The sequence below is a fragment of the Zingiber officinale genome, chromosome 6A (genome assembly GCF_018446385.1).
Source record: "Zingiber officinale cultivar Zhangliang chromosome 6A, Zo_v1.1, whole genome shotgun sequence".
NCBI classification, from domain to species: Eukaryota; Viridiplantae; Streptophyta; class Magnoliopsida; order Zingiberales; family Zingiberaceae; genus Zingiber; species Zingiber officinale.
Window position 1 is genome coordinate 104,528,246 of NC_055997.1, and position 72,089 is coordinate 104,600,334.

Below are 72,089 nucleotides of genomic sequence, written 5' to 3' on the forward strand. Positions count from 1 at the left end.
CCAATCGATCGGCTGATCGATTAGAGCTCTGATTTTTTAAATTCAATTTCAGCGAAATTCATAAACTCCCCAAAAAAATTCTATAGAATTCTAAAAATCATGAAAATTATTGTAGACATTATTTAGGGTATATACTATCAAGGAAAAATCGTCTTCTAAGAAAATACACTTTATTTTCAAAGATTGACACAAAATTGGAAACTTGTAAAAACTTTAATGTTTCTTTCAAGTTTGTGTATAACTTTTCGATGATGATTACTATCGAAAGATAGCCTTCGCCAAGGTTTTCCAAAGTATATTTAAAATATTTTTTAAAACCAATTTCCAATCATGTTCTTTGGGCTCAATGCACATGACTTGTACATTAGTTTTCCCAATGATTGGAGTACACATAACTATGTATTTTGATGAAATCAAAACTCAACTAAATGCACTAAATCAACATCTTGAGTCTTGTTCATCACCCTAATATCTCACTTATATTTAATGTGTACTAAAACACATACAAGTCACTTTATAGCCTTTTGAGATGTTGATTTTGGTTTTACCCTAAGCTAGGGATCATGCATATCTATCTAGGCATTTTAAATATTAAACATCCACCTAGGATTTCACTTGTTAGTAAATACAATTGTCCTTAATCATAGAAAGTTAAAATAATACATGATAAGATATGACATACATCAAAAAGACATAATTTTTCAACAGAAGAATATACTATTGGTACATGATATATGTATGACATGACATGGTATTTTTATATTTTTTTCATAATAAACATGAATGTAAAATATGATGTCACGACATATGATGAGCAAACAAAGTATGACAATTTAGCGTAAAATAAAATATACCTAGATAACCTATCTAAGTATCATTAATCCTTAGCTAAACCTAAAATTGATCGTAGATTTGCCTTCATTTTCTCAAGAAAATGTCAAACCCCAACTTGACATTTCTTTTGCTTTTTCAATTTGTACCAATTTAAATTAAGTCCAATTCCTTAAATTTTTGGCACATTTTACCCTTCCAAAGAGTAAACAATTAATCCATTTCATTTTCAAAGGTTTACAAAAACCTTGAAAATGCTCTCCAAGTGTCAACTACATCAAGGTTGGGTTAACCACTCTTCCAATTTGAGTTGACACTCTTTAACCCTCTAGGGTGTAGAGAATATTCTCCTCGAAATCCAAAATCTATTGGTGCTCCTTGAATGTTCTAGGTACTCACTAGGGATAGCTTCCCTAGATACCTTCCTAATGATCTTTCTAGACTTTTTAGAAGCCTTGGTCACTTCCTCTAGGTCAACTCTAGGGATAGCTTCCCTTGTGACCTTCTTAGTGACTTTCTTTGACTTCTTAGAAGTCTTAGTCACATTGGTCTTGGCAAAAATACTTCTAGGGATAACTTCCCTTGTATTTTTGACTTGACTCCTGAACCTAGGGTTGGTTACATAGCTATATGGAATACTATGATATGAAGCTACATCCTTCTTAGCCTTAGGTTTGTATCCAAAACTTCTATGGCCATTGGATAACTCTAGATGTCCTAAACCTAGGTTATGCTCATTTTACCATTTTAGAATATTTTTCATCCTTTTTAGGGTCTTTTCTAATTTATCAAGCCTTGACCTCAAGGCTTAGTTTTCCATCCTTAAATCCTTAGTTTTGGAATTTTCATTATTCCCATGAGCATTTTTATGTTTGGGCCTATATCTAAAATTCTTAGAATTCTTGCTCAAATTATTGTCTATTTTTCTAGCCCTAGGTGAGGTAGTCTTGGCATAAAAAGCCACATGATTTTCATCAATTCTATCATAACTCATATTTTTATGATAAATTGTATTAAAATGATATAAATTAGAACTAGCATGCTTTTACCATGATTCCAAGGGATAGGCTCAATAAATGATACCTTGGGTTTTATATTGGAAGCTCCCCCTTGACTTGTGCTTCGACCCTTGGCTTTGACCGATTTCTTCCTTTTTGGACATTGGCTCCAGTAATGTACTTTTTTATTGCAAGAAAAGCACACAATGTGCTCCTTGCTTCTCTTTGTTGTGGGGGTGGTCTCCTTAGACTTCTCTTTGCCCTTTAGTGCCATTTGGCCCTTCTTCTTGGCCTATTTAGGGTACTTACTCTTGTAGTGTTCATGTTCCCTACACTCAAAACATATAATATAATTTTTGTTTTTAATTAAACTACTTATACTTTCACGTATAGGGATGACACTTGATCCTCCATTTGATGTCTCTTGATTTTTGGAGGATGCCTCATTTTCTCCACTTGACCCGAAAGTAGAAGCTTCTCCTTCTTCTTGGTTCGGAGTCACCAAGTGTCGCTCCCTCTCAATCCTAGAGGTAGAGACTTCTTCATCTTCATCTTGTACATGGAACAAAGAGTATGCTCCCTCTTTGCCCTTTGCGTTGCATTCTTTTGAAGATGAAGCTTCTTGGACTTCTTCTTCAGATGTTGAGCATCTCTCAACTTCTGAGTCCTCTTCCTCTTGGTCTTGATCCAATGAGTTGCCCTCTTAGGATTTTTTTTGATTTGGTACAGTGGAGGGAACCTCATGGATTTTAGCAAATTTGCTCTATAGTTCCTTGGCGTATTCAAATTCTCCAATTTTCTCCAAGATGTTGCTTGGCAATAGATTGACCAATAGCTTGGTCACTTTATCATTAGCCTCACATCTTTGGATTTGCTCTTGACTCCACTTGCTCTTCTTGAGAATTTTGCCTTTTGAATTTGTTGGAACATTAAAGCCTTCCATTAGAGCAAACCATTGCTCTATATCCATCATAAGAAAATTTTCGATCCTTGATTTCCAAGAATTAAAGCTCATCATCGTGAATGGTGGAGGCACCCTTATGTCGAATCCAAGTCCATAGTAGAATTCTATTTGAAGTTGAGCCTTTGATGAAGTCTTTGACTTGTTAAAATTTGTTTTACCTTCTTCTCCCTCTAGCTCATTGCCCTTCCGGCGATGATTCCGGTGAAGAGCGACCTCGCTCTGATACCACTTATTATGATCGATTTGTAGCTAAAGGGGGGTGAATAGCTCGTTGCGCTTCATTGTCTTGCTTTGATAATGATGATATGCAGCGGAAATACACACAAAACACACTTACAATGCTAACGCTAAGATTTACTTGATATCAACCTCAAGAAGAGGTGACTAATCTAAAGACCCGACCCTCACTCACTCATCCACGATTAAAACACTCCTTTACGGTAACTACCGAAGGCGGAGAAGCCTTGTACAAAATCACAATATAAGAAGAAAGAAAAACAAGCTTATACAATACAATCTTACAAGATTTACAAAACCCTAGCTTGCTTCTTCTTCCTTGAATACACCTCTTGACTTGTTTAGAAGTGCACCAACACTCCTCTCTAAGCCTCCAAGATTTGGTGTGTACCTATGAGAATGATCACAAGAAGTGGAGAGGGAGAATTACGGAGGAAGACGCTCGCCAAAGCTTTATCCTGTGCAATGGCCATCTCCCAATCCATCAGCTGAAAGATTGGGGAGGCTAAATCGATCGGCTGATCGATTCAGCCCTCTTCTATGCTCTTTGGAAAGTGCATGAATCGATCGATCGATTAATTCAGGCTTTCTCACGATCGCGTGAGAAAACCAGCCCCCAATCGATTGGTCAATCTATTAGGGAGCCCAATCGATCGGCCGATCAATTACAGAGCATTCTGTTCTCGTGATTTTATTTCCTAATCGATTGATCGATCGATTGGGCCAACCTTCTTCGCAACACACCTTCAATCGATCGGCTGATCGATTGAACCATAGTTCTATCGATCGGTTGATCGATTGACTTCCCTTTGACTTGCTTAACTCAAGTCTAGGGTCCCCAATTCCAACATCCGGTCAACCGTGACCTGTTGGAACTTGCTTGACTTCTTTCCCAAGTGTCCAGTCAACCTTTGACCCACTTGGACTTTTCTTCTCGTGCCAAGTGTCTGATCAACCTTGACCCACTTGGACTTACTGTCTCGTGCCAAGTGTCCGGTCCTTCATGATCCACTTAGACTTCCATCAGATGTTTGGTCACCCTTGACCCATCTGGATTTCCTCATGCCAAGTATTCGATCAATCCTTTGACCTACTTGGGCTTCCCAACACCAAGCTTCGGTCAAACTTGGCCCACCTGGATTTCTAGGTGTCTGGCTTCACTCACCAAGTCTTTTAATCTGCCTAGCTTCACTCACTAGGACTTTCCATCTGCTTGCCTTCACTCACCAAGACTTTCACCTAGCTTCACTCACCAGGATTTTCCTTCTGCCCGGCTTCACTCACCGGGACTTTCACCTGCCTAACTTTACTCACTAGGTCTTTCACCTGGCTTCACTCACCAGAATTTTCCTCTGCCTGGCTTCACTCACCGAGACTTCCACCTGCCTAGCTCCACTCACGAGGTCTTTCACCTGGCTTCACTCACCAGATCTTTCCCTTGCCTAACCTCCAGTTAGGACTTTCTTAGTCAAGTATCCGGTCAACTTTGACCTACTTGACTCTTCTTCACATCAAAGTGGTCAGTCCTTGACCAAAGAAGAATTGTATCAACAATATCCCCAATCGAACGATTAAATCTACAATCTCCATATATTGTCAAACATCGAAACCCAAACATCAAGACTCAAGGTTGAGCCAACTCAAGCTTAGTTAAACCATATCAACCTTGACCTAGACATATTGCACCAATAATTATGAGTATAATTATAAATAATTAGTTCATTTTATTAAATGATTTGTTCATTTAATTAAAGAAAAAAGTGAATAATGATGAAGATCACTAGATGGGATGTATGTAATATAATCTATCAATGTCGATCATATTGGAAGATACAAATGAGTGGAAATATAGTTATCACTTGATTTTATAAACCAAATCAGATTTATATTGAGTTTATATGATATTAGATATATACAATATACATTGAATATATAAATAATTTATTTATTTATGGTAGATTATGGCACCAAGAACATTATAGCTGAACTCAACGAGGGAGAAAACCGTAATGAGAAAAACTATAAAATCTGGCACCTTTGGATACAGTATGTACTTGAGGAACAAGAAGTTCTGGAAGTTATAAATCAGATTATGGTAGAACTTGTAGATGATCCCAATACACAGAGCAGACGAGATCATGATGTCTATAAGGCATGAAAGAAAAAAGACTCTACTACAAAGGACATATTAATTAGTTTAATGGTCGATGACCTAGATTTTGAGTATGAGTCGTATCATTCGGCTCATGTAGTATGGATAGCCCTTAAAGAGAAATACAGTGAAGTAAGTTTGAGCAAGCTTCGATAGCTAGCGATCAAATTTGACAACTACAAGAAGTGTCCAAATGTTTCGATGGTTCAACACCTCAAGAAGATGTCGAACATAATTCGAAAACTTAAGACTGCTCGTCATGAGTTGACAAATGAACAACAGGTTCAAGCAGTTATTCGTTTCTTTCCATATTCTTGGGAGACCATGAAACAGATTCTAACTCATAATGAGAGTATCAAGACTTTCATTGATGTCTCATGCTATGTAGAAATGGAGGCGAAGAGAGTTGAATCAGCAAGAATTTTTGGACTAGTCTATGTGGTTGTCGGTTCTATTGGATCATCCGGATATAAGAAAAAGAAATAGTTCAAGAAAGGGAAGGGAAAGAAGAAAGAAACTGCTACTGTGGGACGAGGTCCAATTAATTAAGATAAAAGGAAAGAAGACTAGAGTGAAACAAAAAGCAATTTGACTTACTTTAACCGCAGCAAGAAGAGTCACTTCGCTCGGGAGTGCACTGATCCAAAAAAGATAAATCCAAGTGTGTTTTTTTTCCTGAGCATTTTGTTACTAGTTTAGTGTTGTCAGCTTATCCTTTTTATATTATAAATTCGAGAGTAACCAACCATTTAGCTCATGAGCTAGTTATATTTGTAGAGTACTATCGGGTACCAACTGACAACAAATGGATATACATGGGAAATAATAAAAGAGTATAAGTTAAAGGAGTCAACACTTGCAAGCTCAACCTCCATGGTAGTAGTATTTTGTTTCTACATGATGTCTTGTATGCTCTTGAAAATCGACAGAATCTTGTTTCTATTACATGTCTTCTTGATTTAGGATATTGTATTAATTTTTACAACCGGTGTGTAGAACTTAAGATTGACTCAGTGTCAATCGGATATGATTTTTTAATAAATAATTTTATGATTCTTGATGTAGAACTAGATATCAATTGTGCTATTAAGGATTGTTTTTCAAACATTATTGCTCTAACTAGTGATGCAGGTATAACTGATGAAGTTTGGCATGCTAGATTAGGACACATAGGACAAGAACATATGAATCGGATGGCTAGAGAGGGTCTATTGGGCACTCGAGCTAAGATTCACTTGTTTATATGTGAGTATTGTCTTACTAGAAAAGTAATTAGGAAATCATTTGGTACTGCTATTAGAGCCGAGTCACCATTGCAATTAATTTATTCGGATATGTGTGATCTAATGAATGTGAAGGCTAGACTTAGAGCTTTATATTTCATTACATTTATAGATGATTTTCCTCATTTCAGTCATATGTATTTGATTTCTCATAAATCTAAAGCATTTAATTGTTTTATTCGTTATATCAATAAAGTTGGGAATCAAAAGATCTTCCTCAAGTCAAAAGATCAATTACACTCGTTCATAAGAGGAATGACCAATGATGCTTAATATGTGGTTTCCTCTTAATCGGGTCATGTCCAGTGTACCTCTAAACTCAAGGCACCCTCAAGTACAACTTGGATATCCATGCCTTGGTCTATCTTGGCCTAGTCATACTCAGCATTGATCTAGATATTCATGTCCCCTCTAGATATTTACCCGATCAAGGACTATTTTCAAATTAATATACCCATTAATCTGTGGTATTTTCTCATTAATCATATATGTATAGAAAAGTAAATAATTAATGATAAATATTTATCTTTATAAAATAATTATCCATAAAATACATAAGGAGTGTCTTGGCACATAAGTACACACACTAACAATCTCCCACTTGCAGTATTGCCAAAAACTATGGACTCTCAGTCCTAGGCTCCACATGGGTCTCATGTTTCTGTAGAGGTAATGCCTTTGTGAGTGGGTCTGTGATGTTCTCACTAGTATCTACTCTGCTAACCAATACATCATCCCTCTGAACAATCTCTCTGAGAAGGTGATACTTCCTTAGTACATGCTTGGATCGGTGGTGAGACATTGGCTCCTTTGCCTACGCAATGGCCGCATTATTATCACAGTATAGTACAATTGGATCAACAATTCTACGAACCACTTCAAGCTCCGCTATGAAGTTCTTGATCCACACAGCTTCCTTTGTTGCCTCTAAAGCTGCTAGGCACTCAAACTCAGCTGTTGTATTTGCAACTGTAGACTGCTTAGAACTTCTCCAGCAAACAGTTACACCATTCAAACAAAACACATATCCTTACTGTGATTTCAGATCATCCTGATATGTCTGAAAACTTGCGTCAGTATATCCTCTGACGACTAATTTCTCATCTCCTTCGAAAACTAAGAACATGTTTTTTGTTCTTCTAAGATACTTGAAGATAGTTTTTACCCTAGTCCAATGACCCTCTCGAGGATATGAATGATATCTATTCGTCATGCTTAATGCATATGAGACATCTGGTCGTGTGCATATCATAGCATACATTATGGATCATATAGCTGAAGCATAAGGTATCTTGTCCATTCTACTTCTTTCCTATTGTGTTCCTGGATACATAGCCTTGGAAAGATGCACACCATGTGATATTGGTAAATATCCTCTCATGGAATCCTGCATACCAAATCTATTCAGCATTTTGTCAATGTAAGTACCTTGACTCAACGCTAGTAACCTGTTTTTTCTTTCTCAGTATATTCTAATACCTAAAACATAGGTTACATCACCAAGATCTTTCATTGAGAAACACTCTCCCAACCAAGTCTTGATAGATTCTAAGATAGGGATGTCATTGCCTATAGGAAGTATATCATCAACATACAACACTAGGAACACAATCTTGCTCCCACTAACCTTTTTGTAAACACAAGGTTCTTCTGGATTATTGACAAAAGAAAAATATTTAATGGCTTCATCAAATCACAGATTCCAACTCCGAGATGCTTGCTTTAGACCATAAACCGATTTCTTGAGCTTACATAATTTATTGACGTTCTCAAATTTTATAAAATCGGGAGGTTGTACCATATATACTTCCTCCTGTAACTTTTCATGTAGGAAAGCAGTTTTAACATCCATTTTCCAAATTTCGTAATCCTTGTAAGATGCTATAGCTAGCAAAATTCTAATGGACTTAAGCATTGCAATGGGCGAAAATATTTCATCATAGTCAATTCCTTGACGTTGATTGAAACCCTTTGCCACAAGCCTAGCTTTATAGGTACTTATGTTCCCATCCATGTCAATCTTTTTCTTGAAGATTCATTTACAACCTATGGGTTTTACCCCAACTAGCACATCAACTAACTCTCAAACTTGGCTGGTGTACATGAAGTCCATTTCAAATTTCATGGCTTCTAGCCATTTCTAAGAATCATTTGAAGAAAATGCTTCCTCATAAGTCGACAGTTCATCATCTTCGATGAGTAGCACTTTCTTATCTTGGATTACTAGTCAACTATATCTGTTTGGCTCTCGGTGTATTCTTGTAGACTTACGTTGATCTCACATTTCTTGAGTAGTCTTGGATGAAGGAGACACTTGTACTTGTGGCACTGTCTTATTGTCCAACTATTCATTTTCCAACATGTTTGTAGAGTCTATAATTTCTTCAATACTTACTTTACTCCCACTATTTTCTTTAGAAATAAATTCCTTTTCCAATAAAGTAGCATATCGAGCAACAATAACTTTGTGTTCACTAGGAGATAAAAAAATATCACATTGTAGCTTTAGGATAACCTACAAACGTACATTTTATGGATCTTACTGCAAACTTATTAGAATTTCCATTCTTCATGTAAGCATCACAACCCTATATCTTAAGGTAAGATAGATTTGGTTTCTTTCCAAATTATAATTCATAAGAAGTCTTATCTACTATCTTGGTTGGAACTTGGTTAAATGTGTATGCTGCTGTTTCTAGGCATATCCCCAACATAACATTGGAAGACTTGCATGACTCATCATCGATCTAGCAATATCCATGAGTGTATGATTTATCCTTTCCGAAACATCGTTCCACTCCAGCGTTCTAGGAGGTGTAAGTTGAAAAATTATCCCACACTCTTTTAGGTAGTTAATGAACTCTTGGCTTAGATACTCGCCACCTCGATCACTTCGAAGGGTCACATTGATTTTCTACCTCATTCTTGAACTCCTTAAACTTGTCTAGAGTTTCAGACTTATGTCTTATTAAGTAGATATATCCATATCAACTTAAATCGTTAGTAAAAGTCACGAAGTAGGTATACGCTCCTCTAGTTTGAATTTGTAATGGCCCACAAACATCACTATGTATGAGTTCTAGTAGTTCCTTTACTCATTCACCTATCTTGGTGAAAGGCTTCTTAATCATTTTTCTTTATAAACACGCTTCGCATGTATCTATGGGCTCTAATTCAAAAGAATTCAAATACTCATTACTAAGTAATCTAGCGATGCGTTTTTAGGTTATATAACCAAAATGCCAGAGATATGTGAAGTTTGAGTCATGCAATTTCTGTTTCTTACTTTCAATACAATAAACAGGTTTATCTAAGTTAAGAACATAAAGACCATTATTCAATAAATCATTCCCATAGAATACATTGTTCAAATAAAAGGAACAGAACTTGTCCTTGAATTGAAATACAAATCCCTTGGCATCCAAACTCAACACCAAAATGATATTCTTTGAGAAACTAAGAACAAAATAACAGTTTTCTAAATTCAAAACAAATCCACTAGGTAAATTTATTGAATAAGTTCCTATAGCTAACGCAGCAACTCTCACTCCATTAACTACTCGTAGGTCCATTTCACACTTGGACAACCGTCCACAGTCACTTAGACCCTATATGTTCACACAAATATGATAACTACTTCTAGAATCTATGACCCATGATGAAGAAATAGAAAAATTGCATTCTATCATAAAGATACCTGAAGCATTCGCTCCATTGGCATTCTTCTTCATGAAAATATAACAGTTTTTCTTCCAGTGACCTTTCTTGCCACCATGGAAGTACATATCCTCCTTGTCATCAAATTGGGGTACCTGCATCCCTTTTTTAAGCTTCTTCTGAGCTTGATATCTAGGATTCTTCACTGCATTAGCCTTGGGATTAAACTTCCCGGTGCTAGAGTGCTTGTTGGTCTTTCTGACCATCATTGCATACAGTGAAGGATTTACCTTCATATCCTTCTCAGCAGTTTTGAACATTACCATCAGATAGTCAAACTCTTGCTATTCATGTTGAAGTTCAACACAAACTGGGAAAACGATGGAGATAGTGACAACAAGATTAGGTCAACAACCAAGTCCTGGTCCAACTTGGAACCTAAGCTCTCGAGCCTCTATATGTACCCAATCATCTTGAGTACATGAGATCCAACTTGGTTTCCTTCCTCTAGCATGGTATGAAATAATGCTTGAGAGGTTTCATACCTCTCTACTCTCGCACTCTCTTAGAAGAGCTCATACAAGTGTTGATCAATCTCCCTAGCACTCATGTTCTCATGTTGTCGATGCAACTTGAGAAACATAAAAGACAGCATGATGCATTTCACATCCAGTGCGTCTTCCAAATACTGAGAATAATATGACTGATCTTCATCTGAAGCATTAGGTAGGCTGTTTTAGTGGTTCATCTTCGATCACATAAATTTTTCTCTCGTGTCTTAAGATAATTTTCAGTTTCCTATACCAATCCAGGTAGTTGGAACCGAGAAGGATATTCTCTTTCTCGAGAATGCTTCGCAGTGATAATGTACTTATGTTTGTCATCTAAAATTTAAAGTAGAGTTTTAGTATTTGTGGAATATATATTTAATAAAGGTCTTTTATAACTCCTATTATTTTATTCAAATCCAACAACCCCCACTGTTAGAATCAGAAATTAGTTGGTAACAATTCCTAATAGGACTAAAACCCTAAATCATATACAATACACACAAATGAGTTATACTTACATGTTACATTCATCAAGTAGGTCTTAACTTGTCAATCACAAATCTATGTGATTTTCGGTATATTCTTGTTGAGCCTTATATTCTCAACACTTGCCCCTTAAATCAATTAACCTTAGCTGAGCTAAATAAATCAACGAAATTGAATTATGTCGATCCACTAATACATATGATAAATAATAGATGTTTTGACACAAGCTCACAGCTGAGTTGTAACGACTTATGTAAAAACTCTAATTATCATCATAGTTATTAGTGGAGGGCATCCAACAAATCTTGACTTTAATATATTTAAGGAATTTTATAATTACTAAAATGTCTCACTATAATTAACTTCTTGTGCATTTACACTATCTCATTACGAGATTTATCTCAATTAATCCTTATAGTTTTTTTAAGACAAATAGAGCCTCGGAGATTTTAACATGTTAATATACTTATGTCATAAAGTATTTATGTCTAAATTACAACATGTATTACTTTACAAGTTTTTAGATAAAATTCATTGCTATCATGAAATGTTAAGGCATATAACTTGAAATAAAGAAATTAAAATTTCTTTGAAATCTCTCGAAACATTGATTCCTCAAATAAGTTTTGAAGAATCGACTTCGTACTATATGATACAACCACGAATTGACTCTGATACCACTGTTAGGTTTAGAGCACAGCGGAAGACATATACTGAATCATGGATCTTTTCGTGGTACATATAGTTTTTATATAAAATAATATAAAAACATACCTTGAGTTCTCGATAGGTGTGAATGATATCACAGATAGATAAGAGTCTCATATGTGACTCCTCTAACGGTATCCACACGTACTAGATCACGAACTTGATACGATCCGTTAGGTGCTAGCCTCTTGGATCGACAAACCCTTGGAAGCACTACCGATCTTTTCTGATGGAAGAAAGCGAAGAAGAAGTTGACGATGGAGAAATCAAGAGAAGGAATTCGTCTCTTGAATCTTTCCGAGGATGGCTACTTATAACCTCCAAGGAATACGAAGAGTTAAGGTCTCAATTAATTCATCATTTATGATCTTCATTAATTAGGAAGATGAAGAGTTATAACCTCCATAAATTCTTCATTTATAACTTTCATTATGATGACTCTTCAACTTCTCCATTAATTATCATTATGATGACTATTCGAATTTTCCATTAATTATTATAATTATGGATATTTGAATTCTCTCTTCTTTATATCAAATAAATTCATATTTGATCTTGATATCGACCAGCTTCCGATACCATTGTTCATGTCTACGTGCTATGTGTGCGACCCTCTAAGTTTTATACACGAAGGCAGTGTAAATCCATACACAAACTAAGGTAACCGTCTAGCAACAATTTTTAGCTACCCAACGTGATAAAATTAATATCAATTATAAACTATAAACCACCATGAACCGATTACTGTGTAATTCAATCTCTTCATCTAAGCCTACATCCCAATTAATTCGGTACATTATGTATCATTACCAAATTAATTATTTTACTTGGTTTCCAAGATATAATACACTCCTCTTGAATGATAAATCATTCCTCCCATGGCCATAGATTTCGAGTCACTAATATCTCTATCAAGCGGTTAGAATGTCAACTCCTAATCCAAGAGAGCGATGAATCCTCTATTTACTCAACACTATTCTCTTTACGCTTTGTTATATGCCCAACTATCGTATTAATTACAATCCAATTAAAGACTGCTTTTAACGGCGTCAAAGCACATAACTCCACGCATAGAATAAATGAAGATTTCAAGTCAAAAGGTCAGTTACACTCATTCATAAGAGGAATGACCAATGATGCTTAATATGTGGTTTCCTCTTAAGTGAGTCATGTCCAATGTACCTCTAAACTCAAGGCACCCTCAAGTACAACTTGGATATCTATCCCTTGGTCTATCTCGACCTAGTCATACTCATCATTGATCTAGATATCCATGTCCTCTCTAGATATTTATCCGATTAAGAACTATTTTCAAATTAATATACCCATTAATCTGTGAGACTTTCTCATTAATCATATATATACAGAAAAGTAAATAATTAATGATAAATACTTACCTTTACAAAATAATTATCCACAAAATAGATAAGGAGTGTCTTGGCATATAAGTACACACACTAACATAAAAATTGTTCTAAAGGACTTTTGGATCTGTCACAAGAGTCTTATATAAATAAGATGTTACATTATTTCAGCATATCTAATTGTAACGTATAACATACACCTATTATGAAAGGTATTGTTTTGAGTAAGAGTACATGTCCTAAAGCTCCTAAGGAAATAGCTGAGATGGATAAAAAATCATATGTCAGTGTTATTGGTAGTTTGATGTATACTATGTTGCGTACATATCCAGATATCAACTATGTTGTTCACTTAGTAAGTTGCTTCCAGTTAAACCTGTTAGGGTCGAAATGTGCTAGAGGAGGGTGAATAGCTCATCGTGCTCGTCGTTGCTTGCTTCTTGGTGATGATATGCAGCGGAAAGAACAAGAAACAAAAATACAACTCTAACACAAAGGATTTACATGGTATCCACCTCAAGAAGAAGTGACTAATCCAAGGATCCACGCACACGAGAACTCTCTACTATGAAAATACTCCTTTATGGTAACTACCGAAGGCGGGGAAGCCTTACAACACTCTCAGTACAAGGAGAAAGAAAGGGAAGTGAATACAAGTAAGATCTTACAAGATTTACAGCATAAAACCCTAACCCTAGCTTCTTCTTCTTGTGTTGAACGCCTCTTGATCTTGGAAGGACAGCAACCCTTGCTCCAAGAATGCTTCAAGAACTGGCGTGAGTCTCTGTGGAGAAATCGCAGTGATAGCATGGAGAAGAAACCCAAAACTCTGCCGAAGTAGACACTGGCAACGGCTTTATCGCGACCCAACGGTCAGATCCCAATCGATTGAATTGCTCTCAATCGATTGGGGAGGATTTGGATCGATCGCTTGATTGATCCAGAGCACCTCTGTGCTCTTGGAAATTACTTGAATTGATTGCCCAATCGATTCAACATGTCTCATGTGATTTCCCGGGCTATCGTGTGATTTTTCAGCCTCCCAATCGATCACCCGATCGATTGGAGACTCCCAATCGATCGGCTGATCGATTGGGAGGACGTCTGTGCGAATGAAGATTCTCCCCAATCGATTCATTGATTGATTGGGAGAAGTTTTGTCCCGGCACCTCGCCCAATCGATCAACCGATCGATTGGGCATGAGTCAATCGATCGGTTGATCAATTTGGCCCATTAGAGACTTACCAAATCAAGTTCAAAGTCCCTAGAACCAACATCCGGTCAACCATGACCTGTTAGAATATCATGCCTAGCATCCGATCACCCTCAATCTGTTAGGACTTCCTCACCAAGTGTCCGGTCAATCCCTTTGACCCACTTGGACTCTTTTCTCCTCATGCCAAGTGTCTGATCAACCTTGACACACTTGGACTTATCGATATCAAGTGTCCGGTCAACCTTGACCCACCTGGACTTTCACGTGTCTGACTTCACTCACTAGGACTTCCCTTCTGCCTAGATTCACTCACTAGGACTTCTCATCTATCTGACTTCACTCACCAGGACTTCCCATCTGCCTGGCTTCACTCACTAGGATTTTCACATAGCTTCACTCACTAGGGTTTTCACCTGGCTTCACTCACCAGGATTTTTCCAACTGCCTGGCTTCACTCACCAGGACTTTCCAACTGCCTAGCTTCACTCACTAGGTCTTTCACCTGGCTTCACTCACCAGGATTTTCCCTTGCCTAACCTCTAGTTAGGACTTTCCCAGTTAAGTATCCGGTCAACCTTGACCTACTTGACTCTTCATCACATCGACCTGGTCAACTTTGACCAGAGGGGAATTGCTCCAGCAATCTCCCAATCGGATGATTGCACCTGCAATCTCCACGTATTATCAGTCTCCATGTATTGTCAAACATCGAAACCTAAACAGCAAGACTCAAGCTTGAGTCAACTCAAGCTTAGTCAAATCGGTCAACCTTGACCCAAGGGATATTTCACCAACAAAACCTAGGATCAGATTGGCCTTCACTCACCAGGATTTTCCCTTGTCTAACCTCCAATTAGGACTTTCCCAGTCAAGTATCCGGTCAACCTTGACCTACTTGACTCTTCATCACATTGACCTAGTCAACTTTGACCAGAGGGGAATTGCTCCAGCAATCTCCCAATCGGATGATTGCACTTGCAATCTCCACGTATTATCAGTCTCCATGTATTATCAAACATCGAAACATAAACAGCAAGACTCAAGCTTGAGTCAACTCAAGCTTAGTCAAATCGGTCAACCTTGACCCAAGGGATATTGCACCAACAAAACCTAGGATCGAGACACTACAAGGTGATAAAAAGGATATTCAGATATCTGAAGGCAATAATAGACTATTGTCTTTATTTTCAAGGATCAGATATGTGTCTGAAAGACTATTCAGATGTAGATTGGGCTAGGGACCTGGAAGGTAAAAAATTCACATCAGGCTATTCATTCTTGCTAAATGGTGGTGTTATCTCATGGAACAGTAAGAAATATGCTTGTATAGCTTTGTCAACTATGGAAGTTAAATATGTGACACGTTCAGCGGCTATACAAGAAGCAATCTGGTTAAGAAGGTTCCTGAAACATCTAAAAATTCCTGTAGACAGTGGGAGTCCAGTAACATCTACTTTGACAATCAAGCTACAATAACTTTCTTGAAGAATCCCAAAGATCATATCAAAGGCAGACATATAGAAATTAAGTATAATTTTATGAGGGATATTGTGGCTAAAAAGAAGGTAATTCTTGAGTATATCCCTGCACATATTATGTTTGCAAATCCTTTTACTAAGTCATTGACTAAAGAGTCATTTAAAGAACATGCAAAATCTTTAAGACTTCGTATAATATAATAGTAATAACAATCAGATATTGTGATTTGATTGTGTGGTTTACCACATATTCAGTGTATATGTTATTTTTGTTATATTCATTTAAGATCTGGGTGAATATGTTGGTAGGTAGTGACTAGTTCTCTCACATGGATAATCATCTCTATTTATATGAATAGAGGTAAGACCAGTACTTATAGGACAACTTATGTAGTTGTTGGCTTATGTAGCTGTTAAAATTGTTATGTTCCTATAAGCTGGGATCACCTTAATATCTGTATCAAGATGAGATCGTTTAAACATAGATAATAGAACTAAATGACACCATTTACTATACATGTTTAGAAGTCAGATTAGAAATCATAGGTTGAATTCTGAATTAGGAATTTAAATGTCTAGATCGAAATCTGTACAATGTTAAATACAAAAAACATTGTTCTTTATGATAAAAAGATAAATATTATAGCATTTGATTCATACAACATGTGCTTATACGACAATAAGGGTAGTAGCAGATTACATCCCTGCTTCTCCACTATGTGAGCCCTTGAGATTATGGGTTGATCTCAACAAAATTTTGTTAGTTAGAGCCCTAGAGCCAATCATTTGATGATTGTTGTATGGACTCATTGTATCATATTTCTATGTATATAAAGATATTTGTTTTAGTTATTATACTTACTTGTATTGGTGCCAAATAACTAAATATAATAGCGTCATTGAGTAGAAGGTTCTTATCTATATCAATCAATTAGTTGAATCGATAGTGAGATGATATAGAGAACACTACTCTTAATCATTCCTAGTCAAGTATTAACATTTAGGGACAATGTTAATACGACGATACTAGCATGTAGGTCAACTCGATGACTTGATCTCACAAGTCATGGATATAGAGATATCAAGTTGACACATGGGTATGCATTGGAGAATGTATACTGAATGACCCGTCATGAGAAAGTATCATGGATCGTTATATGAGTGTCATATACTTTCTCATGTAGCTATTAGTATGACTATTAGTCCTTGGACCTGAAGTCACCATGGTTCCCTACATAAGGAGTTACATACTTTGGCTTCGTCAAACGTCACCCGTAACTGGGTGGACTATAAAGGCGATTACTGGGTATGTAACAAATTATGCGGAGGGATGTGAGTGATGTAGATGGGATCTATCCCTCCTATATAACGTTAGTGACATCATTATTCTTGATAAAGTGAGACCACTAAGTGCATGGCCATGCCCAAATGAATCAATATGAGATATTGAGCTCATTTGATTAGAGTGAGTCGACTTGGAGTTCAAGATTTAGATTGATCAGAGGATGACACGGTTTATACCTCACATTGATCAATCTAGATGTCAAGGATAGAAGGGCATTGTCATATATTGTGAAGAGTCACAATTAATAGTCACAAGGTAATGTTGGATCTCAACATTCTTGTAACTTGGGTAGTAATGATGTGTTGCTAGATACCGCTCATTACTTATGCTTCTAAATGGGTTTAGGAGCATTGCCAACGTTACAAGAACCTATAGGGTCACACACAAAGGGCAATTAGATGGAGATTCAGTTCATATGATGAACCAAGATGATTAGGTTCATGTGATGAACCAAATTAAATTAAGAGTAATCCAAATTAGATTATTTGAGTAAGACTCGATTGAGTTAGACTTGAGTTAGACTCAAGTGAGGCTAGACTTGAGTTAGACTCAAGTGAGGCTTAATGATGATATTCATTGAATTTTGAATTCAATGATAAATGGAATTCAATTTGAATTTTAGATTCAAATTTCGAATGAGTTTCAAAATGGTCATTTAATGAAGAATGAATATTCATTAAATACTCATTAGGGCTCATTAATGAGGCTCATTAATGGTGTTAATGTGCATTAAGTATTTTCATTAGATGAAAATACTTAAGCCATTTTTTACTCTTATTTTGATGAATCGATCATTATTATTCCTCCTTGCTTCTTCTTCTCTCCCTCTCCTCCACCATGGCCGAAATCTCTGAGAGTGCTAGCACACTCTAAGGTTTCTTCTCAACCTATTTGCTCGTGTGGATACACATAGAGGGGTGTTCATTTGACACCCTTGAGATCCGGCAAACTTTGGACGAGCGGGATAAGCGAAGGGCTTCGCATCAAAGGTATAACTTCTCTACCATGTAGTCTAGTGTAGATCTAAGTTAGAAAACAAGTACACAAAAAATTTGTTCCTTTATTCTTCGCACGGATCCAGTGGCATGGGACTTCGGGGTTTCCGTAACGCAAAAAAGGTTTTTGCGGCTCGAAAGTCCCAACAAATTTGTCTTAGTGATTATTTAGTTGTTTACTTGAAATTTTAATCAGAATATGTTACTTTAGCATGTAAATCTATGACTATGGATGATGCAGTCTATGGAACATGATTAGGAAAGTGATTGATTAAAATGAATGGATTCAAGCTAAAAAGGAAAATTAAATAGATTTATATCTTTTGATGTTATTCAGTGGTCGACTCATTTCTATTATATATAGAAATGATTGTGAATATTGAATATATTTGGAATACATTCTTGACATAATAGTCATTATGAGAGATTAGAGATGTTCATTTTGATGTAAATGAAAATTATTTAATCTAGGTAAATAACAAGATATAGATATCCCCAAGATAATGGTTGTGTGCCACCGAAAAATTGGATGTTTCCTAGATAAAGGTCATGTACCACTAGGAGAAAGACTATGTGCCAGTATGAAAGTGACTAAGTGTCATCATGTGAACTGCTAAGTAAAGTGTAACAACTTTCTTAGCATTGATTGCTCAATATACTTACTGTCGCACGAACCATTTTCTCAAGAAATGAATTGGATGCTCTTCTATTAGTCTTTGTGACTATGGACTCCGACTCTATTTAGTCTACGTGACTAGGTACCTCTTTGGTCTATGTAACCATTTACCTTTGTAGCTTAACTTGAACGAGTGGGAGATGTTAACAGTTGCTGCAACTACTTATAATTTCTGCACTTAGTGCAGTTTCGACACTACTGCACGATGTGCAATTTAAGGAAGTGGAGAGGTTGTATAGAGGTACATCCAAGAACAAATTAGGATTTGGTTTGTGGATCTGTGAAGAGCTTTTCGATTGTGTGATTGCCCTTCCGACATCAAGCACCTCCATCTGCAGTGACACAGGAACGACAAGGAGATCGGTGTAAGTTTTTACAGGCTTCTATATCATGCATTTCAGTCATCATTAGAGTTTAGGGGAGGTGCGTGGTTGGCAAGTGAAGTTGCAACCTGCGTAGCTTGGGGTTATCGGTTTAGGAGGGCAAGCATGTCTCGGGATAATGAAAATGCAACTTGGGGAGACAAATCAATGCTACTGAGATTCGAGTATGCTTGGGCAAACCGAACTACTAGCTCGGGTAGGTGTTTGTCGTGTCGTAATATTGTAGTAAAAGATGATTATGTAGGTGTCTCTTATAAATTATATGAAAGGAGGTAAATCACAAGGTTAATTTATAATTGATCGTCAAATATCTAAGAATGTGAAGAGTTTTTTTCCTAAAATTATAGGCTTGTCAAAAATTAATTTACGTCCCATTATAATAAATTTATCATTCCAACTAGACGTTCCGTGGAGACCAAAAGTACGAAGAGTGAAGAAATGGAATGCTCGGGTAGATCTTTATAATTTTTTTTTTTTTATAGGTAGCAGGATCCTAGATATATTAGAGGTCATATGTTTGCTGAATGTTTTGTTATCAAAGAGTGCCGGTGGAGTAGAATCCTTTTTATCATAAAGTAAAATAGGGTCATTCTTATTTCGTCAATTCAAAATTAGGTGAAAACTTTTTACTAATAAGTCTATATTCAAAATCTTTTAATTCGATTTTTTTTTACTGTATAAATTTTCATAGAGTTCTCCAATAAAAAGGAGCAAGAAAAAGTCTATAAATAATTGCATTTGCCAAAAGTCGAATTCGAGTCTATTGCGAGCAGAATTTACGAGAACTAGAAGCAATATGTGGAAATGCCCTCAGCTTCGAGTTTCAAGCCAGTTTTACTTTCAAACAGTCAATTCAATCCCAACCGATTTAGAGTTAGGTGTTTTAAACTGATCGGACTTAAAGGTAGAATGGTCATATTTCTAGTGAGAATTTGTAGCTTTGTTTCCCACATAAAACTTTTTTAGGGAATATAAGATTTTCATGAGGTTGAGCTCGAGTTGTAATCTAAGTGGAATAGAATGACTCAATTCAAGCATAATGATTGCTTGTCTATAATACATTATATGTTCATATGTTGTGGTATGAATGTCAAACCAATTGATGATGAGGTTTACTAATACAAAGCAAATTGTGGTATGAATACATCATAACCAATTCATTATGAATAAATGATGTGATTTTATTGATACAAACCCAATTCTAATAGACCTAAATAATATTGATAAGAATTCTAATTTTTATGTTCATATGTTACATTACCAATATATCATACCAATTCTTTACTGATAAATGATGAGATTTCATAGATATAAAGCCAATTATAATAGCTTGTTAAACGCTTCCATTGGCATACATCAACAAATTTAACTACCTATGGTTTTACCAATTGATTTGGCAAATATTATCAACCCTAACACTAATTAGCAGTTGGCAAGGCAATAGAAGCTTGACAATTAAAAGGTGCAAAATTCTAGAAGATCCCAATTAGTATACAACATTGAAAATTAAGGGATCATAATAGGATGATATTTACATCACTAAAAACAAAGAATACGGCAGAAAACCGTATAAGCAATGGTTGGTGAAATGGAAGGAATAGATTTTTCATCCATAGCAAGCAACTGCTCAAACAAGTTTCCCAATAAGCAACCGTGAACAAAGGTAGCAACTACACTTATTATAAAGTTACTTCAAAACAGGCACAAATCCCACAACACTAACTTGAACCACAATTTGTAAGAACATGGCTCAAGTAATAAATGAAAAACAGAATATTTGCAGAAAGAAATATCTGGAAGAAGGTTAGGAAACTATACTAATTGTTCTTGATAAAAAAAAAAAGCGGAATTCATATTGGCCAATCATTGCTTTTTGCAATCACTATGCCATCTCTCTGAATCTTGCAATAGCTTTCTTCTGAATGATGGTTCGATAACTATCTCCAGCTTGTGCCTCCAGCGAAGGGTCTGTTTTCCTCTGCTGGTTTCCAAGCCCTGACCTATCATCCACAGCTTTTGCCTGGACAGGTTCCTTGATGCCACTTCCGTCTTTGCCGAGTCCCTGGTTGCTCATAAGTAAACAAGAAGGAACAAGAAACACAACCACCAAAACTGATGTCAGAGCCAAACAACCATAGTTCCAAATACAAAATATCCTCACTGCATGGAGAACTTTCCGTGAGTGGCCATCTCAGCTTAAGTTAGATTATGGACAGAAACTATCTTTCCTATAGGATAACATTTTTGTCCTGATTATAAATTGAACTAACAACTAATTGAGATGCCTAGAACATGAAACTTTCAAATTTATCTACTGTTCTGTATCACAACTATGGTGAAGAAAACATAGAACTGCACCTATATTCATCTATATGCATAAGTTGGTAAATCCCACAATTTCATATTAACTTTAACGGATAGGTGAAAAGCTATCTGGGGAGTATGATGGAATTGACCCTTAAATGGGGAATATATCTTATACTTCCAACACAGAAGTGCCAAGCAATACATAGCTCGTGAGATGATAAAATACAGAATAAAATTAGGCAAGAGAAAGTGAGGTACCAGTCCTTCTTGCCAACCCATATTGCGAAGCATCCGGTTTCCCACATTGTTTTCATCAAGGGCTCGATCAGAGGTAATCACTTCATAATTCTCAATATCGCTTGTATCACCAGCAGTCAGTCCCCCAACTCCAGGGGGAAAGGGCATTGCCCCCGTTACCGACAAAGAACCCTTTCGAAACGGGTTATCACAGTCTTCAAACAAAGCCATTTCCAGCATGTGAATATATGTATTGACAAGCATATCAAATATTCAACTGTCGATTTGGAAGATTTGACAAGCCATTGCAACACTAATGCCAGGATGTATGAACAGAATCAAAGTTATCATGCCTAAATTCCTACAGGAATGAACTAATAAATTAGTTGCGAGTAAAAATTTACAAGATGATAAGGTGGGCACAGGCAAATTTTTAGAGGTTGACATGGCAGTGTGACTAAAAGCAGAATCTTTTAACACAAATATTACAAATCACATATGAGCATGATATACAGTCATGGAAGGAATGATAGTTGTCAATGCTTACTTGGATCCCCATATCCCATGTCTAACGAATCATCCCCTATCGAAGTTGACGAACCATAAAGATTTCTTCTTTCAGCTGCTCTATCTCTATAAGTTGTCTGAGGTTGATCTCTGGAAGTCAATTGCACTGGTGCCTCCGAAAACCTGCGTTTACCACGTCCAGCAGATGAAGATGATGCATATGAACCTAGTGCTGATGCATCAGTCTTGAAGGGTGTGGTAGCAGATTTTGCTTCTGTTGGGTATGCCGTTGCAGTAGTTAGTGATGTACCTCCAGTGCCAGAGACAGGAAAAGTTGAATCAGACTTTATAATGCCTTTTCCTGAACCTCTAATAACACCCATGATTGTGCCCCCCGAACTACTGATGGGTCTTGGCTTAATCTGTGAATCAGTGTCCAGTGCTTCAGAAGTGATAACCTGAACAGCCCCACGGCTAGTAGATGAAGATGCAAAAGTTGAGCTATTCAAATTTGCAGAATCAATTTTTATCTTGTTTTTTGTAGTTGATGCTCCAGGTGCAAAGTAAGTACTGTTTGATTTATCACTGGTCAAATTTGATGGCTCCTTATCATCAAGAACTACACGTGCAGCCTGCCCCTCATGGTTTCTTTGCTTCCACATTGCCAGAACATTATTCATCTTCTTCTTATTTGCTAAAAGGCTAGTTTTGGATGCCAACTTTATCTCTCTAGATTTTTCTTTTTCTTTCTTCTCTGCTGCTAAAGCTGCTGTTGCAGCAGCCTGAACTGCATCTGGCAATGAAGCTTTTACACTTGATTTCACAGTAGTTGTAGGTGCAGATATCACTACTTTTTTGCTTGTGGTTCCGTCTGCTATCTTTGAAGTTTCATCAGTCGCATCTCCAGCTGCCTTGTTATTACTCTGCTCGTTACAAGGTACATACTGCTGAGTTTGATTATCAAAAGAATACCAAACCCCATTGTTCCCATCATAGTAAAGACCTGCATAAGACAATATCACAAATGGAGATCCTGAATATTAGTATCTGCTCCAATATTATATATATACTGGAATTATCTAACATTGATAACAAAAGAAAGTAGATGTGCTAAAATATACTTTCTAAAACTATATGTTCTGCATTAAATTGTAACCTACATTTAACAAGGAATTATTGATATAACATCATACAACTTTCTGCAAAAAAAATTACCCTAGCACAAAAAAAAAGTTGTCCTCTGTTGTATCTTGATGGACTCACCAGTATTTCCATCATAATAGAAGCCAGAGGCAGCATCATAATAATAGCCAGATTTCTCATCCCACACAAAACCAGATTGTGGTGCAGAACCACCTTTCTGAGCTTCTGTATTACCTTGCACATACCCAGATGTAGATTGTTTCTGATCTGGTTTGTACTCCTTCGGTGCCCAGCCAACAGCATCATACTAAAAGAAAGAACTAGTTTTACATCAATAAGGTAGAAAAAATTGAATAGTCCATTTCTCTGACAACTAAATATTACAATATACATTACTACTGACAAAGAAGTTAAGATATAGGAATCATGTTCTGGCAAGAATGAAATCTGAGAGTATAATTGTTAGTATCTATATCCAAATTCCTATGCATAAAGTTCTTTCATGTCACTGTAACATAGAACAGATGTGATGAAAAATATTGTAGAACAAAAGAAACTATGACAAACTGAGTTAAAATTGCTACACTAGCTTAACAATTCTACAAAAGGAGACTAGACATTTATCTAAGGGGAGAGGATTGACAATTTTCACCCAATTAAATACCAAAAATATTAGATGTTGAACATGAATAAATAGTCATTTTCAACTAGTTGTAGAATTGGCACAAATATCTAATATTCATGTTCAAAAAATAGATTAGTCTTTGGCACAAATTGAGATTCATCACGAGATCAAGGATAACACATTTAACCTTGCCATCATTTATCAGACTCAACTCACCCAACTTTCTCTTGCTCACTATTGGTCGAGCATGGTTATTATGGATCACGAGGCTATATAGAAACAAATCCACTCTCAAACAACAGTCCCAAATCTACTTTTCAACTAAAACCCAATTTGAATGTGGTTAGGGGCTGGACTAAAGCATATAACATTGAATACTGAATACTAACACTAAAGTGTTAGTGAATGATCTATGATAAAATTGTGGTCTTATTATTGGTTATAAAGTTTTTTTTTATTTTTTAATATTAAATTAATAAATGAAACACTATTTATATATTGCTTATTACTAATTGAATATATAATGACATGGAATAGCCATTCTTCTTAAGATTTTAAACACTTAATCTCATATATTAAGTACTTCGATTATATATATTTCATTTTTCTTGTCGATTCTGATTGCACTAAACCTCCTGGTCTAATACAACCAATATTTAGATTCCTTAACTATCTAATCCTAACTCATTTTAACTATATTGTAATGCTGATAAAAGAACAGTAGAAATTAAGGTTTGAGAAGAAATATAATAGTCATAAAAATGCAATGACAGAATGAAAGAAGTAGAATCATTAACCCAATCAATTGAGTACTACAATGTTCTCATTTGCTTATCTAATATTAAAAATTTGAAAACCCTATATACACCACTGACAAGAATATCAGCCACCAAGGCACCTTTAAGGAATGAAGATTAGCAGTATGGGAATTAGGAAATGACCTGTTGAGCAAATGTCGCCGCCTCAATAGCAGCTGCTGCAAGACTGCTTGATTGTGGAACTCCTGATCCAGGTCCATGAATACTTTTGGCATATGCTACACGTAAGAGTTGACCGTTCTTCTCCAGGGTTGTTCCATTTGTCGCTTCAAGAGCTTTAGTTGCATCTTCAACCTAAAATCCCCAACTCAAAATGGAATTGTTAAGCCTGTCACAAGGGACAAGGTAAAAAATTATGTATATATATATATATATATAGAAAATGCAAATACCGAGTGAAAATGCACAAAAGCAAATCCCCGAGACACATGGGTGAATTTATCTCTGACAAGGCGAAGATCCTGCAGATGAAAAGAGTTAGTTAACAACTAAGAAAAGAATAACATTCTAATACTATATTTGCTACCTTAATAGGAGCATGTTTGGCAAATTCATAGCGAAGAATTTCTTCATCTGCATTTTCATCTAACCCCCGTACAACTAAAACATGAGTAGGACCTGAAAATGAAAAATTTATTAGTGACAATGCAAATTTCTAATCTAAAAAAATGGCATACCTAGATCTGAACCCCTCTTCCCTGATGGTGCTGGATAGGTGCTTGCTACATCAGCTGGAGGAGCATCATTGGTACGTGCCTCATTGCACTGGAAGAAAAAATGAAGATTAAGAGATCATAACATAATCAAGAACATGAATGAAAGAAAATGACATGGACTCTAAATGAGACTTCAAAGTAGACCATCTTCTCAAATAAAAGAAATAGCCATATCAGTTGTCAAAAAAAAAAAATTAAAATTAATCCAATGAAAAATCAGTGATGTTGTTGAATAAATTACATTATAATCAACAAAACCATTGCCAAAAATTGCTGACAATGAAAAAAATAATAATTTTTTCCTTTTTGCACAAGATAAAAAGGCAGTCCAACCCCCCTTGCTAATACAGAAAACTAATACAGAAATAGCTAAAGCATAATCCCTGCGGGAAAAGACCAGAGAAAGAATACATGGAACACAACAAAAACTTATTGGACATACAAAGTGACAAAAAAAAAGGAACACCACAACATAAAGTAATGAAAATAATATACATAACCAAAAGGACAACACAAGCATAACAACTTAAAAAAAAAGACTCAGCGAAGGAAACCTACAAGTAGTTATGCACTTTGCAACTTTGTTTGACAGTAGATTTCCTTTTAAATATTTAAATGAATAAAAAGTAATTTTTTTAAGCCACAAGTAATTGATTCCAGAGTGCATTTTTAAGTTGCAAGTGTGGCCAAAAAACGTCTTACATGTTCAGAAAGAGTAACTGAATAAAGAAAAGGTTAATCCCAGACAATGACCATTTACTAAGAGAACAATCAAGATGGTTAGTAAAATGGACCATAGTCTACATGAAATGACAATTTTAATAATCTATCATTTGAAAAGAGGCACATGTTTAAAGTAGCCCATGAATAGTTTCTTCAATTCTACTGCAATATGAAGGGCATGAAAATACTGGAATGAACTATGTTGCTCAGGCTTACATACAAAGATACAATGAGTTTGGATCCTAGTGTCTGACATAGATATAAAAATTTCCAACACTTGATCAATAGGGATTTCATGTCCACATGTAAATCAACGTGTTAATATTTAACACCAGCATGCAAAAGTAGATTAAGAGTCCAAATGTCAAAAATGAAGATACTGAGCAAATGGAACAAGCACAAAGAAAGAGAAAATAAGATATTCGTAAATTGAGTATTTGAGCTGTTGAAATATATTCATTGAAAACTTCTTTGTTGAGCTTGTTGAAACTAAAAATACCAATTCTACCAAACTTCTGTAACTCAAAAAATGGTATCTAGTATCACTTAACTAAAGAATAAAATGTACAAAAAAGAGACAGAAAATGAGGAACACACCTGGAAACAGGATGTTCTCCGTGCAAAATTTAAACAGCCGCAGATGAGGCACATCCAATCACATGGTGCAGTAATGTTTTTCCCATGCCCCTGACTTGATTTAACCATGTTTTCCTGTCCTGAAGAAGGTGCACCAGTCCCACCAGTTGGCTTACTACTGCATCAGAGAAGGACATCAACAACAAAGTGTAGCAACAGAACTAAAATAGATAGCACAGCCAATATGATGGTGTAGTTTGAGGAATAAACATAGAATCTCCCTTAGCGCATACAACATAACTGTATAACATTCTTCAATTAAGATGACATGAAAATAATTAGCTTAAGTTGAATAAACTAGAACAAGGTTGATTTGCACAACAGTACATAGATAAGGGATTTACATATTTTGGACTAATGCCAATGCTGCTATAACTATGCCAGTGATGGGCTTTCATGGTTCAATTGTCCAGTTCATTGTATCATCAATGATTGATAGAGTAGAAGCATGCCGAATTTTACCATCCTCTTGTTCCTTGTATGTCTAGGTTGACTAGTATATGTATAACTAAATGAAAAATCTTCTTGTTCTAGAAAGAAACTATATATTAGTTCTAGAAATTGACATAACATTTGAAGAGTAGAAATCCATTTGTTTTCAATGTGTTTTTCCACCGAAAGCATGTTTATATTTTAGATGGCTGGTAATGTAAACTTCCAATTTATGTATAAACTTTCCACATAAAGTCTGTACCTATACTCAAAGAAGAGCTTCCTTCCATCAATTACTAGACCATTATCTCCCATGCCATCCATCATCTTACGTGCAGCATCCTGCACATAAGTTTGGTAAAAAAAGATACATACAGAGAGGTTAAGTAAGATGTTTTGAAGGTAGGTACCATGTCAGGGAAGTCAATAAAAGCAAAACCACGAGAGACTCCAGAATTTCTCTCTTTAATAACGCGTACATGACGAAGTGGTCCCCATTCAGCCTGACAGAAATTATAACTACTAAATTGATTGCTCATAAACAACCAAGAAATCAGTTATGAATGTATTTCATACAAGAATTTGATATAAATCTTCTTCAGTTGTCTTTTGCGATAGACCCTTCACAATAATTGTAGCAGATGGAGCCTGCAACAAAAAGAGAGAGAAGATAGAGTTTGTCAACTATGATATACATAAAGTAATACAGTATATGGAACTTGAAGCATACCACAAAAGAGTCGTTATATCGTTTTTCATCATGATCATAATCCCACCGCCTATCATTTCTATCATACCGCACATCATCATAGCTATCCTCTCTATGACTTCTACGACTTCTACTTCGAGGAGATCTTGATCTAGACCGATCATCAAAGCCTCGGGAACGGGAGCGCTCACGCTGTTTGTATGGGCTTTGATCTTTTTCCCTGCTTAAACCCCTCTTTTCATGATCACGATCATGAGATCCACGTCTTCGCCAACTACCTTCCCCTTTGCTTCTTTCATGGTCAGAATCATAGTTATACCGATCATAATCAAAATCTCTATCTCGAGAATCTTCCCTATTTCGATGAGACGTATGATGCCTCACTTCATAGTCATTGCAGACTTCTTCTCGGTCCCTATCCCCAAACCTACCATGTTTATCATATCTATAATCGTGATAACTATCAGCATCATTGTATCTTTCCATGCTACGATACCTATCACGAAACTTATCAACATCATGAAAAGAATTGGCTTCACGATAACTTGTTGGATCACCAAAATTATCCACATCATGATATGGCTCAACATTCCTTCTTGAATCCCTGATGAGTGCATATTCTTCATCAAAATTTCTTCTAGGATGAGACCAGACACCAGGAACATGTGGTGGTGGATAAATATCCCTATCAAGCATGTCATGATGGAAGGAGTTCCTTGGATAACCAGAATCCCTGGGGAATCCATCTGATAAGAACCTCCTACCACCACCATAGGATCCACCAGACCTGCAATAGTAAATAAACAATGGAGAGAAACAGGGTGATATAATGAGCACAGTTAACCAGAACCCAAAAAATAGTGCAAAAGATCAAATGATTGATGTTATTATATCATACAAAAGTTTGATTCCAAAATGAATAAGACTCTGAGCCCTCGCATCCAGGAGGAAGTGATAAACCATTTACAAACAATTATGAGATTTATAGGGGGGGAAACAAGATGAAGAAGTCATAACATAGCCCACAATGTTCCATTCATTATTTAATACTCACCTGAAATCTTGCTCATGGGCAGGACCATACCCCTCTAAGGCCTGTAGATTCAACAGAATAAGCAAGTTAGCATCAAATATTTATGGAAGGGGTAGGGAAATCCATTCCATATAAAAACTGTCCCACAGCTTTCTTCAACAGTTCTTTTACAATGACATGACATTGAACATGGAGCACATGTCATGTGCATAATCTGCTATAGCATCCCGGTTATAGGTAACAAAAGAGGAAACTGCAATTACGCTGTTAGTATCCCATCCTTGTTGCCGACCATAACGCCCAGGATCCATTGCAGATTGCACCAGTATTCCCTGCAAGGTTCTCGTTGATCTCACACTTTTGACTTTTGAATGAAGGTTGTTTGGATATCTATCCTGTAATTCATGCACAAAGGTATGATTATGCCAGTGTCAATAAAGAACTAACCCACATAGCCAACCTTTTTGCATTGAATCGTCAAACTAATAAACACCCATCCTTGGGATGTCAAATGACGAGCATGCAATCCTTCGAAGTTTCAGAAAAATCACATACGTCGAGTAGTAATCATTTCAAAGAAGGATTGATGCCCTCAAAGAAAATATCAAATTTAGTAGCCCGGGCCAATTGCATGGAACCCAAACAAAGAGATGCTTCTAGTAATTCTGCAAACCTAATCCTTGTATATCAATCCACTTTGGAATTCTGGTACAAATCCAGAAATCCTCAACACCTGTTACTCGGACACGGCATACATCCCGTCCGCACCGGGTGCGGATACAAAAATTGACACCGATCTGCAAGGGCAAAGGGAAGAAGAACAGCAAAGGAAGGTTACCTAACCGGAGCTCGACAGCGTCGCGCGAGGAGGGAAGAAAATTCAACGGCGCCCGCGCAAGGAGGGGGAAGAGTTCAACAGCGCAGCGTCCATGCACGAGGAAGAGGAGGTCGAAATTCGTCGGGATCGTGCAAGAAAGGAGCGGCTTGGTTGTGCTCACGTCAGAGTAGGCGATAAGAGAGAGTCCCGTCGGAAGGCAGGAAGTTGGAAGGGAGCGGAGCAGCACGGCTGAGAATGAGATCCCGCGTCAGTAATTGGGGCAAGGGAGAACGAACCTTCGCGTCGGGAGGAATTAGGGTTGGTTTTTTGGGTAAATCAGTAATATAATATAGCAAAATTTTCATTTGCCCTTATATTTTATTTTCTTTTTCTTCAAACCCCTCGTACTTCCAACGTATCAATGAATCCGCCTCACTTTACTTTAGGGCCATAAATAAATTAAATATTTATAAGCAAACTAACTATATTTACCCTACGGCATTGCTTACAGTTTGATTGAATTGGACATGCCACATTAAAGAAAAAATGCGTTAAAGAACAAATGCGTTAAAAGAAAAAAAATACAAAATCTAATTCCGCGAGCTCCAATTCTACTGCCGTAGACACTGATTGTTATTCTCCCTCGCGTCTCTGGTCAGTCTGCTACTAATCTCCACTAGATGCCGATAGATCACCCCCGACCAAATCATGATTAGATTCCGATCGGATCGTTGCTAAAACTCAATCGTTTTATGGCTAAAATCGGCTGCAACGCTACAGATGCAACGCTACCAATTTTGGTCATGATCCAATCAGAATCCGATCACGATATATATATTAATGCATATATATTCAATGAAAAAAAAATTATAAATTATTTATGAACAATACAACATCTATCAGCAAAAATATGATGAATATCATCAATAAATATAATCAAATTTATAAATAAAAAATATTTAAAATAAATAAATAAGTTTATAATATTAAACTCACTAATCAACCCAATAAAATTTAAAATAATTTTTTAATAATTAAATAAGATTAAATTAAGAGATAATAAATAAATGTTAATTAAAAGAAAATTAAACTTGGATAATCATTTCAGCTTTTTACCAAAAGGAGCAGTCAAGTTTCCTTATTTATCAAAACAAGCCGCCTAATTTCAAAACTACCAAAAAGAATATCTAAAACAATGTCATTCCTTTCCTACCCCTCCCGCCAACCTCCTAAATCCTCTCCCTCCGGATGCTGTTTTCTAATGCATCCAAGCAACAATTTAAGATATTTAAATCAAAAGTTATTTGTATGGTTCAAATGCACGTCACCTCATCATGAGTCTCACTTATTTCTCTCTTTTCTCTTCATGTTCTTATATTTACAACTTCAACACAAACCTCTTCCTGCTTTGCTATATCTCTTCCTACATTTATGCTGTGAATTACAATAAAGTAAGTAGAGAGCTTGAGTTTGGTTGTAAGGCATTAAAGAGTGCTACTTCGAAGGATTACTGCTTTGAAGAAAATCGACGTGGAAGGACAAATTTCAAGCGAGACTACATTTGATAGAAGAAAAGAGATATGGTTTAGTTATGTACGCATAGTATTTGCTACAAATTGGTATGTAATATCAAGAAAGACTAGGATGTTATTCTTTAATCAAATCCAAGGTTTAACATCATATCTACCTTCACCTCGCTCAACCCTTCCTATTATAAATTGTAATTATGTTGATATCCAAAAACCCTAGGTCCATTCGGTTAGAGGGGTCAAATTGCACTCAAATCAATTTATGTGGCTTTATGATGCATCAAGGACTCCATTGATGTCATCTATTGTTGATTTAGATCTCTCCGGAGCTGATATAATGTTATGATAAAATTCAGCCAGAACATGGACCTGATATTGGATATCAAGCCCTTTTAATTCTGATGTGAGAATTGTATAGTTGAATTATCTCTCAAATAACAAATAGGGTTGTAAATTGAGTTTAAACTCTAAGTTAAAATTGAAAGTGTGTCTTGTTCATTGAATTCCAACAAGTGTATTGTTTCGTGTCAAATGACACAACACGAGAACTTCATCGACAGTGTTTAGAACCTAGGTTTGACATCATATCTACCTTCTCCTCATTCAACCCTTCCCATTAATCCATATTTTGGTGAAATCTGATCACTCTAGGTCTATTTTGGTCAAAATCTACTGATAGACCTAGAGAGGTCAGATTACACCCAAGTCAATTTTATTGCTTTCTCATGCTTCAAGGACTTCAACGGTGTCATCTATTGTTGATTTATATTTCTCTGGAGGTGATCGAATCTTACGATACATTTTAGCCAAAACGTGGGCCTGATATGGAAACATATCAGACCCAAGGTGGGTCTGATATAGAAACATATCAGGTTCATGCTGGTCATAATATGGGAGCATATCAAGCCCAAGTTGATCCTGATATGGTGCATATCAGGTTCTTTTTAATCCTGATACAAGAACTGTATAATGAATTATTACATGAATAATGTATAGGCTTGTAAATTGAGTTTAAAATATAAGTTATGACCTAAACAATTGGGTTTTGTTGAGCTTATTAAGTTAAACTCCACTTTGAGCAAGTGATTGAAATCCAACAGCTGCACTCCTCGCTCAACCCTTCATATTGATTTATATTTTGCTTAAATTCAAATACCCTTGGTCCATCCGTGTGTTTTGTTCAAAATCCACTTATCAATTATGAAAATCTAGTATGTACATATGCTCTAGTGTTGGTTGTTTTTTGAATTTTAACACCACTGATTCTTACATTGTAACTTTGCTAACTTAGTTTGGAATTAATTTTTCAGAGATGATCATATTGCTGAAGAAATTTTCTCTGAAATATAGAATACGTTTGATGCAAATTCTGTTGTGGAATATGGAGCTAATATAATAGAACTATCTAGAGCTAATACTCAGTCTACTACTCAGTATACTGGTGTGGCTAACACAAATAGAAATACAAGCAATTTAACCTTTTGATTTAAATGAAGAAGGAAGTCACCTAGAAGATGAGGTTCAAAATCCTGGTACAACACTTGTAAAATACTTTGATTCTACTTGGAGTGAGAAGGAAGAGCATTGTATCTGGATTTCAAAGGAATTACAATGCAATATAGATGTACAAGAGTTCTTAGCTGATGATATGCAGATTCAACAAGATTAATTTCCCCAGAGCAGTACAGTGACTTAGAGGAGGAGTTCATAATTGTTGATGATTTATATATTTTGAATTCTCAATTGCTGCACAGACCTATTAGAGAGATAAGAGATGAGGATAAATTCTATGTTGGACAAATTTTTCTTTTTCGACAAGAGTTCAAGAATGCACTTGTAAAGCATGTCATAAATAAAAATATGAGATATAACCCAGTTGAAACTTGGATAAATAAAGTGAAAGCAATCTGCATTAACCAACCATGTACATGGAGAGTGGTTGGGCGAGGTGGTTTGGAGTTTAGGGTTACAAAATATGCAAAAGAACACCAATGTAGCACTGTAAGAGAAAGTGTTGATCATCAAGCCTGCTCTTCCTCATTTGTAACATTTTTTATTGAAGAGCAAATGGTTTCTAACAAACAGTACAAACCAAGTATGATTATATTTGATATAAAAGGTAGGTTTGGCGTGACCATATCGTACAGATTAGCATACATAGTCCGGGAGAAAGTGATGAAAAAGGTGGTTAGAGATTATGATCAAGCATGTAGAGATCTTCCACTATATCTGCGTGAGTTGAGAGTCAGGGGTCATAAAACTTATATATCACTACACGGGAATGGTAACAGTCAATTCTAGTGATGTTTTTGGGCTTTTGGCGCATGTCGAACAGTATTCGGGTCGTATCTACGCAAATTGATTGGAATTGATGCCACATTTCTTACAAGAGGAAAGTATCCGATTGTGTTGTTGATGGCTACAACGATCGATGATAATGGGAATGTCCTCCTAGTTACCTTTGGAATCGCTAAAGTTGAATGTGCATCTGCATGGGAGTGGTTTTTGGATCATATAAAAAAATTCTTAGCTGTCAATGAGCATAGTATCAGATAGATATCGTGGTATTATATCAACAATTAGGAAAGTCTATCCGACTGCCCATCATATTTTTTTTTGCTACCACATGTCTTGTAATATGGTAACGGATATTGACAGTAGGTCATCTTTAGGCTTATTTTGGGCAGAAGCACGAGCAAACATAACACTCCAGTATGATCTCATAATGTAGTCCATGCTTGAAAAATATCTAGATGCTCATAAGTGACTTCAGAACATTGACCCTAAAAGGTGGGATAATGCACATTTTAGTGGGAGAAGGTATACAATGCTAACTATTAATTGTATAGAGAGTTTAAATGCTTTGTTCAAGCATACACATGAACTTTCCATAAACAAGTTAATTGATAATATTAGAAGAAAGGTAGCTCAATGGTTCTATAACCGGATGGAGAAAGGCTTGAAATAGGAGGGTGCTCTGACACCTAATTCTACTATAAAAATGGATTCAAGGAGAGATAAAGCAAGACCATATAAAGTTCACCCCTACTCTCAAACTGAAATGGAAGTAGAGACTCAAGGTACTTCATACATTGTTGATTTGGAAAGAAAATATTGCAACTACGAAGAGTTTCAAAATTTTGGATTATCTTGCTCACATGCTATTGATGTAATCATTCATCGGAACATGAATACACTGTCGTATTGTCAGTATTATTTCCATTCACAAACTTCGAAGGCCACATACATGGATCGTATTTATCCTTGTCGAAGCAAGGAATTTTGGCCTTGTGGTGTAAACAACTTTATAGTTCTATCTCCCCACAGCCTTGTACAGCCCAAGGTGAAAGAAGGCACGGATCGAGTCAAAACATAACTGGAAAGTAAAAAAATCAAATGCAGCCGCTACAAATAACTTGGCCATAATCGAAGGACTTGTAGAATGTCGTCGACCCCTGCTAATTGATTTACTGGTATATGTATGTAGAAATATTTTTTAAGCAGGAATATTATGTTTGATTTATATATTTTGTATGAAGGCAGAATGGATCAATATCTTTTGTATGTAGTACACCTTAGAAAATTTTGTATATAGTACATCCATATTTTTTTTAGTGGCATATGTTTGCATGAATTTGAAGATAAACAGTTGTGTTGAGTTTTGTAAATTTGATATCTTTGATATGAGAAGTGTCAATTGTCTAGATATTTCAAAGTGGGTGCTTGTAAATTGAGTTTCATCTAAAAGGTATGACTAAATTATGATAAGTTTCAACTAGAATGAGTCAGGCAGACCCATGATTATTCCTGATGTGAGAATTGTATAGTTGAATAATTTTCTGAATAACAAATAGGGTTGTAAATTAGGTTTCAACTCTAAGTTATGACTAAAAATGAGAATTTTGTTGTGCTCGTAAGGCAAAACTCAAAAGTGTGTGATGTTCGTTGAATTCCAGGAAGTGCACTGTTCCGTGCCAAATGGCATAGCACAATAACTTCATTGGCAGTGGTTAGAACCTAGGGTTGACACCATATCTACCTTCTCCTCGCTCAATCCTTCCGTGGTATCTAACTACACTAGGTCCATCAATGGGTTTTGGTCAAAATCCACTAATGGACCTAGAGAGGTCAAATTGCACACAAATCAATTCTTGTAGCTTTTTCATGCATCAAGGACTCCAACGGTGCAGTCTATTGTTGATTTAGATCTTTTCAGAGACGATTGAATCTTATGATACATTTCAGTCAGAACATGGGCCTAATATGGAAACATATCAAGCTCACGATTATTCTTAATGTAAGAATTGTATAGTTGAATAATTTCTTGAAAAAATGAATAAGGTTGTAAATTGGGTTTCAACTCTAAGTTACGACTACAAAAATAAGGTTTTGTTGTGCTCATAAGGCAAAACTCGAAGGTGTGTGTTGTTCATTGAATTCCAGGAAGTGCACTATTCTGTGCCAAATGACACGACACAATAACTTCATTGGTAGTGGTTAGAATCTAGGTTTGACACCATATCTACCTTCTCCTCACTCAACCCTTCTCATTGCTCGATATTTTAGTAAAATCTGACTACACTAGGTTCATCAGTGGGTTTTGACCAGATTGCACCCAAGTCAATTCCTGTGACTTTCTTATGCATCAAGGACTCCAACGGTGGCGTCTATTGTTGATTTAAATCTCTCCGGAGGTGATCAAATTTTACGATACATTTCAGCCAGAACGTGAATAATTTTTTGAATAACAAATAAGGTTGTAAATTGGATTTCAACTCTAAGTTATGACTAAAAAAATAGGGTTTTATTGTGCTCATAAGACAAAACTCAAAAGTGTGTGTTGTTCATTGAATTCCAGCAAATGCATTATTCCATGTCAAATGGCATGACACAATAACTTCATTAACAGTGGTTAGAACCTAGGTTTGACACCATATCTATCTTTTCCTCGCTCAACCCTTCTCATTGCTCAATATTTTGGTGAAATCTGACTACACTAGGTCCATCAATGGGTTTTAGTCAAAATCCACTGATGGACCTAGAGAGGTCAGATAGCACCCAAATCAATTCTTGTGGTTTTCTCATGTATCAAGGAATAGTGCCAATGAAGTTATTGTGTCGTTCTATTTGGCACGGAACAGTGCACTTCCTGGAATTCAATGAACAGCACACACTTTCGAGTTTTGCCTTACGAGCACAATAAATTCCTATATTTTAGTCATAACTTAGAGTTGAAATCTAATTTACAACCCTATTTGTTATTCAGAAAATTATTCAACCATACAATTCTCACATCAGGAATAACCGTGGGCCTGATATGGTTCCATATCAGACCCACCTTGAACCTGATATGTTTCCATATCAGGCCCACGTTTTGGCTGAAATGTATCATAAGATTTAATCGCCTCTGAAGAGATCTAAATCAACAATAGACGACACTGTTGGAGTCCTTGATAGATGATAAAGCCACATGAATTAATTTGGGTGCAATCTGACTTCTCTAGGTCCATCCGTGGATTTTGGTCAAAATTCACTGATGGACCTAGTGTAGTCAGATTTCACCAAAATATCGAGCAATGGGAAGGGTTGAGCGAGGATAAAGTAGATATGGTTTCAAACCTAGGTTATAATCACCGCCAATGAAGTTATTGTGTCGTACCATTTGACACGGAATAGTGCACTTCCTAGAATTCAATGAACAACGCACACTTTCGAGTTTTGCCTTACGCAAGCACAACAAAACCCTATTTTTTTAGTCATAAATTAGAGTTGAAACCCAATTTACAACCCTATTTGTTATTTAGAAAATTATTTAATCATACAATTCTCACATTAGGAATAACCATGGGTCTGATATACTTCCATATCAGACCCACGTTCTAGCTGAAATGTATTGTAAGATTCGATCACCTCCGGAGAGATCTAAATCAACAATAGACAACACCATTGGAGTCCTTGATGCATGAAAAAATCACAGGAATTAATTTGGGTGCAATCAGACATCTCTAGGTCCATCAGTGGATTTTGACCAAAATCCACTGATGGACTTAGTGTAGTCAGATTTCACCAAAATATCGAACAATAGGAAGGGTTGAGCGAGGAGAAGGTAGATATGGTGTTAAACCTAGGTTCTAACCACAGCCAATGAAGTTATTGTGTCATGTCATTTGGCACGGAACAATGCACTTCTTGGAATTTAATGAACAGTACACACTTTCAAATTTTGTCTTACGAGCACAACAAAACCCTATTTTTTTATTCATAACTTTGAGTTGAAACCTAATTTACAACCCTATTTGTTATTTAGGAAATTATTCAACCATACACTTGTCACATCATGAATAACTATTGGCTTGATATTTTCCAATATCAGGCCCACGTTCTAACTGAATGTATCATAAAATTCGATCACCTCCAGAAAGATCCAAATCAACAATAGACGACACCGTTGGAGTCCTTGACGTATGAGAAAGACATAGGAATTGATTTGGATGCAATCTAACATCTCTAAATCTATCAGTGAGTTTTGGTCCAAATCCATTGAAGGACCTAGTGTAATCAGATTTTACCAAAATATCGAGCAATGGAAAGGGTTGAGCGAGGATAAAGTAGATATGATGTCAAACCTAGGTTATAACCACTGCCAATGAAATTATTATGTTGTGCCCTTTGGCATGGAACAGTGCACTTTCCAGAATTCAATGAACAACACACAGTTTTGAGTTTTGCTTGATTTGAATTCAAAGGAACTGAAGCACCTCAATCTGCAATACCAAGCAATAAAGATACGTCTCTTTAAGTAAATGCAACAGGTATACCTGAAAATCACAAATTAATAGTTATATTGTAAGATAGTTTGTTATATACCAAAATGCAAAAAAAAATAAGAATTAAATTTCTAAAACTATTTGGTGCTTAAAATAAATTATTAAAAACTAGGAGTTGTACCTGAGAATCTAAAGATTTCAGATGTTAAATCTCAATTTTTAAATATATTGACCAGTGTATCATAGATATGTTGGATTTCTTGTATGTCCAAGAAAACACAAAAGGGAAACTGTTTGATCATTGCTATATGTCGATTATGTAAAATAATAGCTCCATGATGCCTTCCTTTAATTGTGGATGCTCGAAAAAAACTGTTAAAGTGACCTAACACACTGTTCCAATGTAGCTTCAGGCAAAAATCAACTACAACCTACATTTTTTACAAATTTAATTTATTAACAACAAAATTAGAACTGGTAGAATATTTTCCAAATCAAGCTTCACATCGTTTTGGAGGACCTGATATTTTACCATATCAGGTCGAACGTGATGATCTTATATTAGGCGCTTTCTGGATATATCCTATGATTTCTGGATATATCCTATGGGTTAAACAAGTTCATGATACTTACCTTTGCTGTAACACCTTCTTGTTTCATTCTGAAAGGAAAAGTATTTAGACGAATAAAACCCTAAACACTTGAATGGACAAACCTCTATGTGGATTTCGTCGGAGACCCTTAACGTTCGTCACCTTAAATGTGTGGATTTCGTCAGAAAGCTTTGATGTCGCCTTAGAGGGGCACACTGTGTGGATTCCGTCAGAAACCCTGGATGTCGGGACACACCAAGGCAAGGTTTCGATGGCGGACGATGACGATGAATTCCCACGAATTAAGAAAGAGAATAATGAATCTCGCATGCATCCGAACTATTTTATTAATTTTAAATTTAAAACTAAACAAATGTGACTCGGATGCATTGGAAAATGACGTCCGGAGGCAAGGGATTTAGGATGTTGACGGGAGGGGTAGGAAGGGAATGACACTATTTTAGGTGCTCTTTTTGGTAGTTTTGAAACTAGGGCGCTTGTTTTGGTAAATAAGAAAACATGGCCACTCCTTTTCGATAAAAAGCCATAATCATTTTGATAATTTAATTCATTTTAAATTTAATTTAATAGGATTCAATTACCTTGTATTTGAACAATACAACATTAATTTGGCTTGTCTCAACAACATTTTAGAGTCCATGCATTCCACATGAGTATAAAAGAGGAGGGCTTATGAGGGCAGAATTGGGATCACCTTGTCTGTCATATTCCTTCCCTTTGTCCATCGAAAGAGATTGTTTGGGTAGGCACTTCCCATCAAGCACTAGTAAGATTTCTCAAGTCTTCTTCTTTGTTCTCCTAATCAAATTTATTGTGTTATGGTTATGTCCTCCTCCTTTCATCATCTTGATCTTCATTTCCTTCTATTTCTTCATGTTTGCTTTGCAGCTTCACCTTACCGTTTCACTGTGATTTAATTGCTACACCTGAATCTTTAAAGGGGTAAATATAGAATCATTTGGTGGAGCATTTCTTGGCATGCTATCAGGAAAGAATGAGCAATAATGTTTCAATTTCTATTTTTTTATGAGTGATAATGTTTGTCTTCCTATTTTGATATATAATTTTTGAGGTGTCATCTTCACATGTAGCATGAGGGATATGGATTTTTATTTTTGAATATTCTTGTTGCATTGCTACAAAGTGATCAACATAGTATTTAGCTTGTTTGAATGCAAAATCAGTCAGTTGGTTGATGAAATTATGGTGTTGGTGTATGATGTTGAGAAAACCTGCCTCTACAGCAGCGTGCTAAGATGAATGGTGAAATTATAGTGTTGGTGTATGATGTTGCGAAAACCCGCCTCTATTGTAGCTGCTAAGATGGATGACGATGAGGCGAAGGTTGCATAATGTGTAAGCAGTTGAGATGGAGGTCGTCGACCCTAAACAGCAAGCATCTAACCTTCACAAACTAACAGCAGCATTAAAGGGCACAAAAGTTGTCTAATAAAATCTTTTTGATGGTTAAGTGAGTAACACACGTGTAGGAGTAAGAAGAATGCAAAAGAGAGATAAAGAGAGTGGGATCTCCTTTTTTAGTGGATATATATTTGGGGCAAAAGGTGAATACGTTCGTCCTAACACCCCCATCAGTTTATCACTGAAGTAATACGGAGGAGATAAATCATGATGACTAAGAAGACAAGTGACGGGTGGAGTGAGTTTTACTCGGATTCCAGGGATATATACTTTGGTATTTATAAGTGGAGGTTGGTGAGAGGTCATACCTAAGTAGGATGTGTAATTGCAAGTGATCATACTCAAGAATGGCTTGGGACAACATGATAAATCTTTAGGTATGGGCAGAGCAAGCGGTATAGATCACGTGGGCAATCGTTGAGAGTTCACAATCTGAGCAACTCAAACTACAGAGATCAGACTTGGAGAGCTCTAGAGGATTCATCTCGGACTCACTAAGCACGAAATAACTCAACTTGAAGTGACTTAGCTCATACTCGGCTCTTAACTGACTCATCTTGGAATGACTCAGCTTGGAATGGCTCAACTCAAAATACTTAGAAGGACTCAATTCATACTCACTTAACTCAGATTAATTCGGCTTGGAATAACTCAGCTCTGAATGGTCCAATTGGAGTGACTCAGTTGGGACTAACTCAACTTGAACTGGCTCAACTTGGAGTGACTCAGTTAGGACTATCTCAGCTTGGTTGAGCCTTTAGTTTTGGAACATGTGGTACTAGTGTGGAGAATAAGGCATGCCGATTGACCACGAAAACCTAAGGGTATTAATTTGACTTTAATTTGTGGAAGTTGGATTGTCTTTTAACTCTGTGATGTCTTGAAAGGAAAACATTCCTATCTGCAATGTGCTATACTCATTTTCTTCAACTACAAATTGTTACTAATTTGGAGGAAGACAATTGTATTCTATAATCTTCTTGAAATGTATCAAAGTCATCCCATTAAAACATATGGTTTAAGAGTGAAAGTTTAGCACTGCAATTTCATACCAGAGTTATGGTCCTCGCATAATTCTCCTTAAATAGGTAGCACTTGTTGTTGCATGATTACATCCACATAAATTAAAGTTGCCTTACTGATTTTCGTCTTTCATGAATTTTATTACTAATGTGGATATGGTTTATGGCAGGGGAGAAATAAGTGGAAAAGGGAAGGGCAATTGGGTAAAAGCGCTGTATAGAGTTTTAGGAGAATATTGTAGCATGCAGAAAAGGAGAGATGTTTTTTCCTGGGGGTTTTTCCCTGCTTCCACCGCCATCACGACGCGAGGGAGACCCGGTCGGCGCCAACGCCGGCCGTTCGCCACCACCTCTTCTCCTCACCGCGCCACTGCCGCTGCTCCCTTTCGCGATGCCACCCTCTAGCTATGGCCGCCGACAACGATCTCCCCCCTTCTTCCTTCTCCTCTCGATGCCGGCGACGACAGCGCTGCTTCCTTCTTCCTCCTCGCCCTGCCGTCGCCGGACAGACCGGCCACTGCCCCTCTCCTTCTCCTCACCCACGCGAGCCGATCTCAAATGCCTCCGCCGTTTCCTCGTGCGATGCCGCCGCAGCCACCTCTTCCCCGCGGACTCCGCCACTCTTCCTCCTTGCGATGGCGCTGCTAACACGACCGCTTCTCTGCCTCCGAGCACTTCTCGCCGGAGCCGCCCCTCTCTCTCTCTCCTTCCCCTCGCCGGCAGTACTCCTGCCTGCTCCTCTCCTCAGGCCGGTAACCTCCCGACACTCCATTCCTTCTCGTCGTTTGGAGAGGCTGCTGCCGCCCTTGGTCCCTGTGCAGCCACCACTTTCATCAGCGGCCAGCGGTGGTCGTCGGATGGCCACACAACCCCCCTCCACACGCTGGTGGCCCAGGCGTCGCCTCTATGCTACCTCCCTCTCCCTCGGTCGTCGGTGGGCCAACGCGGCCTCCTCAATACGGATTCAGTGGGTCCCTTAGCACCGAGCTGGCCACTATTACTGTTGCCACTGATTTGAGCGTCTTCCAGTCCTGTCGTGTGTCGGCCTTCATGCCGTTATCTCGTTCCAGCTTTGTATGTTGTGGTGCTTCGGCTTTCGTGCCTCGGTTATTGTTTGGCGTCACTAATTTAGCCGTATTCTACTCTTGTTGTTTTCTCGGTCTGCGTGTCGGTGTTTCATCTAGGCCTACGTGCCGAAATCATGTCCTGGCCTACGTGCCGATTTCACGTCCCGGCCTGCGTGCCGATCTCGTTTTCCGGTCTGTGTGCTGAGTTCGTGTCCCAGCCTGCGTGTCGTCAGTACCTCCCGGCCTGCGTGCCGGTGTCTTATCCCGGTCTGTATGTCGTCTTCCGATGTCGTGCTGTGTTCGACTCCTCATCGTCAGATCCAGCCTGATCAGAGTCATCTACTCTTCCGGGTCGCAATAACTTGAGTCGCGTCCCATCCGAGGGCGTCCCCCTGGGCCAGGGTACGTTTTCCTTTCATATTTTATGCTCGTTTCATTATTTTATGGCTTAGTCTGGTACTCATATATTCGTTAGATCTGCCTCGAGTATCGGGGTACCGGAGGCCGAGTCAACCCGGTCGCTGGCTGCAGGTAGCGTTGACCAGAGGACTTTTGAAGACTTGGTCAACATAGAAGTCATCTCAGCACACCCCTCCTCCGGGACATCACGACTCCGTCAACATACTCGCCACCTCACCCGACGGTCCATCTGACTCAGCTTCCGGATGAGATCAAATTTGACGCCGTCTGTGGGAATCTCCTTCGTTGTTCTGGAACGTGAAAATGGACAACGTCGGGAGGTTCTCTGCTATTATTACAATCCCGGAGGATCCCGATGAGCATATTATCTTCTATCAACACTCCGCCGGTATTCGGGAGTCGAGGGATCGAGCGGAGCTTCAGCTGGCTGACAGGTTAGTTTTTCCGTTATGTTTTTTCCCTGGCTCCACGGGTATTCGGGAGTTAAGGGACCGAGACAAACCCTTAGCCGGTTGGCACGACCCCCCGATCAGGTACGCTACAAGCTCTGCTCCTCTTTTACGATTATAGGAACTGATATAGCTCCCTGATAAGAGAGTAAGATTTTAGTTCCTTGATCAAAGACTAGGGCCTTCGATTTTTGATCGGACACTAGGGGCCCAGCTCCTCACTCATACACTTGGGACACAGCTCCCCGCTCATACACTAGGGGCACAGCTCCCCGATCATTGATCGCAGTACCACTTCCCGATCAGGATCTAGGAGCCTCTCTTTTTTATTACAGACTAGGGGTTTTACTCTCCGATCAGGGACCAAGGGCCCAACTCCCCGATCAGGTGTGTTATAGGCTCTGCACCCTTCACCATGAGGCTCTGCATCCTCTTACTGCTATAGGCTCTGCACCCTTCGTCATGAGGCTCTGCATCCTCTTACTGTTATAGGCTCGGCACCCTTCACCATGGGACTCAGCATCCTTTTACTTATATAGGAGCTTCACTCTATTATTGTTATATGCTTTGCATCCTTCACTTGTTTGGCAGCCTCTTACATCTATAGGTGTTGCTCCCTTCACCCACGATGTTCTGCTTCCTCATATGGCTATAAGCTTCACTCCCTTTGACGGTCAAGGCTCAGATTATTCTCTCCTTGACTCCGCGGATATTTGGGAGTCGAGGGATCGACACTATTTCTCTCACTGACTGAATGAGCATATGGGAGTCGAGTCAGTCGGTTGACATCACTTCCCGATCAGGTATGATAAAAGCTCTATCTTTTCATATTGCTACGGACTCTGCTTCTATGGGCTTCAAGGCTTATCCTCCCCCATTCGGGGTCGAAATATCGCCACTGGTCGCGGACTAGAGTATCACCACCGGTCTCGGATCGAAGTATCGATAACGATCTCTCGGTCGAGCTTCCAAACCAATTCCAGGGCGGGCTCCCAGACCAATTCCTGGTCAGGCTTCCAGACCAATTCTCGGTCGGGCTTCCAGATCCAGTCCTGGTTAGATCTCCAGATCAATTCCTGGTCATGCTTCCAGAATGCTTCTTGGTCAGGCCTTCAGATTATTTCCTGGTCAGGTCTCCAGATTGAGTTCTGGTCAGGTCTCCAGATCAAGTCCTGGTCAGACCTTTAGATCAAGTCCGGGTCAGGCCTCCAAATTGCTTCTTTGTCAGGCCTTCCGATTGTTTCTGGGTCAGGTCTTCAGATCAAGTACTGGTCAGGCCTTCGGATAACCTCCCCGTTGGGATTCCATACTCTTGCCTCAGTACGAGTTATAAGTGAGCACTGCTCTCACGCACAACAACCTTCCAGGTCGGCTGTCCCAGACTCTCGCCCCAGTGCGAGTTATAAGTGAGCACTGCTCTCACGCCCCAATGACCTTCCAGGTCGGTTGTCCCAGTTTCTCGCCCCAGTGCGAGTTATAAGTGAGCACTGCTCTCACGCCCAATGACCTTCGAAGTCGGCTGTCCCAGGCTCTCGCCCCAGTGCGAGTTATAAGTGAACTCTGCTATTACGTAGGGGTGTAAATGAGTCAAGCCACTCGTGAGCTATTCGAAGCTCGATTCGATAAAAGCTCGTTTGAGCTCGTTAAGATAAACAACCAAACTCAAGCTTCACAATATTCGGCTCGTTAGCACGTGAACATGTTCGTTAAACTCATGAATCAATTTTTAAATAAAAAACTAAAAGTTTTTATATTGAATTTATAGATTTTATACTCTACTTATGAAAAATATAGACAAATATATTAAATTTATTTATTAGAATAAAATTATAAATTTTAACCAGAATATTATAATTTTTTAAAATATATAATTTAGTTTTTACTAAATATTTAAATTTATAATTTATATTTATTAAGCTCGTTTAGGCTCAATAAAAGCTCGAATAAGCTCGTGAGCCATGAATATATTCGTTAAATAAAGCTCGAGCTCGGCTCGATTATAAACGAGTCAAACTCAAACATCCAAGAGTTCGGCTCGGCTCGGCTCGGCTCGATTACACACATACTCTCACGCCTCCAGACTCTCGCCCCAGGGCGAGTTATAAGTGATCTCTGCTCTCATACCTCCAGACTCTCGCCTCAGGGCGAGTTATAAGTGAGCTTTGCTCTCACGCCTACAGACTCTCGCCCCAGTGCAAGTTATAAGTGAGTTCTGCTCTCACGCCTCCAAACTCTCGCCCCAGTGTGAGTTATAAGTGAGCATGACTGTCACGCTCAACGACCTTCCCGGTCGGTTATCCCAGACTCTCGCCTCAGTGCGAGTTATAAGTGAGCTCTACTCTCACGCCCAACGACCTGCCCGGCTGGTTGTCCCAGACTCTCGCCTCAACGCGAGTTATAAGTGAGCATGCTCTCACGCCCAACGACCTCTTGGTCGGCACTCATTACTCCACTCACTTGCCGCTCTGCCCGACACTCATCATACTCGCCCCGCTCGCAGCTCTGCCCGGCACTCATCATACTCACCGCTCACTTACCGCTCTGCCCAGCACTCATCATACTCACCCCGCTTGCCGCTCTGCCCGGCACTCATCATACTCTCTCTACTCGTCGCTCTGCTCGGCACTCGGCGTTCGTGTTTCGCTCACCGCTGTAGCTCGGTCGGCACTCACCGTTCACTTGCCGCTCTACCCCGCACCCATCATACTCGCTCCGCTCGTCGCCCTGCCCGACACTCGCCATTTACGTTTCGCTCATTGTTGTTGCTTGGCCATTAGCTCGACCACTAGGGCTGTAAATGAACCAAGCATTCGTGAACAAGCTTGGTGTTCGGCTTGGTAAGAGTTTATTTATGTTTGTTCAATATACATAAGATTAATGAAACAAACAAGCTTGAACAACTCGTTAAGATAAACAAACAAGCTTGAACACATATGTGTTTAGCTCATTAATGTTCGTGAACAACGTTCGTGAACAACGTTCCTGAACTTTATTTACGAACAATGTTCACGAACCATATTCATTAAAAAAAACTTTTTTTAATATGCTAAATAAATAATAAAATAAAATAAAAAATAAATAAATTTAAATTATCAAGCTCAATAACCAATCAAACAACTCAAAGTTTCAAATAATCAAACAAGCTTGAATTGAGAGCTTGATAACATCTAAATGAACTAAGCTCGAACTAAGCTCAAGTCAAGCTTGAATTGAGAGCTTGATAACATCTAAACGAACCAAGCTCAAGCCAAGCTTCAAACAAGCTCAAGCTCATAAAAAATAAACCAAGTCAAGCTTGAACACTCATTTCAAAAGTTTGGTTCATTTTAAGCTCGGCTCAGCTCGGCTTGGTTACCTTATCAAACAAGCTTGAACACCCCAAAGCTCGGCTCGGCTCGGCTTGTTTACATCCCTACTTGGTATTCCCTCGGCTACTCATTTTACACCGATCGACCTATCGCTTAAAGACTTTCTCGTTTGTGCACTCGACATCGCTCGCCCGTTCTTATTCTGCTCGATAGACATTCTCTCTATAGCCCGGTTACAATTTATTGAGGCTCGATCAGTATTTTTCTCGATCGCGATCAAGACTCTGCTCGTCTATCATTCTCTCTATGACTCAGTCACGATCATGGATTGCTAGTCCATCATCCTCTTTTATTGCCCGGTCGTGATTTACTATCGCTCGGTCTACATTTTCTCTGTCACACGTTTGATACCGCTCGCCCATCATCGTTCGACTCGCTTAGCATTTTTCGATTACCAGGTCAGCATTATTCGATTGCCCGGTAGTGATTTATTGTCGCTCGATCGTCACTTTCTCGGTCACGCATTGGACCTCGCTCGCCCGTTCTCAGTTCGACCGATCGACTTTATATTTGTTTCCTGGTCGGTATTTTCTCGATCGCGCGCTGGACATCGCTCGCTCGTTCTGATTTCACTATATCGACATTTTCTCTACTACTCGGTCGACATTTTTCGGTCGTTCGGTCTTGATTTATTATAGCCCTATCACTCTGCTCAGTATCGCTCGAGCGTCTTCCCAATGTCACTTGGTCGCCCTCAGCATCCGATCGATCGCTTGCTCAGCATGTGCTTCGCATTATTCCTCGTCGCTCGTTCGACATGATAAGACGAGCCCAGTGATCTGATTCCTCTCGATGTTGGCGACAACAGCGCTGCTTCCTTCGTCCTCCTCGCCATGTCATTGCCGGACAGACCGACCACTGCCCCTCTCCTTCTCCTCACCCACGCGAGCCGGTCTCAAATGCCTCCGTTGTTTCCTCGTGCGATGTCGCTGCAGCCACCTCTTCCCCGCGGACTCCGCCTCTCTTCCTCCTCGCGATGGCGCTGCTAACACAGCCGCTTCTCTGCCTCCGAGCACTTCTCGCCGGAGCCCCCCTCTCTCTCTCTCCTTCCCCTCGCCGGCAGCACTCCTGCCTGCTCCTCTCCTCAGGCCGGTAACCTCCCAACACTCCATTCCTTCTCGTCGTTTGGAGAGGCTGTTGGCGCCCTTGGTCCCTGCGCAGCCACCACTTTCATCAGCGCCCAAGAGTGGTCGTCGGCCGGCCGCACAGCCCCCCTCCACACGTTGGTGGCCCAGGCGTCACCTCTATGCTACCTCCCTCTCCCTCGGTCGTCGGTGGCCCAACGCGGCCTCCTCGATACGGATTCGGCGGGTCCCTTAGCACCGAGCTGGCCATTATTACTGTTGTCACTTATTTGAGCGTTTTCCAGTCCCGTCGTGTGCCGGCCTTCATGCCGTTATCTCGTTCCAGCTTTGTATGTTGTGGTGCTTCGGCCTTCGTGCCTCGGTTATTGTTTGGCGTCACTAATTTAGCCGTATTCTACTCTTGTTGTTTTCCCGGTCTGCGTGCCGGTGTTTCATCTCGGCCTGCGTGTCAAAGTCATGTCCTGACCTACGTGCCGATTTCGCGTCCCGGCCTGCGTGCCGATCTCGTTTTCTGGTCTGTGTGCTGAGTTCGTGTCCCAGCCTGCGTGCCGTCAGTACCTCCCGGCCTGCGTGCCGTCAGTACCTCCCGGCCTGCGTGCCGGTGTCTTATCCCGGTCTGCATGTCGTCTTCCGATGTCGTGCTGTGTTCGACTCCTCATCGTCAGATCCAGCCTGATCAGAGTCATCTACTCTCCTGGGTCGCGACAACTTGAGTCGCGTCCCATCCGAGGGCGCCCCCTGGGCCAGGGTACGTTTTCCTTTCATATTTTATGCACATTTCATTATTTTATGGCTTAGTCTGGTACTCATATGTTCGTTGGATCTGCCTCGAGTATCGGGATACCGGGGGCTAGGTCAACCTAGTCGCTGGTTGTAGGTAGTGTTGACCAGAGGACTTTTGAAGACTTGGTCAACATAGAAGTCATCTCAGCACACGTCTCCTCCGGGATATCGTAACTCCGTCAACATTCTCGCCATCTTACCTGACGGTCCATCCGATTTAATTTCCGGACATGATCAATTATTATTAGATCGATGAGTTTGTACAATGGAGTCAGTGGTTAAATTGTGAAAAAAAAAATGATGAAATTGTGCATTGCATGATAATTTTGTCTTCATCCTTGATTTTTTTTTCCAGGAAATTTGCTTTAGGACGCATCAGTTTAAGGAAAAAGAGGGAAAGTAAGAATCTTTTAAGATGTTCTTTATGCCATTAGAGATTTCTTGAGCTATCAGATTTGACAGTTTTTTTTTATCTAGATAATTATTTTTTTGGATTGATTAATTTTAATGATGATTGATTTGACTTTATAAAAATTTTTCACATCATCAGAATAAATCCGAAAAGCATAGATGAATTTTAACGGACGGTCTAACATCACGAGTAATTTGAACGCCTTGAAAGTATGATATATCCAAATTCTTTCGGTCGATTCAACTAATTGTAGAGATGAATAATCTTCCCTCTAACTCAACCATTGGGTAAATTAGAAAGCGCCCGTTATAATTCGTCCAACAGTTAAAAATGCATTATCAAGTTTGCCGTCCTATTTGGATTTTGAATGGTAGTACTATATAAATCCAGCAAACACTTTGTCACCGTGCAAGGGGTCATCATCGATGATAGTGTTCAGTTAATTAATTCAAACTAGGTCTCCCATTGTATTCTTCAATTTTCGCATCCATCCTATAAACATTTGGAAAATTTTAAAGTTCTAACTCTAGTAGGCTAGGATCTCATCTTCCCAAGTTTCAACCTTAATGGTGACTGATAAATTGGCACTTAAATAAGAGGATTATAATTTAAATCTTAATAAGGATGAATATTTCAAAGGTCGATATATAATTAAGAATATCATATTAATTTTTCTATAATATCTCTTAAATGTAGATTAAATTATTCATTTTATTAAATTTAGATAATAAATTTTAACGGGATAACTAAGAGCTATTCTCAAATTTCTATTATCTTTATTTTTTTTATTATTCTCTTCTCTCTTTCATTTTTTATTTTTCATTACTCAATCTATTCACTTTATTTTTTTTTCTTTCTTAAATTAAATGATATTTTAATATTTAAGGAATGAGTTTCATTCCTTAAATTTAGAGAATTAGTATTTATGAAATCTAAAATTAGGAAATAGATAGGTAATTGATGTAAAAAAAAATATTTTACTTAAAATATAAAATTTAAGATAAATTCTATATTTAGAAAAATGGATATGAATGTTATTAAATTAGGAAGAAGGTCGTATACTTTCAAGATTGATACGATCAGGTTTCATGGACCCTGAGTATGGCTAACGAATCCATAATTGTAGTAGTCGAACCCATCAATAAATGATCTTTTTCTTGTGGCAAAAAAAAAAAAAAACGATTCGCTCGTCCCCAGTGTCCCTATTAATTTGTCCCTAGACCAACACGGAGGAGATAAATCACGGATGACTACTAACCATTAGTGCAAATGGCCAATACATGGGGAATGTTATACTCGATCACGCTGAGTTTCGACCCCAAGACTTCATGTGACAACACCCTATGTCTTAATCATCGCACCGCCCCGAAGGGACATAAATAATCCTTTTCATGAATCATGACATGAAGAAAATGTGATTATACTAATCCAATGACGGAGCCAGCCCGAGTGATCTATCCAGACTGATTCTAGGTTGTGAGCAATGGCCGTCGATTTCGACGTCGTCGTCCCGGGCTAATTCCTCTTTCTCTCGTATTTTTCATTTGTTTTCCACTGTAAATTCAAGATTTGTCGTCGTCGGCCTCCGGGCTACAACCTGGGTAAGTCATAATTTAGCTCCGCCCTTGCTTACTATGGCAAACAAATTCAATGAGAAGGACACTTTACTTACCATGACTAAGGTTTGGCTTCATGTTTACAAGAGGGAATTTAAATGTAAATAGTTCGATCATGCATCTCACGCATGCGGGGAGTTCTAACATTTGTGTGGCTTCCTTACACGAACAACAGATCCTATGCAATTTTTTGGCTAATAAAATCAACTTTGATATAAACAATAACAATCTAGTCACGAAGCTTTTGGAAGTGGCATATATCTTAGGTTGTATGCCAATCTCTAGAATTTTGATGGTGCTTTTAGAATAGAGAGCTAGGGGAACTCTTGACAAACAAAGACCTATAATGTCCCGTATCCATTATGTTAGGATTCAATAAAAATCTTATATTAGAAATATTTGATAAAAATCATAGATTTAAAAGGATGCATAATATCTCTATTAACATGAGTTTTTTTTGGGAGAGTCCAAGAGTAAAGTTATTAGGGTCTAGGCTCAAAGTGAACAATATCATGTTATTGTAGAAATATGTGGATAACAAAGTTGAAGGTGGACCTGGGGTAAGTCAAAGTAGATAATATCATGTCATTGTGGAGATACGTAGACATCCTTCAGTCTCAACAAACGGTATCAGAATCATGGTCCAGACCAAATGTCATGTGGGATGACCTTGAACAAAGTTGAGAGTAGGTCTGGAGCTAGTCATGGGTGACTGGATGCTCGTGAGGAGGTCCAAAGTAGATCAGGGTGACTGGATACTTGTGGGAAGGCCCGAAGCATGTCCAGATACTTGTGGGAAGGCGAGTAGGTCAGGGTGACCGGATGCTTGTGGGAATTCCCTAGAGTAGGTCAGGGTGGCTGGATACTTGTGGGGAGGCGAGTAGGTCAAGGTGACTGGATGCTCACAGAAAGCCCCGAAGCAAGTCAAGGTAACCAGATGCGGATGCTCGTGGGGAGGCCCTGAGCAGAGTAATTGTGGTCTTTCGTTTGAGGGGAGGATTGTTGGAATTCAATAAAAGTCCCACATTAGAAAGATTTAGAAAATATCATGAGTTTAAAAAGGATGTGGGATATCTTAATTGGAATAAGACCTTTTAGGAAGAGCCCAAGAACAAAGTCATGAGAGTCTAGTCCCAAAGTAGACAATATTATGTCATTGTGGAGATATGTGAATATCCTTTGGGCACAATATATGTTAGGTTGATCGGATGTTTGCGGGAAGGCCCAGAGTAGGTCAAGGTGACTAGATGCTCATGGGGAGACCTGAACCATGAGAGTAATTGTGGTCCTTCGTTTGAGGGAATGATTGTTGGAGTTCAATCAAAGTCTCACATTAGAAAGATTTGATAAAGATCATGAGTTTGAAAAGATGTATGATATCTCCATTGACATCAGGCCTTTTCGGGAGAACCCAAAAGCAAAGCCAAAAGGGCTTAAGCCCTAAGTAGACAATATCAGGTCATTGTGGTGTGTGGATATCCTTTAAGCACAATAAATAGTATCAGAGTCATGATCTAAACTAGATACCATGTAGGGTGACCTTAAACGAAATTGACGGTGACCCAGGGTATGTTAGGTTGACTGAATGCTTGCAGGAAGATCTCAAAATAGGTCAAAGTGATCGGATACTTACGGAGAACAAGTAGGTCAAGGTGACTTTCGGGGAGGCCCGGAGCATATCAGGGTGATCAGATGAGGATGCTGCAGGGAGGCCCAGAGCAAGTCAGGATGACCGGATACTCGCGGGAAAGTCCGGACCATGAGAGTAATTATGGTCCTTGGTACAACACATTGTAACCAAAGCGACTTAGCCTTATGAAATATGACTAAGATTAATTCCACAATCATATATAGAGAGGTAAATTAAAAAATCAAATAAGCTCAATTATACCTTGTACTACACCCACAAGATGAGCCAAGGTCTAAGATGTCCAACATGGTGTATCATCACCAACAAAGCAAGTATACAACATCTAACATTGTGCGCGCGATCAACCAATTAAACCAAGTCTACAATGTTAAATGATCGATGTGGTTTTGCTATCTTAATTGCGGTGATAGAAAAACAATGCTGAATTTGCCTCCTAGATACCATATTGACCTAGTCAACATAATGTTATGTGTATGTCCATGAATCGAATCCATAGTGATCAACGTTGCATAATATGTGCTTCCTTTATACCACTATTGGGATCATCACATTCCACGACAACAAATTAGTGCGGTTATGTACTTGAAATCCTTGATATTGTATCAAATCATATAACAAATTGAAATATTTATCTCGTATTGGTCTAGGGACAGATTGATGAAGACACTAGGGGCAAACAAATCGTCTTTTTATCACATATAACAAATTGAAATTATATGAAATTATTTTGTTTTTTGTTTTTGCGAGAGTGAGAGAAAGAGAGACGATGATGAACCATACACTTCTAGTGACATCAAAATTATAATAACAAAATGTGATAATATTCATTCCAAATGTTTCTGATGGTTCGTTTTTAGATTACATGAGGAGATATAAATCATAGATGTTTATCAGTCACTAATGTATGGAGAGAACAAGAACCTAATTACTAGCTATGAATTGACCTTTCATTATCTCATAACAGTAACACGATCATAATTAGCTAACTATTCGTTATGAAGGGATAATATTAAAATCAGATTATAAAAAGTGAAATCCGTCATCTTGGTAGTCTCTACTATTGTCTCACACTATTATAAGGGGATAAATTAAAAAAATAAAATTAGCGGGAGGGTGAGAGTGGTTAGATTTTTTAATTGAATTAGAAAGAGATCTCAACTTATATACTGAAGTTTAATGTGGACTTTTGATTTCAACTAATTAGTAGATATTAATTAGCACTCAATTCTAATTATCCTCGGCTAATCAATTACTTGATTTTATAAATTTTAAAAGTTTTAAACATCTAAAGCATTTTAAATTGAATTCCCGTCTATATTAATTGATTAGTATTTTGAAATGTATTTATTTAATATTTTTCAATATATAATTTTTTTATAAAAAAAATCTGATATACTTTTAGGGGTGTATTTAACCTTTTTTTTTTACGTAAAAATCTGATTTTTTGGAGTTGGATAGATTTTTATTAATTACACGGAGTTGGGAAAAGAATTACAAAACTTTTACCGACATTTTAAACTTTTACATTCAAACTTATAGATTTCATAATTTAGTAATATATTATAAGTAATTATCTAATACTTTCTGCAAACTAGTGTGATCGTGCACACGCATTGCGTGTGTAATATAATAATATATAAATTATTTGAGTCTTTGAAAATTTGAATTGGTTGAATTTTTTAGTGTCACCCTTATAAACAAAAAATTAATTATTTGGGTAAGATTCGTCAGACCCATACAATAATGACGCTAGAGAATCCCAGTAACGGTTTTCCCTATGAAAAAAAATATTTTAATTTAATATTATACTTGTCTTAGTAAAAAAAAAACTTTAAAAAGCATATTTTTTAACATCGTCGACCTAAAATATTTATAGAAGCTTCGTTGATCATAGTATTGTCAATTCTAAGATATGAGACTAAAAAGAACTATATTTTTTTTTATATAGAACAACTAGATAAAATTAATGATGAGAAAAATTCATAATAATACAATGTAGCCGAGTCTCGAACTCTAGAGCACTGATTATTTCGCTTGTGAAATTACTAATAAACCTTGGAATTATTTTTAGTGTAAATAAAAAAAAGGACATTAACGTAAATGTATTTTAGGCTTCACCAAAATTAGTTATAGTAAAGGGGGGAGATTTTTAATAAAATAGTAAGATATTGCTACCATAAAAGAAAATATATTCTCATATATTTTTTAATTTAAAAATTATAAAAAAATATTTAGAAAAAATAAAAGTAGAATTTCACTGTGCACAACAACTTGGTGGTGTAGATATCCTTGGACAACTTCTCCATCTCTTTCCCCTTCTCCAAGAATCTGTTGACCAGTCACAACGTCCTTTGCAACAACGTCATAAACATCGCCGAGATAACACTACGCGAAGAAAAATAGGATATCCCATATCGTACACCAGAAATTCATCCAATTAAAATATCAATTTTTACCATCATACATATAAACAAAATATGTCCATAAACAAAATACATACATACAAATCGGCCATCACGTAATAATAATGAAGCAGCAGATTAAAAAAAATATAAAGTACTATGAATTCTTCCAGATGAATTAAAATAATAAAATCAAATAGTATAATTCCAGTAGATGTTCACCTGCCTATAATAAAGAGATTGAAGAAGAGCCGAGAAAATAGAAAGAGAGCGTTTGATTAGCAGATGGAGCTCAGATTCAACGGAAGAGGTTGATATAGGAGCAAGGAAGAGACAGAGTTGTGAAGGAAGGGAAAAGAGAGGCGACGACGGACGAAAAGAGAGAGACATGTTGGGTTAAAAGTCCATAAAAATTTCAATGATGAATGGATGACTTTTTTATTTATTTTTCAAAGTTTACAAAAGTTTAAAGTTTGTACTTAAAAGAATCAATGAAAATGCTTTTAGATATCAAAAGATTTTCATGGAGTTTTAAAAGTCAAGTTTCAATATCATATGACTTTTTAAAAATCTATAAAAAATCTAATTTGGATATTATTAAATTTTTTATAAAAATCTAAATTGAATACACCTAAAAATTAAATACACCCCTTAGATAAAAATCCATAAAAATCAAATACACTCCTTTGATCATAACAAAATTTACAAATACTAAGTCGCCCCTGTTCCATCTAAATACACGATATATTAGGAATTGACAAAGCTGATATTTATATGTCGCATTATTACAACAAATATCATAAGATTTATTCTCAACGTATACAGAATGTATGATATATCACTGATCTTCTAACTTCTTATAAAAAGACCATTGTATTAGATAAAGGCTCTCATAATTTACCTATCATGTCTCTACAATTCTGAAAGGCTCTTAGAGCAATTACACTGGAGTGTTATTCACATGTTATAACGTTCTATGAACGTTAAAACCAATGCAAAGATTGTTAAAATGTAGATGAGGCCCATGCAAACATTGAACATGTTCAATGAATTGAACTCGTTCAATGTTTATTTCATCATTTTTTAATCTGTAGCCCACCACAAATATTAAAGTTTGTGGCCCACCACAAACTTGAAAAAAAATTAAAAAAATCGTTTAAACATATAGCAATCAACGGATAGTAAACGGATAGTTTTTCAATATTTTTTAACGGATAGTTTTTAAAAAAATTCTTAGTTTTAAATTTTTCATACAACGAATATTAATCAACACAACTGATCGTTTCAAATAATTAATGATAAATTCTTAGCTTTATTAAATAATTATCCATAGAATACATAAGGAGTATCTTGGCACATAAGTGCATACACTAATAATCTCCCACTTGCACTATTGTCAAATACTACGGACTCTCAGTCTTAGGTTCCTCACATGAGTCTCATGTTTCTGTAGAGGTAAGGCCTTTGTGAGTGGGTCTGCGATATTCTCGCTGGTATCTACTCTGCTAACCAACACATCACCCCTCTGAACAATCCCTCTAAGGAGGTGATACTTCCTGAGTACATGCTTGGATCGTCGGTGAGACCTTGTCTCCTTTGCCTGTGCTATGGCCTCATTATTGTCACAATATAGTACAACTGGATCAACAATGTTAGTAACCACTTCAAGCTTCACTATGAAGTTCTTGATCCGCACAACTTCCTTTGCTTCCTCTGAAGCTGCTATGTACTCGGACTCAACTGTTAAATCTGCAACTGTCTCCTACTTGGAACTCCTCCAGCAAATAGCTGCACCATTCATACAAAACACATATCCTTGCTACGATTTTATATCATCCTGATCTGTTTGAAAACTTGCATCAGTATATCATCTGACGACTAATTCCTTGTCTCCTTCGAAAACTAAGAACATGTTCTTTGTTCTTCTAAGATACTTGAGGATAGTCTTTACCGTAGTCCAATGACCCTCTCCAAGATCTGACTGATATCTACTCGTCGTGCTTAATGCATACAAGACATCTGGTCGAGTGCATATCATAACATACATTATAGACTCTATAGCCGAAGCATAAGATATCTTGTCCATTCTACTTCTTTCCTCTTGTGTTCCTGGACATATAGCCTTGGAAAGATGTGCACCATGTGACACTAGTAAATATCCTCTCTTGGAGTCCTGCATACCAAATCTATTCAGCATTTTATCAATGTATACACCTTGACTCAACCCTAGTAACCTGCTTTGTCTATCCTGGTATATTCTAATACCTAAGACATAGGTTATATGTTGGTGCAACCTTAGGTCAAGGTTGACCTGGTTGACCTGACTCGAGTTGACCTGACTCGAGTTGTATTTTGATGTTTGACGAGAATAGAAAAGTTCTATTATGATGTTTGACGAGAGTAGAAAAGTTGTATTCTGATGTTTGACAGAATACAAACTTGGGAGATTGTGGGTGCAATCTTTGGTCAAGGTTGACCTGGTTGACCCGAGGTGAGTCGACCTGATTCGGGAAATCCTGGTGAGTGAAGCCAGGTGAAAGTCCTGGTGAGTGAAGCCAGGCAAGGGAAAGTCCTGGTGAGTGAAGCCAGGCAGTTGGAAAGTTCTGGTGAGTGAAGCCAGGCAAGGGAAAGTCCTGGTGAGTGAAGCCAGGCAGTTGGAAAGTTCTGGTGAGTGAAGCCAGGCAAGGGAAATCCAGATAGGTCAAGGTTGACCAGACATCTGGTGAAAAGTCCAAGCAGGGAGCTTGGCACGAGAAAAGTCCAAGCAGGGAGCTTGGCACGAGCAAAGTCCAAGTATGGAGACTTGGCACGGAAAAGTCCAAGCAGGGAGCTTGGCACGGGAAAAGTCCAAGTATGGAGACTTGGCACGGAAAAGTCCAAGTATGGAAACTTGGCATGGGAAGTCGGAGAGGGCTTGGGAGCTCGTTCTCCGAACTGTGGTCAGAGAGGGCTTGGTAGCTCGGTCTCTGGACCGGATGGAGTCGGAGCGGGCTCGGTAGCTCGTTCTCCAGACTAGGTCAGAGAGGGCTCGGTAGCTCGTTCTCAGGACCAGGTAGGGTTTAGGGCTAGAAGCTCTAAACCTGGATCGGTCTGGTGACCGATCCAGTGATACGCTGGTTGACTGATCGGTCTGGTGACCGATCAGTAACCAAATAGTGTGTTTCTGTGAATTACCTGATCGGTCTGGTGACCGATCAGTAATCATACAGAAGCGAAGAAGATCAGGAGAAGAAAGAGGGGGATCGGTCTGTGGACCGATCCACCTGAGTCCTGATCGGTCCACAGACCGATCAGAGAGTTGGGCAACTCTCTGTGAAGCGTGCTGATCGGTCTGGGGACCGATCAGAATAGGTCCTGATCGGTCTGGGGACCGATCAGAATAGGTCCTGATCAGTCTCAAGACCGATCAGAGAAGGTCTGGACCGATCAGGGTGGAGCCTGATCGGTCCAGCTCTAGCCGTTGAGTCACAACGGCTAGATTTCTGCTGTGTCTTTTGCCCTCTTCACAGGTTCGCAGGTTCAGGGATATAAAGGGGTTGAGTGCCTCTACAGTATAGGGACTGCCTCTCTTTTCTTTCTGATCTTACTGCAATCAGAGCTTTGCTGAGCTCTCATTTTCCTGAAGCTTCGAGGAAGCTTCCTTCGGCTGGTTCTTTCTCTTCCTCCTTACTGCGATTTGAGCTTTGCTGAGCTCCTCTTTGCTGAAGCTTCATGTGAGCTTCCCTCGACTGTTTGATCAGCTGCTGTTGGCATCATCCGTGAAGTTGCTGCTTTATCAACGGACTCCAGTCGACGAGAAGAAGGCAAGCAAACTTGGTAGAGTGTATTTACATTCATATTATCCATTGTTTCTTGTTTTATTTCTTGTACTCCTTTATTGCTGTTGCAAAAGAGATTGTGGCGAGGTTTCTCCACCCAGAAGGAGTATTTATTAGCCGGTTTTTCGGGGTCTCATCCACCGACGGATTGATAGGATTCGTCCACCTTACGGACACGCCGAGGAGTAGGAGTATCATCTCCGAACCTCGTTATATCGTCGCGTTTGAGGTTTGATCTTCTCCACTTTCGTTTCTATGTTGTATTTCCGCTGCGCTAACCTAAATTGTAGGAAGAAACGATAATTTGAGGTCGGCTATTCACACCCCTCTCTAGCCGCTATCCGAAGGTCCTAACAAGTGGTATCAGAGCCAAGTTGCTCTTCGTCGGATTAACACCCAAGGGAGCACAAGCTAGAGAATGGATGGACTTGGAGAAGACATCACGATTCCACCCTTCTACGATCACGACGACTTCGCATTTTGGAAGGTAAGAATGAAGTACTTTCTTATGACTAACTTAGTTAATTGGAATTGTGTACAAGTAGGTTTTATTCCTCCAAGGGATGAAGAAGGAGAAATTCTTGAAACGAAGAGGTGGACGAAGGAACAAATCCACCACTCTGTAATCAACGACGAGGTAATGAAAATTTTTGAATTCTCATTACCTAACGATATCTTGTGCAAGATAGGTGGTTACAACAATGTCAAGGAATTGTGGAACAACTTGGCCAAGTTCCATGAGGGAAGCTCCAATTCAAGTCATGAAGAGGAGTCAAGTGAGTCAAGTAGCTCACTTCATAGAGGTAAGGAATTAGAAGTTGAGGTCTACTCAACATCTAAGGAAGAAGAGGAGGAGAGTTCTTCTTCAAGATTGGAGCAAGAAGAAGAAGCTTCTACCTCCGGAAGGGATAAAGGAGAAAGCTCATATCCACCCTCAACACTAGGTAACTCAAGCAATTTAATTTCTTGTAAATTACATATAATGTGATTTGAGTGTAGGGAATATGGACATTACAAGAGTAAGTGTCCAAGGAGGATTAGGAAGACTCCACCGGCGCCAAAGGTCAAGAAAGTCGGAGTCCCGATACGCAAGGGTAAGGAGCACGTGGTGTGCTTCCAATGCAAGCGAAGGGGACACTATAGGAGCCAATGTCCGAGGGGGAGGCAATCTCACAAGAACAAGAGACCGAGCACGTCTATAGGGGGAGCTAAGGAAAACCCTAAGGTAATCTCTAAGGTACATTCTTGCAATTCTAGTAGGATGCATGCTAGTAGCCTTATTGCTATTGTCAATAATAATAAGCATGATAACTATAGTAACCGATACACGTGCTTAGGTGCCAAACATGTTATCCTATATAAGGACAATACTAGAAAAACCAATCCTAGAATTAACTTATCTAAGGTTAAGGAAAACCTAGGTAGGAATCCCAAAACAACTAGACATATGCCTAGGTATACCTCAAAGAAAAATGACAAATTAAAACTTGAGGTATTAGAAAAGGAAAATCAAGTCTTGAGGTCAAGACTTGACACCTTAGAAAAGACTCTTAAGAATTTAGAGAAGTTAACTCTAGGATCTAAGGGTCAAAAGCAAAAGCCCAGGAACATGAGAGGTTTGGGTCACAAACCAAAGACTCAAGTGGTCAAGCCCACTTATCATAATGTTCCATTCGATTATGGAACAAGACCTAGGGCTAGAAAGACCATCACCAAGGTCACAAGAGGAGTCACCCCTAGAGTTGATCTTGATGAGTCCCAAATGACCAAGGCTTTAAAGCCTAGGAGGGTCATTAGGAGGGTTGCTAGGGAAGTCATCCCTAGTGAATATTTAGTGAACCCAATGAGCTCCAAAAGGTATTGGGTTCCTAAGAGCGTGATTCCATCACGCTAGATGGTTTAGGGTGTGCTAACCTTACTTGAATAGGTAGTTAACCTAATCATGGCAAAAGGTGGCACTTCAAGAATTTTCAAGGTGTAATCAAGCCTTGAAAATGAAATGGAAAGTTATTCCTAAGGTGATTAGGATGTGCCAATCACATTTGAGGAGTTTTCTAGAGTCAATCTAATTGGCACATAGTGATCTAAAAATCTTTGGTATATGATTTTAGGTCTATTACACTTAGGAATATAGAACCTATGACAAAATGATCAAAACTATAAAAAATGGCAACTAAGGCTAGAATTAGGTATCTTCTATACCTTTACATGTTATTTGCCATATGTCATGTCATGACATCATATTTAATTTATTATCATTTGAAATGTCATGATAATGCTTAGGTTAGTTATATGTCATGCTTTATTTAAGTTTCATACTTTATGACATGACATCATGACATTGGCACATGTTTTCACTTATGATATTGTTTTATGCCATGTCATCATCTCTTGCATTTATGATCAATTAAATTTATTTAAGGACAAAAACTCAATTTGATATGGAAATCAAATTGTTGTCTAGAAAATGCATGAGAACTTATCTTAAGATGACCTAAACCCATATCTCACATCAAAATTGACTTGGATGTGTTTGATACACCTTAGATGTGTGTGAGATATTAGGATTATGAGTTAGGATCAAGGTGCATAGCTCTTGTACCTAGATGAGCCTAATTCTAAATTGAGGATCATAGGGAAAGCTTTTGTACAAGTCATGTACATTTAGCCCTAAGATTGTGGTCCTAAATTGAATGGTTTAAAATCATTTCAAAATTGATTTGAAAAACCTTGATGAAGCTTTTCTAGTGATAGCATTCATCATTGAGCAAGTTGATACAAAGATGGATTAACCTTGAGCTATTTCAACGTTTTTCGAACTTTGTATCAAGATTTGAAAATGGAAGTTATTTTCATAGAAAACTATTTTTCCATGATAATATATGTTATGAGGAATGTATCCTCAAAATTTTACAATTTTTGGAATTTTCTGTGATTTTTTAGGGGTTTCTGAATTTCGGGAGAAAAATCAGAAATCCCTATCAGAGATTTGTGGACCGATCAGAGGGGATGCTGATCGGTCCAGGGAGGTCTGGATCGGTCACTGGACCGATCCAGGGAAGTGTGGATCGGTCTGGTGACCGATCCAGTGAGGTCTGACCGGTCTGGTGACCGATCAGAGCGTGCCAAAATGCTGATTTTCGACTGTGTTGTCTGAAATTTCAGCTGAAAGTTAAAACACAGTTTGTGTTCTGGATTTCTAAAGGGTTGAAACTCTCCAAGACATTGTTGGTGCAATGGTCAAGGGGGAGTTGACTTTTAGGGGGAGTTTTTACTCTAAAGCCTTGAGTGATATGGGATTATCACTAAGTTGATTGTTGACTTTAGTATCAAGGGGGAACTTAAGGGTTTCAATGAAAGGTATGGGACTTTCATTAGGAAGAAACTCTTGACCTTGATTCACTCTTTTTGATGTGTGTCAAAAAGGGGGAGAATGGGAAAATATCCGAAGAATGTTCAAGGAAGAACATTAGAGTTTGGGGAGAATGTTCAAGGAAGAACATTAGAGTTTGGGGAGAATGTTCAAGGAAGAACATTGGAAAGCCTAAGTTAGGTTATCGGGTTAACCTAACTTGATTATGGTTTTTGTCAAACATCAAAAAAGGGGAGATTGTTGGTGCAACCTTAGGTCAAGGTTGACCTGGTTGACCTGACTCGAGTTGTATTTTGATGTTTGACGAGAATAGAAAAGTTCTATTCTGATGTTTGACGAGAGTAGAAAAGTTGTATTCTGATGTTTGACAGAATACAAACTTGGGAGATTGTGGGTGCAATCTTTGGTCAAGGTTGACCTGGTTGACCCGAGGTGAGTCGACCTGATTCGGGAAATCCTGGTGAGTGAAGCCAGGTGAAAGTCCTGGTGAGTGAAGCTAGGCAAGGGAAAGTCCTGGTGAGTGAAGCCAGGCAGTTGGAAAGTTCTGGTGAGTGAAGCCAGGCAAGGGAAAGTCCTGGTGAGTGAAGCGAGGCAGTTGGAAAGTTTTGGTGAGTGAATCCAGGCAAGGGAAATCTAGATAGGTCAAGGTTGACCAGACATCTGGTGAAAAGTCCAAGCAGGGAGCTTGGCACGAGAAAAGTCCAAGCAGGGAGCTTGGCACGAGCAAAGTCCAAGTATGGAGACTTGGCACGGAAAAGTCCAAGCAGGGAGCTTGGCATGGGAAAAGTCCAAGTATGGAGACTTGGCACGGAAAAGTCCAAGTATGGAAACTTGGCATGGGAAGTCGGAGTGGGCTTGGGAGCTCGTTCTCCGAACTGTGGTTAGAGAGGGCTTGGTAGCTCATTCTCTGGACCGGATGGAGTCGGAGAGGGCTCAGAAGCTCGTTCTTCGGACTAGGTCAGAGAGGGCTCGGTAGCTCGTTCTCAGGACCAGGTAGGGTTTAGGGCTGGGAGCTCTAAACCTGGATCGGTCTGGTTAATTTCTGTAACCAAACAGTGTATTTCTGTGAATTACCTGATCGGTCTGGTGACCGATCAGTAATCATACAGAAGCGAAGAAGATCGGGAGAAGAAAGAGGGGGATCGGTCTGTGGACCGATCCACCTGAGTCCTGATCGGTCCACAGACCGATCAGAGAGTTGGGTAACTCTCTATGAAGCGTGCTGATCGGTCTGGGGACCGATCAGAATAGGTCCTGATCGGTCCTAAGACCGATCAGGGTGGAGCCTGATCGGTCCAGCTCTAGCCGTTGAGTCACAACGGCTAGATTTCTGCTGTGTCTTTTGCCCTCTTCACAGGTTCGCAGGTTCAGGGATATAAAGGGGTCGAGTGCCTCTACAGTATAGGGACTGCCTCTCTTTTCTTTCTGATCTTACTGCAATCAGAGCTTTGCTGAGCTCTCATTTTCCTGAAGCTTCGAGGAAGCTTCCTTCAGCCGGTTCTTGCTCTTCCTCCTTACTGCGATTTGAGCTTTGCTGAGCTCCTCTTTGCTGAAGCTTCATGTGAGCTTCCCTCGACTGTTTGATCAGCTGCTGTTGGCATCATCCGTGAAGTTGCTGCTTCATCAACGAACTCCAGTCGAGGAGAAGAAGGCAAGCAAACTTGGTAGAGTGTATTTACATTCATATTATCCATTGTTTCTTGTTTTATTTCTTGTACTCCTTTATTGCTGTTGCAAAAGAGATTGTGGCGAGGTTTCTCCACCCAGAAGGAGTATTTATTAGCCGGTTTTCCGGGGTCTCATCCACCGACGGATTGATAGGATTCGTCCACCTTAAATTTTTCATACAACGACTATTTCAAATTTCAACGGATAATTTTTTTTAAAAATATAAAATTTCATCTATAAATATTCATCATCTTATTTCAATCTTTCAACACCTAAATCCCTCTAAAATTCTTCTCTTATTTTAGTTCGAAACGTCTCAATATTCAAGTAGCATGACTCAACAAGTGAAAATGAAGTCCAAGTTGAAGTTGGTGACGAAGGTTATGATCCGAGGAATGAGCTAATGTCGTTGATACTTCAACAAAGTCGACAAATAGTTGAAGCATACCAAAGTAATAACGAGATACGGCGAAGAAGTAGGTTCATCCAAAGAAATCGTGAAGCCGGACATGTGAGGCTCTTCAATGATTATTTCTCCACAAGCCCGGTGTATCCAGATCAAATATTTCGAAGACGATTTCGCATGCGAAAAGATTTATTTTGTCTCATAGTTAATGCACTTCAAAGTCATTCTTCGTATTTTCACCAGAGTGATGATGCTGCAAGAAGAAAAGGTTTGTCACCACTATAAAAATACACAGTTGCGATTCGCTAATTGTCTTATGGAGTCCCAGGCGACCATCTTGATGAGTACCTACGCATTGGTGAATCAATTGCCATCAAGTGTTTGTTCAAGTTTTGCGATTATATGGTTGAACTATTTGGTGATCGATACTTGAGAAGGCCGAATGCTGATGATGTTCAACGTCTTCTTCAAATGCATAATGAGAGGCACGACTTTCCTGAAATGTTGGGCAGCCTTGATTGCATGCATTGGGAATGGAAAAATTATCCAGTTGCTTGGAAAGGCCAGTTTACAAGAGGTCATGGATCACCAACAATAGTACTTGAAGCGATCGCGTCTTAAGACTTGTGGATATGACATGCATTCTTTGGTGTCGCAGGTTCACGTAATGATATTAATGTATTTACGAATCTCCCATTTTCAATAATGTCTTGCAAGGAAATGCTCCGGAGATTAATTTCACGGTAAATGGGACTTAATATACAAAGGGATATTATCTAACAGATAGAATATATCCGGAATGTGCTACTTTCGTGAAGGCTTTCCCTTGTCCGAAAGATCCCAAGAGGAGGTTGTTTAAGGAAAGACAAGAGGCTGTAAGAAAAGATGTTGAACGAGCATTTGGGGTGCTCCAAGCTTGATGAGCAATTATCAAAGGTCCAGCATGTTATTGATACAAAAAAAGTTAAAACATATTATGTTAGCATGCATTATTTTGCACAACATGATTGTTGAAGATAGGGGGAGTAGGTGATAAATTGGTACAACAACGATGAAGGTGATGAACTTGTACAACATATCCAAGGTTCAAATCGAGTATTTCATGATTATCTCCGAAAAAATTCCAAACTACGTGATAGTTATGTGCATCACGAATTTCGTACAGACTTAGTTGAACATATTTGATCATAATACAACAACAATCTTTGAATGTATTGTATTTTAAATTTATACAAGTGTAATTTTTTTATATGTTGTACTCTTTCATTTCAAATTTATAATAATATTTTAATTTTAAATAAAATTATTAAAATTCTTATTTATTTTAATTTTAAATAAATATATTTTAAGTTTATGTAAATAATATATTTAAAAATAATATTATTAATTATTTTAAATAATAATTATTTAAATTATATAAATACAATTGAAATTGTAATAAAAATAAAAATATATTAATATAATGTATATATGATATGTGGATCCCACATTCTGAAATAGGAGGTATTATAACATCTAACAATTTGAATACACTTATGCGACATTTTTTACCTTTTGTTGCAACACACTACAAACCAGACGGATTTTATGGTGGGATGTCCGGTCCAACTGTCGGCCCGCGAATGGTCGACCAATGTGGATCGGATTGGGTTCTACACGGGCGGCCTCCTGGGCGGGCCGAGCCGTGGACCGTACGGAGGCGATTTTCTGCACGCAAACCGGTCGATTTCTCTCGTCCTGTTGTCCTCTTCCCATTTCGCACAACTTTCCGCCCCTGGAACCGTCCCTCTCTCCGCGTCTCCCCTTCCTCTCGGTGCCGATCTTGAAGCCGCCCTGCTTCTGCTCGCCTGAATCGATCTGGTCAACCGCCTCTCCCTCAGGTTAGTCCTCTGCCCTGCTATTGCGATCTCGTGCCGGACTCGGTGTGCTGTCCACTTGCCTCTCGGCGTGTCATCCCTATCCTCATGCGATCTCATTCCTCCGATCTAGTAGGCCATTCGGAGACCTCCTTATCTCTCTCCCGTAGGTCACCCTCCTACTCCTTTCGCGACCTCTGTTCTTCCGATCTTGCAGGCCGATCCCCCTTCTTGCTCTCTCCCACGACATCCAGTTTCAGGTTCCAGTTTTTAGCGGCTACAGCCTCATCCCTCTTTTCTCCAACGTATTTCTTCTTATTCAGCTCGGTCGCAGCAAGATTAGGCGGTGAAATATTTTTGTTTTGTATTCGATTTCTGCCTCAGGAATATACATTTTTATGATTTTGATCAAACATTTTATGATTTTATTGCGAGAAGAATCTTCTCGATTTGGATGCTTGGAGATCTGGATACAATCCTTAATTTTGATTTTATTTATCAAATAAACGGGCGGGTTTAGATAGCAATTTGCTAAATTGGCCGAGTATTTAGTGGGTCGTGTGAGCTTTTAATTAAGTGGGATGGGTTTGAGTATTTAGGTAAGTCGTGGATACCCGAAACATTGCTAGCCCTTTCCGCGCCATCCTGGTGACATCGTGAGGTAAGTGAGGGCAGCGAGTTTGACACATGCAAATCACCATTTGGTTGACTTCATCCCCTACTGCTGCAATGACAGAGGAGTGTCTGTGTTCAGCATGAGATAGCTTAAGTCTAAAACCGGGAGGGAGGTCATGGTGCCATAATTGAGACGGCAGGAAAAAACCTAGGATTTCCCTCAAGGCACATGACTTCCATGATGCTTTGGGATGGGAAGGGATCCTGTTGGGTCAAGCAAGGGTGAGGAAGTGCAAGGCGATGATGGAGGTGGCATGGGAGAAGGGAAGGCTTACGAGGAGAAGAAATCACACAAAATTATTTCATGTTATATGTAGGACAAGTTTATTGGTGGTGGTGTAGGCATTGTTTCCTTTATTAGAAACAAAGGATATTGGTGATATGGTGATGTGAACAAGGAACTAATAATTTAGAAAGTTTTAGGTGAAAAAACGAATCCATTTGAATTTCAAAATATTAGTTGATAATTATTCTAGTTTAGGTTTAAGACAGTATGGTATGGTTTGATTTGGTAAGATTATCTTTTATCGTGGTAGTTTAATTGATAATTGGATTTCCTAATTTGCAATAGTTATTATCTAGTTTGGTTTGAGTACCCAATGATTTTTTTAATAGTTTTAAGTTAAGAATAAAATTGTATTTTTAATCATGAATTGCAATTCTCATAGTTATAGACATCAAAATAACTTTTTGTCTTGCACTAGGTAAAACAAAGACCTTGCTAGATTAAAACTATTCTTTCAATGAAGACTTATTCTTTGTATGTTGACTTTGTTACAAGTTATGTAGACTTGTTCTCATTATTACTACCTTCACATACCATGATGTCAATGAAGATCAGGAAAACATTCTCGCCCACCAATAAACTTATATGTTTTCTTATTTATTGAAAAGTGTGACAAAAAAAATCATGCCAAAGTGTAAAAAGAGAACAAATTTCATTGATTTTTGCCTATCGGAAGAGACCTTAAAAAAGGAAGAATAATGAAAAAACAAAACATTGCCAACAAAGGCAGTGAAGCTAGTGTTCCTTATGTTTAAAAGTGACAAACCAATAAGAGGAGCAGATAATTCGCTTGGCATTGTGTTCTTCTCAGTTGGGGAGAATAACATAGTCAAGATTTCTAAATCTTATTTAAAATTATTGAAAATTTTAAAGTAGTTTAAGTTGTTTAAAATTTTTAGTTATATTTTTACATAAATAGTTGGAGAATTTATAAAAATTATTTGTTTTTTAAAGAAAAAGTCAATTAAGGTTTTTTTAAAGATAAATTTAGTTGTTATTTTACGAAAGATGATCTTATTGTCCCTTTATACAAGGGGTTAGGATTCAATGTATTAGAACAATTTTCAGTTAATAAATTTCCCTTCCAATATCTGCAGGAGATAATTTTTTGCTTGCTTCATCAATTTGTCCTAATGTTTTTGTGTGATTCGGGTATTCAATTTTTTTTTTGCTACAACTGGCCACTTGAATTGCCTAGGTAGGTTGCTTGAGCTGCCTAGTTGGATGACTTAACAATCATCACTTAATTGCTAGGCAAGTGGTCTTCTTATATTTCTACCTAAGTAGTTGCCTAGATTGCTTTTTAAAACTATGGAATTGGAGTTGAGAATAAAATTGTATTTCCCATCGCGAAAGGAATTACAATCTTCATTAAAAAAACCATTTTTCTTAAAGACTAGGTAAAACAAAGATTTTGTAGTTTAAAACTATTCTTTCTAAAAGCTTATTATTTTTAGCATAGTTAATAAGGTCTCCTTTGATTAATCTCGGTGTAGTTTTTTTTTAATGTATGAGATATCTCTTTGTTTTATCAATTTCAGCTCATTTTTCTTTTCTATGTGATCTGATGGTTCGATTTGATGTAGAATCAAATTGCAAATTGGATATCAGTGCCATTATGTGCTACTTCAGATGGCAACTCCTTGTATTAGTTGTCGCATAGTATTTGTAGAAAATAAAGATATGCAAAGGGAAAAAAAGGTTTAATGTTTCCCTATTCTGGTATGTGTAGATTGTTGAAGAATTTTTGTTTTGAGTATTTATATAAAACAGATTTATAGATTTTATTACGGCCCAAGAATTATATATATTTTTTGTTAATTTAGTTGTACTTATTTTTTGCACTAACCATTTTGTTGCAAACCTTTAAGTTGATGCTAATGATTAATATTATGCTTAATTTTTATATTTCTGTGTCTATATTTCCTAACCCATTTTTGTTTTTTGGATAGTTCTTCCCATTTTTATCCTAAATGGAATAGGGTCATGGTGGACCATCTTATGGTCATCCATTTTCACACTGGCACCTTGTTATGCCATTTCAAGGGGCAAGGAAGTACCTTCTGACCTCCCCTATGTAATTGTTGACCCAACAAGGAAGAGAGAGGGTGAGAGGTGAAGAGCTTTGACATCCATGTTATATTTGAGAGATGTAATCACCTTAGATATCGTATTATTTATGGGATAAATAAAATTCTTTATTTGAGTGTGCATTTTATATGTATATGATATTGATCTTAAATTCAATTACTGAAGTGTACAATGCATAGAATGAGAGAGAAATTGTGATTGGATCACAATTAATAGGTATATCTCCATGTGTAATTATGTACGCATTGAAATATTCCCTAGTCGATGAATTGATGAGATTGAACATCATCAATTCTGTAAGACTAACATATGTTATGTTCCTTGGTTTATCAAGCATTTACTCCTCACTGAATGGAAATATTGGGATGTTGAGAGTTAACAAATGAATATTGGTTAAGGGTAACTAGTTCATTCGAAGTGACCTGGTATGAGACTTCATGTGGTTCTATACATGTCAATGAAGATCTTATAGCTCGAGTGCAAGTTTCCTTAAATGTGAGGTATTCAAGTCATCTTGGTTATGAAGGCTTATACTTTGACATCTGGGTCATGAATGCTTATACTTTGACATCTTGGCAATCATCTCTAATTAGGTGCAAGTTTGAGATGATTGAGTATAAATCAATATGTCCGAAGGTGTTTGAATAATACATAGAGGATTCACTACTCCTTTTTATAAGGAGACATGTATCTTATGACATCTTGTCCGGCTTTGGCCAAAGCATTACACGTCAAGAGAATGATCATCTTGGACACGTGTTTGAGTAATTTGAATCCGCAGAACCACGAACTATTACTTGGGCTAGGCGTGACATAATCAGCATAGTGGGGACTAACATATAAATCATGTCCTGAACCAAGTGAGTATAAGATGAGTGAAAGGAATAGACATAGATAATTGTTGTTACTGAAGAGTTCAGATTAATTCTAGGATTAACTGTGATTTTTCGGTTAATTGAGGATTATGTTGTACTACTAGGTGCCACTCATGATCGATTCATAATTAATGGTTAATTATAGACGACCAACATAAACCAGAAACCTATTGGGTCACACGCACTGCGAGTATATCTGAAAGACTTAAAATAAGTTTGAGAATTTGATTCTTAGATTAAAAGAGACTAAGTCTTGTAGAACCAGACGAGGGGCAAATATGAACTATATTTGTCGGGTCGGAAGCGATGGTGGGCCACACCCCTTGTAGGCAAGGTTGAATCCCTTTTGGTTTAGTTATGAACTAAAATTGGTTTAGTTTAATAATGAACCAATAGTGGTTTGGTTTTGAGCCAAGTTGGTTTGATTTTGAACCAAGCTTAATGATAACGGATCGAGTAGTTATTATGTTTTGAGTTTGGGAGATGACTTGCTTCTCAAGTCATTGTGAAGAGGTATATATATACCCCTCCATGAGGAGAAGAGATTTTTATTTCATTGGAATTTAACTTAATTGGATTAGTTTTTCTCTCCCTCCCATTTTCTCTTGCTGCTGATTTCGGCGCCGACTCTCCCTGTTGCTGATTTTTGCGCCGACGCCCCTTGTTGCTGATTTTGGCACCGACCCCCAGCCACCGGCAGCAGCTTCAAGGGTGCTGGACAGCAAGCCAATAGGCTGCTGTCCCTTCGCTTTGTGCCGCCGGATTGCCCTCGCCGATGGGCACAAAGTCTAGTCGGGATTTTCTCTCGGATCCATGGTCTCCTCCCTTTAGCTAGTACCAAATCGGAGACGTCAAAGATATCTTGGCGTGGATATCGATAGAGGCAACTTTTCTAAAGATTGCTAGTTGATAACGTCATCCGACAAGTATAAACTAAACAAAGTATTTCTTTATGAAATTTTGTTCTACGACTATGTCTGCGCATTTATGTATCATGTATGTGTGTGATGCATGTGTCGTAATAATTTAAGAAATTATTATGCTTTTAATGCTTGTTTTTGAAACAAAAATTTAAAACGTGCATAGAAATACCTAACAATCCACACCTTGCAAGGATTGACATCCACACTTGCAAGGACAAGATCTCTACCATGATTGTTGATGTGCCTCTTTTCCTCTTTTGTTGTGCTTAGGGGATTACATAGGGCATCACAATGTCTTATTTTCATGGATTAAAATGCTGTCCTCAACTATTCAATCTGAGTGTCACAAATCATCCTATTGAAGAGCTCATGAAAAATGACATCGATTCCCCTTCCTTAGGAGCTATTGCTTCTCCATCTTGGAACATGACAAGGTCTTTTTCTTCTTGATTTGTTCTTCTACATAAGACCACTGACACTTTTCTCAGTATGTTGGCATGTCACTGGTGGCCAATACCTGGTTTGGAATGATATTTTAAACTTTGCTTATTTATTCATATTTTGTTTCCTTTTTTCGATTTTAAATAATCATGAACAATGATGTAAAATGACACAACTCTGGGAACAAAAGGGCGTCGAAATATAAATCCTTGGGCTTATTTATCTTGGGGTTCATTTTGGGATATTATGAGAGGAAATTAACGAGTTAGTAATGCTTGTGGTAACTACATCTCTTATTACATGGATGAGCTGCTGGGTATGATTATGATCACATTGTTGTTGGCTGTGATAGAGGGGTAGAAAACTTCTAGAAAATTTTGTTCTAGAAATCAATTATTATTTTTTCAGTGAAATTCTTGAACTTTAGTATTCCTTTCTTCTTGTTTTCTGGTGTTGTGATTCTTTTGAAGGTTTACTCGTATTTCTTTTGCAGATCCCAACAGCTGCTAAAATGAATTGGAAGTTTCCAATTTTTGGGTGAGTTGATGTCCTTATTATGCAAAGCCCTTTTGAATGCAGTCCTCATTTGAATTCATCTCTATATATTTTCTTAACATGAAAATCTTCAAGTTGCAAAATTTGTTATACAAGAAAATCTTAATTAGTAATCTCACAGGTTGCTATTGCTCTTAATCTATGAGCTATTCACCAATTTCAGGAACTTGTTCCTTCTAATGAAAGAAGATGCAGTCATATGGACAATGTTTCAAATTGTTATGTTTATTAGTTTAGTTGGTTTATATTAGTTTTAAAGGAACAAGCACATGCGCCCAATGACTAATTTTCTAAAGGCGGCTCTTTAAATCTTATATATCTCTGTGCCAAATAAGACATCCAAATCTATTTGCTTAGACTGTTACATTGTTTCAGAATTTGCACCGATTTCTATATGCGTTCATAATAAGTTGTGGTGACACAAGTAGCATAAAAGTTGTTGCCAATGACTTGTAAATTTTTTCCTTATGATTATTTATCATTTTTT

The 72,089-nt window shown here is 38.1% G+C and overlaps 3 protein-coding genes across 12 annotated transcripts in view; 2 read left to right on the forward strand and 1 right to left on the reverse strand.

Annotated features, from left to right (window-relative positions):
* Positions 1–20,979: 20,979 nt before the first annotated feature.
* Positions 20,980–30,352, reverse strand: LOC121997224 (SUPPRESSOR OF ABI3-5-like). Of its 8 annotated transcripts, none has more exons than XM_042551533.1 (16): positions 30,050–30,352; positions 29,475–29,606; positions 29,233–29,273; positions 28,200–28,965; positions 28,046–28,117; positions 27,880–27,972; positions 27,732–27,811; positions 26,999–27,152; positions 25,640–25,727; positions 25,489–25,580; positions 25,355–25,423; positions 25,086–25,256; positions 23,640–23,826; positions 22,417–23,379; positions 21,891–22,084; positions 20,980–21,387 (listed from the first exon to the last, which is right to left on the reverse strand). In XM_042551533.1, the coding sequence occupies exons 2-16, from the start codon at positions 29,520–29,522 to the stop codon at positions 21,208–21,210; spliced, it is 3,198 nt and encodes a 1,065-aa protein (XP_042407467.1). In that variant the 5' UTR covers positions 29,523–29,606; positions 30,050–30,352; the 3' UTR covers positions 20,980–21,207. The 8 variants fall into 8 exon arrangements, with proteins under 8 accessions (XP_042407467.1, XP_042407464.1, XP_042407465.1 ...); XM_042551530.1 differs by having other exon boundaries at positions 26,999–27,155; XM_042551529.1 differs by having other exon boundaries at positions 21,158–22,084.
* A 33,545-nt stretch (positions 30,353–63,897) lies between these two features.
* Positions 63,898–64,521, forward strand: LOC121995109. Its single transcript, XM_042548937.1, has 2 exons — positions 63,898–64,168; positions 64,229–64,521. Exons 1-2 carry the CDS (start codon positions 63,898–63,900, stop codon positions 64,519–64,521), a joined length of 564 nt encoding a protein of 187 aa, XP_042404871.1.
* A 1,119-nt stretch (positions 64,522–65,640) lies between these two features.
* The window catches only part of LOC121997226 (vacuolar protein-sorting-associated protein 37 homolog 1), a 19,014-nt gene continuing 12,565 nt past the window's right edge, over positions 65,641–72,089 (forward strand). The window contains exons 1-3 of one of the 3 annotated variants that reach the window (XM_042551535.1): positions 65,641–65,780; positions 65,974–66,102; positions 71,541–71,584. In XM_042551535.1, the coding sequence (XP_042407469.1) occupies positions 71,559–71,584 (26 nt within the window). In that variant the 5' untranslated portion in view covers positions 65,641–65,780; positions 65,974–66,102; positions 71,541–71,558. Of the gene's footprint in view, positions 65,781–65,973; positions 66,103–68,669; positions 68,833–71,540; positions 71,585–72,089 lie in introns of all 3 variants that reach the window. The other 2 variants (XM_042551536.1, XM_042551534.1) reach the window with 2 other exon arrangements.

Bases quoted from the DNA above. Each gene is read 5' to 3' on its own strand.
- LOC121997224 (XM_042551526.1), bottom strand. From the start codon at position 29,522: ATGGATCCTGGGCGTTATGGTCGGCAACAAGGATGGGATACTAACAGC. The intron at 25,424-25,488 runs GTAGCAAATATA...TTTCATCTGCAG, and splicing joins CCAAACATGCTCCTATTAAG to GATCTTCGCCTTGTCAGAGA. The intron at 23,827-25,085 runs GTCATTTCCTAA...TCTTTCTTTTAG, and splicing joins CGGCGACATTTGCTCAACAG to TATGATGCTGTTGGCTGGGC.
- LOC121995109 (XM_042548937.1), top strand. From the start codon at position 63,898: ATGTCGTTGATACTTCAACAAAGTCGACAAATAGTTGAAGCATACCAA. The intron at 64,169-64,228 runs GTTTGTCACCAC...ATGGAGTCCCAG, and splicing joins TGATGCTGCAAGAAGAAAAG to GCGACCATCTTGATGAGTAC.